A 72089-nucleotide genomic window follows, 5' to 3' on the forward strand; every position below is an offset into this window, starting at 1 on the left:
GGGTATGACAATGAGCAGACATGTACCGTAAGGGAGTGTGGGGTGTATGACAGTGGGTAGTATGTACAGGAGAGGAGTGTGGAGGTTATAACAGGGGTTTGTATGTACAGGAGAGGAGTGTGGAGGCTATGACAGTGGGCATTACGTACAGGAGAGGAATGTGGTGGGTATGACAGTGGGCATTATGTACAGGAGAGGAGTGTGCAGGGTATGACAGTGGGCAGTATGTACAGGAGAGGAGTGTGGAGGGTATGACAGTGGGAGGTATGTACAGGAGAGGAGTTTGGAGGGTATCACAGTGGGTGGTATGTACAGGAGAGGAGTGTGCAGGGTATGACAGTGGGCAGTATGTACAGGAGAGGAGTGTGGAAGGTATGACAGTGGACGGTATGTACAGGAGAGAAATGTGGTGGGTATAAAAGGGTTTGTTTGTACAGGAGAGGAGAGTGGAGGGTATGACAGTGGGCAGTATGTACAGGAGAGGAGTGTGGAGGGAATGACAGTTGGCAGTATGTACAGTAGAGGAGTCTGGAGTGTATGACACTGGGTAGTATGTACAGGAGAGGAGTGTGGAGGTTATAACAGGGGTTTGTATGTACAGGAGAGTGGAAGGTATGACAGTGGGCAGTATATACAGGAGAGTAGTGTGGCGGGTATGACAGTGGGCAGTATGTACAGGAGAGGAGTGTGGAGGCTATGAACGTGGGTAGTATGTACAGGAGAGAGTTTGGAGGGTATTACAGTGAGCAGTATGTACAGTAGAGGAGTTTGGAGTGTATGACAGTGGGTAGTATGTACAGGAGAGGAGTGTGGAGGGTATGACAGTGGTTAGTATGTACCGGAGAGTAATGTGGAGGGTATGATAGTGAGCAGTATATACTGGAGAGGAGTGTGGAGGGTATGACAGTGGACAGTATGTACAGGAGAGGAGTGTGGAGGGTACGACAGTGGGACGTATGTACAGGAAAAAAGTGTGGAAGGTATGACAGTGAGCAGTATGTACAAGAGAGAAGTGTGGACGGTATGACAGTGGGTAGAATGTACAGGAGAGGAGTGTGGAGGAGGGTATGACAGTGAGCAGTATGTACAGTAAAGGAGTGTGGAGTGTATGACAGTGGGTAGTTTGTACAGGAGAGGAGTGTGGAGGTTATAACAGGGGTTTGTATGTACAGGAGAGTGGGGGGTATGACAGTGGGCAGTATGTACAGGAGAGGAGTGTGGAGGCTATGAACGTGGGAAGTATGTACAGGAGAGAAGTGTAGAAGGTATGACAGTGGTCAGTATGTACAGGAGAGGAGTGTGGAGGGTATCACAGTGGGAAGTATGTAAAGGAGAGGAGTGTGGAAGGTATAACAATGGGCAATATGGACAGGAGTGAAGTGTGGAGGGTATGACAGTGGGTAGTATGTACAGGAGAGATTTTGGAGGGTATTACAATGAGCAGTATGTACAGTAGAAGAGTGTGGAGTGTATGACAGTGGGTAGTATGTACAGGAGAGGAGTGTGGAGGGTATGACAGTGGTTAGTATGTACAGGAGAGTAATGTGGAGGGTATGATAGTGAGCAGTATGTACTGGAGAGGTGTGTGGAGGGTATGACAGTGGGACGTATGTACAGGAAAAAAGTGTGAAAGGTATATGACAGTGGGTAGTATTTACAGGAGAGGAGTGTGGGGGTATAACAGGAGCTTGTATGTACAGGAGAGTGGAGGGCATGAAATTGGGAAGTATGTACAGGAGAGGAGTGTGGTGGGTATGACAGTGGGAGGTATGTACAGGAGAGTAGTGTGGAGGTTATGACAGTGGGAGGTATGTGCAGAAGAGAAGTGTGCAGGGTATGACAGTGGGCAGTAAGTACAGGAGAGGAGTGTGGCAGGTATGACAGTAGGCAGTATTTCTAGGAGAGGAATGTGGTGGATATAAAAGGGTTTGTATGTACAGGAGTGGAGAGTGGAGGGTATGACAGTGGGTATTATGTACAGGAGAGGAGTGTGGTGGGTATGACAGTGGGCATTATGTACAGGAGAGGAGTGTGCAGGGTATGACAGTGGGCAGTATGTACAGCAGAGGAGTGTGTCGAGTATGACAGTGGGCAGTATGTACAGGAGAGGAGTGTGGGGGGTATGACAGTGGGCAGTATGTGCAGGAGAGGAGTGTGGAGGGTGATATAGTGGGCATGTAGATGTACAGAGAGCCAAATACACAGATGCAGAATTTTGAATTCAGCAAATATTGTCTAAATCTATTCATCATGTGTATTCTTCCTAAATCTTGGCATGCTTTGTGTGTTTCTTCCAGATCTGTGCAGTAATCCAGTGTGAAACTTTACCACTGTGCAGGAGCTTCCTTTAACCACCTCCATACAGGCTTCCATCTATTAAATCTTCCGTCCTTGTTGTTGTTTTAACTTTGGATCATAAAACATTTTTTTTCTGCCAGTAAATACCTTATACAGCCCACTTCCTGATTCTTGTCTGATAATAAGCCTAGGCTTATGACATCATGCACTGCTCTATCTCTAACTCCCATGAAAGTTTGCCAGCAAGGGGGGGGGGGGGGGGGAGTCATAAGATAGCCAATGAGAGCTGCAGAGCTGGAGTGGGCTGAAGGAGGGCAGAGATAACAGGAAACCGCAGAGATCCATGTGTATTCATCCAGAGAGGAGAAATGCAAAGGTGTGAGTGTGTCTGTCTGTATATATGTGTGTGTGTCTATATATGTATGTATGTGTGTGTCTGTATATGTGTGTGTGTGTGTGTCTGTGTGCCTGTGTGCCCACAGTTAAAAAATGGTTGCAGCCAGACTCAGTGGAGGGAGATTTCTGCAGCATATTTGGCAAGTACAGAATTACAGTATATATAAAATAATATTTAAAGTGGTTGGAGGGAAGCTTCAGAATGGCAAAGATGTTTTTTTTTTATAACTCAATTTTATTGTAAGTTATACAGAGTAAGAAAAGTACAAAGTTAAACAGCTGATCAACATATGAGTAGTCATGTGATAATCAGATTATCGTATCAATAGAAGGTATACATAAGACATTTAAGAATCAGTTGAGTACGTCTAACAAAGGTTTAGCAAACAAAGGTAAAGGTAAACATTTGTATTGTGTTGTGTTTGACAGGTATTTGAGCAAAGCTATGGTCAATCATGTGTGGACAAGGCATTAGGGTTTCAGATATTTGGTAGAGCATTCATGGGAGGTAGGCATTTAGGATGTTTGAGCCAAAGATCCCAGTGCTTTTGGAATTTAGCAATTTGTAGGTGGACTTTGGCGTACATAAATTCCATCAGGCAGTGGTTATTCACAAGAATAATTAGCTCCGAGCTAGAGAGGGGGTTGGGGGTTTTCCAATTTTTGGCAATAGCTAGTTGAGTAGCAATAAGTACGTGGGAGATGACTGTGTGGGAAGGTCAGGGGCAATAAATCCATGTCTAGACCCAATAGTACCATTAGAGGCGTTAGGGATACAGGAGTTGGTAGAATGGAGAGGAGAAGTTTAGAGAGCATAGTCCAAAATGCAATCAGGATTGGGCAGTTCCACCAAATGTGTAGTGGGGTTCCTGGGGTTCCACAGTTTCTCCAACAGAGATTGGTGGAGGTTGGATAGATGTGGGCAAGCTTAGTTGGTGTGAGGTACCAGTTGTGGAATAACTTTTGGACAGCTTCCCAGTGTAGCACACATCTTGAGATTTTCAAAGGTGCTTGGAGCGATTGGTACCATTGATGGGAAGTGTAGGAGAATTGTAGTTGCTGTTCCCATTTTAGCATCGTTGGGGTCTTAGAAGTGTGGCAGGTATCGGTGATGAGCTTGTGGAAAAATAAGATACCACGCCGATAAGGAGTGTTTGGGTTGACAAATCTTGTCACATGCCATGGTAATAGGTTTTCGGACCATTTTACCTTAGATAGGATTGAGTGTACTTTGAGGTATTTGAAAAAATCTTTAGCCCCAATATGCTTGGTGGCTTGTAGTTGTTGGAAGAACAGGAGTGTGGGGCCTTCATATAGGTTTACGATAGTTGAGATGCCTGTGGGGATCCAGTCTGAGAAATTGATGTTAGGTGTAAGAGTGTGGAGTGCTTCCAGAGGTATATGTGAGAGTAGACATAATGGGATGCCTTTAGAAGATTGTATAGTGGCTTTCCATGTCTTGATGGTAGCATTGACACTGTTAAGGAATGAGTGAGTCTCTTGGTATAGCAGGAGGAGAGCGCTGAGAATTTGAAACCGGGTGGTTTGTTGCATGGGTTCCACCAGACTTTGGCTTGGTCGAGAATTGTTGCTTTATAATATGCTAGGATGTCTGGTGCTCCAATCCCTCCAGAAGTGATGGGTTTGCATAGGGTGTTGTTTTTAAGACGAGAGCGTTTTCTGCCCCAGATGAAAGTTGTTATGATAGACTGTAGCTGCAATAGTTGCTTTCTGAGAAAGGGTATCGGCATAGTTCAGAAAATATATATGGCATGAGGGAGAAGATACATTTTGGCGAGGGATATTTTACCTGCCCAGGAGACTGGGGTGTGTTGAAAGTCTTGCACAGTTTTTTGAAGCTTGGATATGAGATTATTAAAGTTGATAGTTCGTAAATGAGAGGAGGGGGTGATTCGTTGTATGCCCAAGTATGTGAGTTATGCCGCGTACACACGGTCGGACTTGGTCGGCATTTCCAATGGAAAAAATTAGAACATGCTCTCTATCTAAGTCCATCGGAAATGCCGACAGAAACGGTCAGATGGGGCATACACACGGTCAGATTTTCCGACCAAAAGCTCCCATCTGACTTTTTCTGTCGGAAATTCCGACCATGTGTACGCGGCATTAGGGGTCCACGTGAAAGATGTCCGGACAGTGATGTAGTTTTTCTTGCGTTGGTCAACTCCTATACCTAGCATGCTACAATTGGATAAGTTAATTTTATACAAGGAGGCCCTACTAAATACGTCTAAGGTATGATGGAGTGCAGGGAGTGACTTAATAGGGTCAGTCAGAGAGATGATGACATTGTCGGCGTAGAGGCCTATTTTATGTGTTCTATCTCCGGTCGTAATTCCTGATATGAGTGGGTTGTCACGGATTGATTGGGCTAGGGGTTCCATGACAAGGGCGAATATTAAGGGTGAGAGTGGACACCCTTGGTGTATCCCATTAGAGATGTAGAAGTGGTCTTAGAGTAGTCCGGAAGTCATTACCCTGACAATGGGAGGGGAGTAGAGGGAGAGTATTGCTTGCAGAATGGTCCCAAAGAAGCCAAATTTCCGTTAAACCGCTGTCAAATAGGACAAATAGGACAGTCCACCCTGTCAAACACCTTTTCTGCATCGAGAGAGATAAGCAGAAAAGGCGTTTGGTGGTGTTCCACCCACTGTAGTAGGTCAATAAATCTGCGGGTATCAGTCTGCCAGTCACAAAACCCACCTGGTCGATATGCACTAGTTGTGGGATAATATTTGAGAGCCGTGTAGCTAAGAGTTTGGCATATAGTTTAGTAGGGAGATGGGTCTGTAGCTGGCAGGGCCCGGTTTTGGGATAGTGGCAATAGTGGCTTGGAGAGATTCTGGTGGAATGGAGCCGGTGACAGCAGTGAAGTTGAAGGAGTGACATAGATGTGGAGTAAGGAGCTTACAGAAAGTTTTATAGTACTCGTTGCTGAACCCGTCAGGGCCTGGAGCTTAATGAAGTAGTAGGGCAGCAAAGGCTGTTTCTACTTCTGATGGGGAGAATGGAGTTGACAGGTGGTGTGATTGGTCCTGTGATAGTGAGGGAAGGTGTTCTTTCAGAAATGTATCTATGAATTTTTCAGGAATTTATCTGTCAGCAGAGGAGGGTGGTGGGGCGGAACTGGAGTTGGTTAGATTGTATAATTTAAAGTGTGTACCGATGTGGTCAGTAAGGTATGGGATTTTAGCTTGTGTTAGTTTGGGTTTAAGTTGCCTGGCTAGATATGCTCCAGGTTTGTTGTGTTGTGAGTAGGATTGTAGGCGGAGGCGTTTAAGGTGGTAGTCAAAGTTTGTGTGGTGGTGGGCAATGAGAGTTTTTCTAACTGTATGTAGTTCAGAGCTAAGCATGGGGGAGGGTTGAGGTTTGTTGGCTTTTTCGAGTATGCATATTTGCTCTAGAAGATTGTTTGTGGTGGTATTGTATTGTTTTTTCTCGTGGGCCCCCAACTTAATCAGGAGGCCTCTGATGTAGGCCTTGTGGGCATTCCACAGTGTGGTGGGATTGTTTATAGACCCGACATTGGTTGTAAAATACTGTTGCAGTTTGTATAGGATCTGTTTTTGATATTGTGGGCGTGCAATAATAGAGGTATTAAACCTCCAGATGGTGCTGTTTTTGGTTGTGAGTCCTGGATACAGTTTAATTGAAATTCGGTGCGTGGTCAGACCACGTAATAAGTCCAATTTTAGTTTCTTGGGCCAGTTGTAAAGTATGTTTGCCAGTCAAAAAGAGATCTATCTGAGAATATGAATTTTGTGTGTGTGAAAAAAAAATGTAATCCCTTTCTGTATCATGCAGGCATCTCCAGGGGTTATATAGGTCCTCCGGGTGGATCAGGGAGGAAAGAGAAGTAGATTGCTTACGGGCAGGGTTTGAGGTGTCTAGTGAGGGGTCCACAACTTGGTTAAAATCACCACATATGATCAAGGGGCCTTGTTTGAAAGGTTCCAATCTCTTCATTATAGTTTTGTAGAATCCGTGCTGATTGGTATTGGGGGAGTAGATGATAGTTATATTCATTGTATGGTTGTTGACAGCGGCATTTAGAATTGTGAATCTGCCCTCAGGCTCATCTTTGGTGTGAAATGGTTGGAAGGAAACCGAGGAGCATATGGCGATCATAATACCCGTTTTTTTTTCTTGGTGGAGTTGGCAAAGTAACAGTGTGGGTATTGTTTGTGAGTACAAGAGGGGGGTTTGCTGGAGATAAAATGAGTTTCCTGTATGCATAGTATGTCAGAAGTTTGGGCTAATGCTTCCTTCCATAATAAATTTTGTTTATAAGGGGAATTTAAGCCTTTTGCATTGATGAAAGTAAAGGTGATAGACATCTTGGCTAGTATTTAATAGGGGGGATATAAGGATTACACTTTCAGTTGTCTGGATGGGTACAGGCAGGGGAAATGCAGGTAAACTACCTTGGTTTTGACAAAGCACTTCTATAGTGTGAAACGCATCAACCCCTTCCTGCCCAGGCCAATTATCAGCGTTCTGTGCTGTCACATTTTGAATGATAATATTTATCATTTTTTTTGAGACAAATAAAGATTTCTTTTAGTGGTATTTTATCACTACTTGGGTCACCACTCGCGCTATAAATGAAAAAGACCAAAAAGTTCTTAGTTTCTGTTATAAAATTTTGCAAATAAGTAATTTTATCTTCATACATTTTGACCAAAATGTATACTGCTACATTTCTTTGGTCAAAATAACCCAAATCAGTGCCTATTATTTTGTCTGTGTGAAAATTATAGAGTCACGCGAGCACAGGGAGATGGGGGCACGTTGCATTTTTTTATGTTTTTATTGGTGAGACACTGGCTCACTGTGAAAGATGTTATTGTGCACTTCTACACTGTGACAGATGTTCATCGTCCACCGGCAGGCACCGACAGATGTTGACGATCCACTAGGTCCACCAACAGATGTTAATGTTGCAATGGAACACTACTGCAGATGTTTCTGTGCACTGGTACACTGTGGTAGATGCTGATGGGACACTAGTACACTGTGACAGATGTTTTGTCCACTAGTACAGATGTTGATGGGACACCAGGACAGATGGTGCTTGGAGCATTGGTGTGGGATGGCTGCAGTCTGTGTGATCTATGTAGCTGAACACTAAAATCATCAGCTACACAGAGATGTAGAGATCAGTGATATGCTGCAGCAACCCCCCCCCCCTCGAGCTCTGACTAAGCTCAGCGGGGAGAGCCGACATGTGTCTTTGTTTACACTGTGCGAAGGCTGTAACTGGACGCAGCCATCACGTGATCGGGAGTGCCAATCACAGCTCCCATGTCCCAATCTGTGATGAGCCATGTCCGAGGGACACAACCATCACAGGATCGTGCCGCCACATGACCAGTTTTGATGGGACATATGGGTACGACCAGCAGAACGGCAAAGCACCCACCCAACTGTTTATGTGCAGTGGCTGGGTGGGAAGCAGTTAATAAAGACCGCACACTTCTGCTCTCTATTCTTGTGCCAGATGACTGGTCTTGTCTCCGCCCCTTCTGTAGATTTCTGCAGGCAACAAGTATTGGGTGGAGCCAGCTGGGTCACTCCCACAGCCTTGCTCTCTTCACAGGGTATGTACAGCACAGTAATGTCACTGCTATTTTTATATGATAATATTTGTCTTTTCAAATGTGTTTTTTTGCATACAAAGTGGATATCTATCCTCGGTTGCTATAGAGTGCTATGCATGAAATAAAGTTTTTGTGCTTGCAGTTCAGCAAGTTCTGATCCATTGTTGGTAATTGGTTGGTAGTTTGTAATTGTGTGATGAGATCTCAGCATTACAAGTCAAAATTCCTCATTAATAAAGTAAACAGAAATTGTTATATCAGGATTGAAGAATTCTTTATTTAAAGACAATTCCTGTGTGTGTGGAGGGACATCTTGCTGATCATAACGAGGTGCTGGTGATCTCATCTCTCCACAAATGTCTTCAGTAGATTCTTATTCTGTTTCTGGAAAGACAATAGTGAGTATTACTAATAAGAGTGTGTGACTGTGGGGGAAGTTTACTGGATTTTCACTTTACATACAAGAAAACCAGTTGGCTTAAACTTTGATTGGTACGTTACTTATTTTTATGAATAGTTTTTCATCGAAATAAATTGGATCAGTATCGATCCTATACTCATACATTTGATTTCATGTGATGGACTATTGTATTGATACACAGAGATATTCATGGTTTTCTATACCACTATTGTCCATGCAGATCACACATGTGAATCTGGGACAGGATATTGATGTACATTTTGTGTATATCATACACATATTGATATATGTTATCATAGATTTAAGTATCACTTATACATTCATTCAATAGTAATTAATTTCCCATTCTTCTTTTGTTTACCAGTATTTTTTTCTTCCTTATTTTCTCACTACTATTATTAAGTATTTCCCCTATTTCTCCTTTTCTCTATAGGGTCCTTCCTTTACTACAAACATGACAAACGGGAGAACGACCGCATGACTTTATGATAACATACATCATTTTATTGTTGTTTTATATTAATTGTAAATGAAATATATTTTTGATACAGTAATTTTCATAATTTAAAAATTAAAAATAATAAAGTGCAGCGCTAAACCTACATGCAAGAATATAAAATAGTAGTATAAACCTATAAATAAGTGACATATAGTGACAAGCATAAAAAGTGTATATAAGCAGTGGCGTGCTATAAATGGACAAAGTAATGTCTATAAGAAATGTGACAAAAACAAAGGTCCATAAATGGTGAGGTAAGTGGAAGTCTTTTCCAAAAACAAGGGAGGTACCATATATCCTGGGGAGACTATGGACACTTGAATAGGAAGGCGGCCACAGATATCAAAACACACAAATCTTCAAAAGGAAAAGATGGGTACCCTTACCAGATCCGTAGACATACATTGCACTTTCTGCAAGGGAAGTATCCCTTGCAGTCTTGGAAAAAGGAGACCGACCAAGGGGGGTGATACTAGGATATCAGTCTGCTACTCCTTATAGCTTGGTGGCTGGTTAGGGGAGTTCACGCATTAGGTACCTCTAGCACCAGTTTTAGCGCTATTTGGCTTTGATATTTCCAATTACCCTTCATTTTCCCGGGGGTTCACTTTTTGTGCCCTTATCCCTTCTAGCTGGCATTGTGGCATTGCCCTGCATTCCTGTGGAAGGTCCGGGCATGTATTACTTTGCTTGGATTTAAGTGCTGGATGACATTCAATACTCCAATTCACGGCTATACGACCATGATGATTCCTGCCTAGGATACTTCAGGTGTCAGTTTTAGATACCGTGGACCCCGGACTATGGCTCTTTAGACCTGGGAGGGTGGGTTTTGGTCATTTTATAATAGGTGGCCAATCACTGAGCTGGTATATTATGACAGTCCAGCCCCCTCTGTTGTCATGAGGTGTGGAGCGCAAGCTCCCTTTCTGGGAGTTGTTCTATTACCACCTGCCGATTGGTTTCCTTTTTTTAGTGGCCGAGATGATGCCTGTTTCGGGGCTGGCTGCGCTCTTGGGTACGCACGAGTCTTGGAGCGCACACTCCGGATCTACATGCGGATGCGATACCAGCGGCTGATAGGTTGTTAGCTGCTATTCCCTCTACAGGGATATATCTACGAGGCTTGGAGCGCAAGCCGCACTGTCGGCTTGGGACACAGGTTGAACGGAGGCACTAATGCCTGTAGTTCCCTGTAAGTCATAGTGTTTTATTTGCCCTGTTATAATTTGGGTCTCCCTTACACTTGGGGCATTTTTGTATATTAAATATATATTAAACATAGATAGTTGTGTTCCCTTTGAACATCCATTTCCGGTCCCGCCATGACGGGAGCGGAGCCTGGTTAAATTGAAAGTTGGGTACAGTCTATATATAAGTGCAATGTGCGGAGGCTGTTTTATGCCCCTGTTGATGACTGTGGAGTCGAAACGCGTAGGGCCAGCTATCTCAGCTTCCCACATTGCTATTTTTATACTTTTTATCTGTTCGTGATCACCTGTATTTTGTATGGTTTTTTGGACATTAAAAACCCCATTTTGATCTACACTATGTGGAGTTCCCTCTTCTTTTCCTCCATGGGCCCACTAAGAATTATTCTCTTCTGATCAACTTGTTCTGGAACCGGAGATCAGGTGTACTGGAGGTCCAATGCCAGCCACGGCAACCACCCCTCATTGGTGACTGAGACCCGGAGGACATCATCCGGCTGGATATCCTGGATAACCACCCCCTTATGCCTTATAGACATACTGCTATACGGCAGATGCGTCCTACGGATCTGGTAAGGGTACCCATCTTTTCCTTTTGAAGATTTGTGCGTTTTGATATCTGTGGCCGCCTTCCTATTCGAGTGTCCATAGTCTCCCCAGGATATATGGTACCTCCCTCGTTTTTGGAGAAGACTTCCACTTACCTCACCATTTATGGACTTTTGTTTTTGTCACATTTCTTATAGACATTACTTTGTCCATTTATAGCACGCCACTGCTTATATACACTTTTTATGCTTGTCACTATATGTCACTTATTTACAGGTTTATACTACTATTTTATATTCTTGCATGTAGGTTTAGCGCTGCACTTTATTATTTTTCATTTTGGGAACTTGGTTTGTTGTGTGCTAGCAGCTGTAGTTTTTTAGTTTTTTTCAGTTTGTTTCATTGGATAGCGCAGCTTTTTTTATATAGTTTGTTCAATTTTCATAATTTGAATTTTTACAAACATGAATTTTTGATCATTGAAAATGTACAATGATGGTCGTTTTTTGCTGTTTTTGCTGTCTGTGGTATTTTGATTGCACAAAGCTCTGCAGATATACCGTATATTCTAACGCATTGTTTAGTGTATTATCATGTTTTTATGTTGTACATAATGTTTGCATTAGAACATTTTAGAATAACGATATTTTCTAGAGGACAACATGTCATTACAGACGATTAGTTTAATTGACTTGATCAAATTTATTACGTCACACATCTAGAGTTTGGTACTCTGCGTTTTCCTGTTTTTTCCTGTTGTCCTCTCTTGCACACCAGGTTTCCATTCTAGTTTGATTGTCTATGGGAGGAGCTGTGGGGAGTGTTTGCTCCCTCAATTGGTTCAACATCATTATATATATTTATAGTTAAACTATGGTCAGCAGCTATGACTAAGCATCCACCATGATGTGAAACGCGTTAGCCAGGTTTGAGTCGGACGGCATTTGTTTGGGATACCATGCCTGGAGCGGCATCACTCCTAAACCCAGGTCTACGTGCATAAATGTAGGCTTTTTAAAATCGGTAAATGCTCCCACTTCATAAAGGTTTAATTACAGGTGGGTGCATTTTTTGAAAACCTACATTTCTGCATGTAGAACTGGGTTTAATTACTTTTTATATTTTACACCATATCTTCCCTTCCTTACAATTTTGCCTCTAATTTGTCCCTATGCTAAATTAGAGGCTCATGTAGCTTTGTGTGTCATTTGCCATTATTCCCTTTTCAATACTAATTGTGGTTAACCTCTTTGTTTGGATTTTTAAGGCAATTTGAAGAAGAGACATTTTATATTATTTATTTAAAAAAAATGTCTTTATTTTCCATTCTGAATGAGTATGGTTGAGTATGGTTATTTATAAAAAAAAACTGTTGACAATATATACACAATATTCCAAAAATGGTTTCTAGCACATTGCATGATAATGTAAAATAGTTAAATTGTCCTGAAGTGGTATTCCCCAACTAATTGCTGTTGCACCATCGATGTGCATGTGCAGATGGTTTCAAGTAAATTGGGATAACCAACGCATTACGACATGTGTAGGCATAAGCAATTTCTTCTTCAGGGATTAATATCACTATTTCTTTTACATTCTTGGCAAAAGCACTTCCTCAGCTAAAACGGGAAACCCAAGCTGCTTTACACAGAGGGATGGCAGGAGACTAGACATTAATGAGGAGTATTTTTGTGGTTGGACTGCTTGTGCTTGGATGTACTAGACATACAGGTGGTTTGCTACCATAAAAAAAAAAAAAAAAAAAAAACTTTTTTGGTGTCACACCTTTTGGATATGATCCAGCGGCCCTTGTATATCATGAAAGGGCAAGCAACACAGATGATTTGGGGTTTTCAGTTTTAGCTGAGGGAGTGCTTTTACCAAGAATGTAAAAGAATAGGTGATATTAATCCCTGAAGAAGAAATTGCTTATGCCTATACATTTCAAAACGTGTTGGTTATCCCAATTTACTAGAAACCATCTGCACATGCACATCGATGGTGAAACACCAAGTAGTTGGGAAATACCACTTCAGGACAATATAACTATTTTACACTATCATGCAATGTGATGGAAACCATTTTGGAATATTATATATATATTGTCTACAGTTTTTTATAAATAACCATACTCAGTTTTATTCATTATGGAAAATAAAGATATTTTTTAAAATAAATAATATAAAATATCTCTTCTTCAAATCGCCTTAAAAATCCAGACAAAGAGGGAGGTTAACCATAATTAGTATGTGTCCCCATGCTCACTCCCCGGGGATTCCACAGTGCAATCTCTATATAGTATATGTGGGATTTTATACCCAAATGTAGTGAGTATAATTACACAGTACTGTAGATTGTTGTTAAGATTACTTTATTATTACTGAATGTTTTCAACATACAGTTGTGCTCATAAGTTTACATACCCTGGCAGAATTTATGATTTCTTGGCCATTTTTCAGAGAATATGAACGATAACACAAACCTTTTCTTTCACTCATGGTTAGTGTTTGTCATGTTGGAATGTCCAAGTACGTTCCATGCGCAGCTTCCTGGCTGATGAATGCAAATGTTCCTCCAGTATTTTTTTTATAACATACTGTATTCATCTTGCCATCAATTTTGACCAAATTTCCAGTAGGAATGGTGTACCTTTCATCATAGGCCTTGTTGGCTCCCCTCCAAATGTAGTGTTTATGGTTGTGGCCAAAAAAGCTCAATTTTGGTCTCATCGCTCCAAATGACTTTGTGCCAGAAGGTTTGAGGCTTGTCTCTGTGCTGTTTGGCGTATTGTAAGTGGGATACTTTGTGGTATTTGCATAGTAATGGTTTTCTTCTCGACCATGCAGACCATCTTTCTTCAAGTGCCTCCTTATTGTGCATCTTTAAACAGCCACAGCACATGTTTTCAGAGAGACCTGTATTTCACCCGAAGTTATTTGTGGATTTTTCTTTGCATTCCGAACAATTTTCCTGGCAGTTGTGACTGAAATTTCAGTTGGTCTACCTGACCGTGGTTTGGTTTCAACATAACCCCTCATTTTCCACTTCTTGATTAGAGTTTGAACACTGCTGATTGGTATTCTCAATTCCTTTGATATCTTTTTATATCCCTTTCCTGTTTTATACAGTTCAACTACCTTATCCTGCAGATTCTTTGACAATGATTTTGCTTTCCCCATGACTCAGAATCCAGAAACGTCAGTGCAGCACTGGATGAAAGATGCAAGGGTCTGTCAGGAGTCCAGAAACTCATTGACCTTTTATACACACACACTAATTACAAGCAAACAGATCACAGGTGAGGATGTGTAACATTAATAGCCATTTAAACCCCTTTATGTGAACTTGTGCGCATGTTATCAGGCCAAAATCACCAGGGTATGTCAACTTTTAACCAGGGTAATTAGATTTAGAAAGAGTAAACACAGTTTTTTGATAATAAATGGCATCAGCCAAACACTTACCATGAGTGAAAGAAAAGTTTTTGTGTTATCATTCATATTCTCTAAAAAATGCCCAAGAAATCATAAATTCTGCCAGGGTATGTAAACTTATGAGCACAACTGTGTATGGTTGTCATGTTTTGCAAATTTAGTGTACTCCCGACCTCCTCCTGAAGAAGCTGGCCAGACCTCACCAAACACGTTGCGTTTCCAGATCTCTTGGATATTGCGGTTCTTCATCTAATAAAGGCTGATGCCCCATGTCTACTCAATTTAACCATATAATAATGCTGTTAATTATAAGTACCAATAGGAAATTATAATTTTACATATCCCTTTAATAGCAGTGTTTTTTGCTTATAACCACTTCAGGGCAAGGACATTTTTTGCTATTCAGCACTGCGCTACTTTAACTGGTAATTGCGCGGTCATGCAACAATGTACACAAATAAAATTTATAAAAAAAAAAATTCCCACAAATAGAACTTTCTTTTAGTGGTATTTGATCACGACTGGGTTTTGACTTTTAATTTTACACTGTAATTGAAAAAAAGACTGAAATTTTTGAAAAAACAAAAAAACAATATTTTCTACTTTCTTTTATAAAACATATTCAATAAAATCAAATTTCTTCATAAATTTAGGCCAAAATGTTCTCTCCTACATGTTTTTGGTAAAAAAAAAAAAAAAAATCCCAATAAATGTATATTAATTGTTTTGTGTGAAAGTTTTATAGGGCGTACACACGGTCGGACTTTGTTCGGACATTCCGACAACAAAATCCTAGGATTTTTTCCGACGGATGTTGGCTCAAACTTGTTTTGTCTACACACGGTCGCACAAAGTTGTCGGAAAATCCGATCGTTCTAAACGCGGTGACGTAAAACACGTACGTCTGGACTATAAATGGGGCAGTGGCCAATAGCTTTCATCTCTTTATTTATTCTGAGCATGCATGGGACTTTGTCCGTCGGATTTGTGTACACACGATCGGAATTTCCGACAACGGATTTTGTTGTCGGAAAATTTTATCTCCTGCTCTCCAACTTTGTGTGTCGGAAAATCCGATGGAAAATGTCCGATGGAGCCCACACACGGTCGGAATTTCCGACAACACGCTCCGATCGGACATTTTCCATCGGAAAATCCGACCGTGTGTACGGGGCAATAGAGTCTACAAACTATGGGATATATAAGTGGAAATTAATCAATTCTGATATACTGACGGCCTATCAAAATTTCTTATCTCATGACCCCTTTACTGATGGCATTTCTTGAGGACCTTAACATGCCAGGACAGTACAAATTCCCCCCAAAATCTCCCTTTTTGGAAGGTAGACAGTCTGATGTATTTAGTAAGAGGCATAGGGTTTTTTTTATTTTTTTAAGTTGTCATTTTTTTTGTCTTTTGGAAAATAAAGAAATTAAATATTTTTTTCACATTTTTTTATATACTGTTACAAGTACAGTACAACATCATCATATGACTGGTGTGGCGGTAATCAGGGATACTGACTGGTGACAGTATGTAAAAAAAAAAAATTATATATATATACTGTATATATATATACATTACATATATTTCACTTTATTGTTTGTTTACTTTTTTTTTTACATACTTTCATCATGGGGGGGGGGCTGATCAGGTGATTATCACTGTGAAAGCAATGTTTTGAACTGTCATGGATGGCTTAATTTATAACAGCTGTGATCTGTGATAGGCTGTAGCTAATCACATGATACAGGGTGTTGTGTTTGGCCCAGGTACCATGTGCTAACTGTGGGCAAATCACAGCATCACAATATTAAGCACCACTGTTATGAAAGAAACCCATTCATAACAGTTGTGTTGACACTGAGATCATGTAATGGCATAATGTTCACGTGACATCCCACCCACTCAAAGCGACCAGTTACCATGATCTATGGGTCCCAGAAGTGCTGTGTTGTGCATCCCAGGGTATAAATATATAAGGGGGGATATGATCACCATGGATAAATACATAAGGGAGGATATGATTTTCTCTCATCCAAAGTGCCTGCCATCATCCTAGGTGACTTTAACATTCCAATCAATGTTAATAATGCTACCACTTCTAAACTACTCAACCTAAACCACCACTCACTCCAATGGCAACACTCTCGACCTTGTATTCTCCCATCGTTGCACTCCCTGCAATCTCTCTAATGCACCCTTTCCTCTCTCTGATCACAACCTTATCTGTTTCACACTCTCCTTGTCTCCTACCTCCCATGCTGCCAACCCACAAACCACTACCCGCAGGAACCTTCGCAACCTCAAACCTTCCCTTCTTCACTCTGCTACTGATGGCCTTTATGACAAAATCGCACCCCTGTCCTGCCCAGACCTAACCACTTCCATCTACAACACCACGTTGTCATCCTCCCTAGACGTACTTGCTCCTCTTTCTACACACAGAACCAGGCCCCATCTGCCACAACCCTAGCAAACAAATGACACCAGAAGTCTCAAGTGACACAGCCATGCTCTTGAGCGAGCATGGCGTAAATCTAAATCCCTGCAAGGTTTTACCCTCTACAAATCTGCCCTTCTCAAATACAACTCCTGCCTCCACACTGCTAAACAAACCTATTACAACACTCTCATCAAAACCCTCTCATCCAAACCTCGTCAACTCTTTTCTACCCTTAATTCCTTACTTCACCCCCCCCACTGCCCCCACCCACCAACTTGCTTACCGCTCAACATATTGCCAACCATTTCAATAGCAAAATCAACACAATTCGCAAGGAGATATCCAGCATTCAAATTCCTCCCCTACCCAACATATCAGGTCCAATACCACACTCAATACTCTCCTCCTTTTGCCCAATTACCACAGAAGAAGTTGATAAACTTATTTCCATGGCCCACCTCACTACCTGTCCCCTGGACCCTGTCCCCTCTCAATTACTGCGACCACCTTCCCACTCTATCCTCAACTCCCTAACTCACATCTTCAACCTCTCCCTCTCCTCCGGCACCTTTCCTTCCCCGCTCAAACATGCACTGGTTACCCCCATACTCAAAAAACCCTCACTAGACCCCACCTGTTTGAATTACTTAAGACCTATCTCCCTGCTCCCGTTTGCCTCCAAGCTCATCGAATGCCTTGTTCATGACCAAATGAGTCGCTACCTCACGGACAGCAACCTTCTCGACCCCCTACAGTCTGGCTTCAGCCCACAACATTCTACTAAAACTGCCCTACTAAAACTCACCAATGACCTAATAACTGCCAAAACCAATAGCCACTACTCCATACTCATACTTTTAGACCTCTCTGCTGCCTTTGACACAGTGGACCACCTGCTCCTCCTCAGCAAATTACACTCCCTTGGCCTCCGTGATTCTGCATTATTCTGGTTTTCCTCCTACCTATCTCAGCGCACTTTCAGTGTCACTTACAACTCCATCTCCTCCGCTCCCCTTCCTCTTTCTGTTGGGGTACCCCAAGGCTCCGTCCTTGGGCCAGTTGATAACCTCCCATGGCTTCCAATACCACCTCAATGCCGATGACACCCAGATCTATCTCTCCACTCCTCAACTCACCCCCTCTATCTCCTCACGGACCTGAAGGGCCTGGTATGGAATTTAGGGGGACCCCTTACGTCATTTTTTTTACAATTTTGGTTCGGGGTTCCCCTGTGGGGAATTCCCATGCCGTTTTTATCAATGAACTTTTATGTGCATTGTCGGACCGGCAATTCATTATAGCCGCGAGTAGTTTAAAATGACTTTTTTTCCTTTGAAATGTCATTTTTAGGGATGAGCCGAACACCCCCCGGTTCGGTTCGCACCAGAACCCGCGAACGGACCGAAAGTTCGCACGAACGTTAGAACCCCATTGACGTCTATGGGACTCGAACGTTCGAAATCAAAAGTGCTCATTTTAAAGGCTAATTTGCATGGTATTGTCCTAAAAAGGGTTTGGGGACCCGGGTCCTACCCCAGGGGACATGTATCAATGCAAAAAAAACTTTTAAAAACGGCCGTTTTTTCGGGAGCAGTGATTTTAATGATGCTTAAAGTAAAAAAAAAAAAAGTGAAATATTCCTTTAAATATCGTACCTGGGGGGTGTCTATAGTATGCCTGTAAAGTGACGCGTGTTTCCCATGTTTAGAACAGTCCCTGCACCAAATGTCATTTTTAAAGGAAAAAATCTCATTTAAAACTGCTTGCGGGTTTAATGTCATGTCGGGTCATGGCAATATGGATGAAAATCAGTGAGAGAAACGGCATGGGTACCCCCCAGTCCATTACCAGTCCCTTTGGGTCTTGTATGGATATTAAGGGGAACCCCGCACCCAAATTAAAATAAGGAAAGGTGTGGGGCCACCAGGCCCTATATACTCTGAACAGCAGTATACAGGCGGTGCAAACAAGACAGGGACTGTAGGTTTGTTGTTAAGTAGAATCTGTTTGTAATTTTGAACATTTTTAACGTGTTTAGCTCCAGCCAAAAAATCTTTTCTAAGCTTTTTGGAAAACATAGGGAAGGGTTATCACCCCTGTGACATTTGTTTTGCTGTCTTTCCTCCTCTTCAGAAGATTTCACCTCACTTTTTTGTCCCAATGAAAAATGTTTTTTGAAAATTTGGGTTTTTTTGTGGAACAAGGATTGGAAAGCATCAGTGGAAAGGAGAACTTGTTTTCCCATATTAACTCTTACAGGAGAGAATTTCCCTTCCTAGGGGTAGATTTCATCTCACTTCCTGTTGTCTCCTTCCGTTTGCAAGTAGGAGTCGTTTGTAAGTTAGATGTTTGAAAGTAGGGTCCTACCCTATATACTCAGCAGAAATTTGGGCCTTAGGTGTTGCTGTGGCCACAACACTGTAAGCCCTCACAGGGCCCTGCTGTGAAATATTAGATCAAGAATTGTAATTACATGCCCCTGTTGAACAGGAGCTGAAAAATTAGGCCTTAGGCACTGGTGCTGGTGCCACAACACTGCAACCCCTCACAGACACTCTAGTTGGAACGCAGGAACGAGCCCTGCTGCAAATTATTGCTTCAAAAATTGTAATTACACGCCCCTGTTAGACAGGGGCAGAAAAATTGGGCCTTAGGCACTGGTGCTGGTGCCACAACACTGCAACCCCTCACAGACACTCTAGTTGGAACGCAGGAACGAGCCCTGCTGCAAAGTATTGCATCAAAAATTGTAATTACACGCCCCTGTTAGACAGGGGCAGAAAAATTGGGCCTTAGGCACTGGTGCTGGTGCCACAACACTGCAACCCCTCACAGACACTCTAGTTGGAACGCAGGAACGAGCCCTGCTGCAAAGTATTGCATCAAAAATTGTAATTACACGCCCCTGTTAGACAGGGGCAGAAAAATTGGGCCCTAGGCACTGGTGCTGGTGCCACAACACTGCAACCCCTCACAGACACTCTAGTTGGAATGCAGGAACGAGCCCTGCTGCAAAGTATTACATCAAAAATTGTAATTACACGCCCCTGTTAAACAGGGGCTGAAAAATTGTGCCTTAGGCACTGGTGGTGGCGCCCAGAACCAAAAATGTTCTTACAAGCTATCAGCGTGATGATTGAGGAGGAAGAGGATAATTACTCAGGGATAGTCACTCAGCATCAGCATAGGCAGTCTTTGAAGGGATCTGAGATTTCAAAAAAAATTATTCGGTTACATCAGCATCAGGTGCTTGGTAGCTGGTGGTGATCCAAGACTCATTCATTTTTATGAAGGTCAGCCGATCGACCGAGTCGGTGGACAGATCGGTTACCACGCCTCCAGCAGCACTGAATGTGCGTTCCGAAAGAACGCTGGATGCAGGACAGGCCAGTAGCTCAATTGCATACTGTGCAAGCTCTGGCCAGTGATCCATCCTCAAGACCCAGTAACCCAGAGGATTTTCGATGGGAAAGGTGTCCAAGTCTGATCTTGCCCCTAGGTATTCCTACACCATGTAAAACAGACGCTGGCGATGGTTGCTGGAACCGATCATACCTTGGGGCTGCGGACCAAAAAATTGTCTGAACGCATCGGTCAGACGGCCACCTTCTCCACCGCTCCTTCTTTGACTGACCGAAGCCTCAGCAACACGTTGTCCAGAAACAGGAGTTTGTAACCTCCCAGTCTCTGGGAACGCGTTGCACAGACCTTTCTGCAAGGCCTCCCGAAGATGTTTCATCCTCTGCTCCCTCTGCGATGGCAAGATAAGGTCCGCAACCTTACCCTTGTAACGTGGATCAAGGAGGGTTGCCAGCCAGTATTGGTCCTTCTCCTTGATACCACGAATACGAGGATCCTTACGCAGGCTTTGCAGGATCAGGGAGGCCATGCAGCGTAGGTTTGCTGAGGCATTCGGTCCGGAGTCCTCTGGGTCACTAAGAACGACATGGTCCGCAGCCACCTCCTCCCAGCCACGTACAAGTCCATGTGTTTCTTGGGACTGATCCCTTAAAGACTGCTGCTGATGCTGAGTGCCAGGCTCCACCTCCATACTGACACAATCTTCCTCCTCCTCCTCTTCCTCCTCGTCCTCTTCCTGTGTGATCGGCGGGCACGCAGGAACACTGTCTGGATAAAGGGGGCCTTGAGAGCTAAGGAAGTCCTCCTCTTCCTGCCTCTGTTCTGCCTCAAGTGCCCTGTCCATTATTCCACGCAGCGTGTGCTCCAACAGGTGGACAAGGGGGACAGTGTCACTGATGCATGCACTGTCACTGCTCACCATCCTCGTGGCCTCCTCGAATGGTGACAGGACAGTGCATGCATCCCTGATCATGGCCCACTGGCGTGGGGAAAAAAAAACAAGCTCCCCTGACCCTGTCCTGGTGCCATAGTCGCACAGGTACTCATTGATGGCCCTCTGCTGCGTGTGCAGCCGCTGCAGCATGGCCAACGTTGAGTTCCACCTGGTGGGCATGTCACAGATTAGGCGGTTCTTGGGCAGGTTAAACTCCTTTTGGAGGTCCGTCAGCCGAGCACTGGCATTATATGACCGGCGGAAATGCACACAGACTTTCCTGGCCTGCCTCAGGACATCCTGTAAGCCCGGGTACCTGCCCAAGAACCGCTGCACCACCAAGTTAAGGACGTGAGCCAAACAGGGCACATGGGTCATTTGTCCCTGTCGGAGGGCAGAGAGGAGGTTGGTGCCATTGTCGCAAACCACCATTCCTGCCTTAAGTTGGCGTCAACCACCTCTGAACCTGCCCCTGCAGAGCTGACAGAACCTCTGCCCCAGTGTGGCTCCTGTCCCCCAAGCACACCAGCTCAAGCACCGCATGGCATCTTTTGGCCTGCGTACTTGCGTAGCCCCTTGAACGCCTACGGAGCACCGCTGGTTCCGAGGAAGAGGCCATGGAGGAAGAAGAAGAGGAGGGGGTGGAGGAGAGAGGTGTGTCACAATCAGCATTTTGGAGGCGTGGTGGCGGAACAACCTCCAACACTACTGCACCTTGTCCTGCATCCTTCCCAGCTGCCAGCAGAGTCACCCAATGCGCCGTGAAACTTAGGTAACGTCCCTGTCCATGCCTGCTGGACCATGAGTCAGCGGTAATATGCAACTTACCGCTGACCGCCCTGTCCAGCGAGGCATGGACATTGCCTTCCACATGCCGGTAGAGAGCCGGAATCGCCTTCCGTGAGAAAAAGTGGCGTTTGGGTACCTGCCACTGAGGAACCGCACATTCCACAAACTCACGGAAGGGGGCAGAGTCTACCAACTGAAAAGGCAGCAGTTGAAGTGCTAGCAATTTTGCCAAGCTAGCATTCAACCGCTGGGCATGTGGATGGCTGGGAGCAAACTTCTTTCGGCGGTGCAGCAGCTGGGGCAGGGAAATTTGCCTGGTACAATCTGACGTCGGTGTACCAAAAGCAGATTGCCCACAAGTACTTGGCTGTGACACACCTAATTCTACACCTTCATTCCTCTCACTGCAGGTCTCAGAGAGGACTGAAGGTCTAGTGGGGTTGGAAATCTCAGCTGATGAGGAGCAAGGAGAGATCCTCTTTGTTCTTTGGTGTGGGTCTTTTAGATACGCTTGCCAACGAACTGCATGGCAGGTCAACATATGTCTGGTCAAGCATGTGGTACCCAAGCGGGAGATATTTTAGCCACGCGAGATACGCTTGAGACATATGTTGCAAATAGCAGCGGTGCGATCTGATGCACTCGTCTCAAAAAAGGCCCACACCAAAGAACTTTTTGAATAACGCGCAGAGACTGCAGCGCCCTGCACATGTGGAGCTTTGGGGTGTGATGCAGTCAATGTGCTGCCCTTAGGCTGGCCCCTGGAGGGCATCCTGCCTCGTTGGTGATGTGCTGCCGCCTCCTCCTCCTCCTCCTCCTCCTCCTCTCTCCTATCAGGCACCCACGTTGAGTCAGTGACCTCATCATCCCCTCCCTCCTCATCACTGGAGCAAACCTGGCAGTATGCTGCAGCAGGGGGAGCATGACTGCCAGATTGCTGTCCTTCTTGGGCACCCCCTCTGTCCGCGCTCATGTTACTGCCTTCATCGAGCTCAGTATCGTCATCAGAGCCTTCCAAACGCTGGGCATCCTCCTGGAGCATGTACCTAACACTGTGGTCAAACAGTTCGAGGGAATCCTCATGAGGACATGGTGGAGCTAGGGAAGGAGTCACTGATGACATTGAGCTGAGGGAAGAGGCCGCTGCTTTGCCAGACAAAGCACCCTGGGCATGGGTGAGAGAGGATGAGGAGGATGAGGACGGCTTGGTCATCCACTCGACCAAGTCTTCCGCATGTTGCGGCTCAACATGGCCAGCTGCCGAAAAAAAGGCCAAGCGTGTCCCATGGCCACGTGCTGATGAGGATGCACCGTCTCCACGACCAGCACTAGACACAGAGCCTGCTTGCCCTCTCTTATTGGCTTGTGACTGTCTGCCTCTCCTTCTTGGCCTTCCAGACATACTAATGGCCTGTAGCTGCACTAAGCTGGGATAGAACACCTGTAATTTTCTTCAAGTAGCTTTATATACTGTAACCAGACAAGCCTGCCTGTCAGTAGGAAGATAACAGGAACGGATCTAGCTGAACACTGTGAGCAGGACGCACTGTACTAAATGTAAATAGTCTAGCTGCCTGACCGTGGTACTAATAGGATCAAATAGAACACCTGTAATTTTCTTCAGGTAGCTTTATATACTGTAACCAGACAAGCCTGCCTGTCAGTAGGAAGATAACAGGAACGGATCTAGCTGAACACTGTGAGCAGGACGCACTGCACTAAATGTAAATAGTCTAGAAGATAACAGGAACGGATCTAGCTGAACACTGTGAGCAGGACGCACTGCACTAAATGTAAATAGTCTAGAAGATAACAGGAACGGATCTAGCTGAACACTGTGAGCAGGACGCACTGCACTAAATGTAAATAGTCTAGAAGATAACAGGAACGGATCTAGCTGAACACTGTGAGCAGGACGCACTGCACTAAATGTAAATAGTCTAGAAGATAACAGGAACGGATCTAGCTGAACACTGTGAGCAGGACGCACTGCACTAAATGTAAATAGTCTAGAAGATAACAGGAACGGATCTAGCTGAACACTGTGAGCAGGACGCACTGCACTAAATGTAAATAGCAGGAACGGATCTAGCTGAACACTGTGAGCAGGACGCACTGCACTAAATGTAAATAGTCTAGAAGATAACAGGAACGGATCTAGCTGAACACTGTGAGCAGGACGCACTGCACTAAATGTAAATAGCAGGAACGGCTCTAGCTGAACACTGTGCGCAGGACGCACTGCACTAAATGTAAATAGCAGGAACGGATCTAGCTGAACACTGTGAGCAGGACGCACTGCACTAAATGTAAATAGCAGGAACGGATCTAGCTGAACACTGTGAGCAGGACGCACTGCACTAAATGTAAATAGCAGGAACGGATCTAGCTGAACACTGTGAGCAGGACGCACTGCACTAAATGTAAATAGCAGGAACGGATCTAGCTGAACACTGTGAGCAGGACGCACTGCACTAAATGTAAATTGCAGGAACGGATCTAGCTGAACACTGTGAGCAGGACGCACTGCACTAAATGTAAATAGTCTACAAGATAACAGGAACGGATCTAGCTGAACACTGTGAGCAAGACGCACTGCACTAAATGTAAATAGCAGGAACGGATCTAGCTGAACACTGTGAGCAGGACGCACTGCACTAAATGTAAATAGCAGGAACGGATCTAGCTGAACACTGTGAGCAGGACGCACTGCACTAAATGTAAATAGTCTAGAAGATAACAGGAACGGATCTAGCTGAACACTGTGAGCAGGACGCACTGCACTAAATGTAAATAGCAGGAACGGATCTAGCTGAACACTGTGAGCAGGACGCACTGCATTAAATGTAAATAGTCTAGATAGAAGATAACAGGAACGGATCTAGCTAAACTGAATACAGTGTATATATATATATGCAACACCTGGGATGCATATATATACACAATACACTGTAAGTGCAGCTAACTGACTGACTGTTCTGCCTAATCTATCTAACTCAAATCAAATGACACTGTCTCTCTCTCTCTCTATCTCTCAGCACACCGGAACACACACTACACAGGGCCGCCGTGCAGGCGGCCTTATATAGTGTGGGGTGTGTACTAAATCCCCTGAGCCATAATTGGCCAAAGCCACCCTGGCTTTGGCCAATTACAGCTCTCTCTACTGACAGCGCTGTGATTGGCCAAGCATGCGGGTCATAGTGCATGCTTGGCCAATCATCAGCCAGCAATGCACTGCGATGCCGCAGTGAATTATGGGCCGTGACGCGCCACACGAATTTAGCGCGAACGGCCCATAACGTTCGCAATTCGGCGAACGATCGAACAGCCGATGTTCGAGTCGAACATGGGTTCGACTCGAACACGAAGCTCATCCCTAGTCATTTTGCTGTCAGACTGTTCTAAACACGGTAAACATGCTCCCCTTTACAGGCATACTATAGACACCCCCCAGGTACCAAATTAAAGGAATATTACACTTTTATTGTTTCACTTTAAGCATTATTAAAATCACTGTTTCCGAAAAAACGGCCATTTTTAAAACTTTTTTTGCATTGATACATGTCCCCTGGGGCAGGACCCGGGTCCCCAAACACTTTTTATGACAATAACTTGCATATAAGCCTTTAAAATTAGCACTTTTGACTATTCATGTTCGTGTCCCATAGACTTTAACGGTGTTCGTTTGTTCGAACAAATTTTTTGCCTGTTCGCATGTTCTGGTGCGAACCGAACAGGGAGTGTTCAGCTCATCCCTATTATTATTATTATTCAGGATTTATATAGCGCCAACAGTTTACACAGCGCTTTACAATATAAAAGGGAGACAATACAGTTATAATACAATACAATACAATAGGATTAAGAGGGCCCTGCTCAGAAGAGCTTACAATCTAATAGGGTGGGGCAGGTGGTACAAAAGGTTGTAACTGTGGGGAATGAGCTGGTGGAAGTGGTAGGAGATTAGTTGGAGACGTGATAGGCTTTCCTGAAGAGATGAGTTTTCAGGGATTGCCTGAAGGTAGCAAGAGTAGGGGATAGCCGGATAGATGGAGGTAGCGAGTTCCAGAGGATGGGTGAGGCTCTGGAGAAATCATGGAGACGAGCATGGGAGGAGGAGATGAGAGAGCTTGAAAGCAGGAGGTCTTGAGAAGAGCGGAGAGGTCGATTTGAGTGATATTTGGAGACAAGATTAGTGATGTAGCTCAGGGCAGAGTTGTGAATGGCTTTGTATGTTGTGGTTAGAATTTTGAATTTAATTCGCTGGGTGATTGGGAGCCAGTGTAGGGATTGAAGTAGAGGGTTGGCAGACACTGAGCGGTTGGTAAGGTGGATATGATCCCTAATCACCATGTATAAATACATAAGGGAGGATATGATCACCATGTATAAATACATAAGGGGGGGTATGATCCCCATGTATAAATACATAAGGGGGGATATGATTACCATGCATAAATACATAAGGGAGGATATGATCACCATGTATAAATACATAAGGGAGGGTATGATCACCATGTATAAATACATAAGGGAGGATATGATCTCCATGTATAAATACATAAGGGAGGGTATGATCACCATGTATAAATACATAAGGGAGGATATGATCACCATGTATAAATACATAAGGGAGGGTATGATCACCATGTATAAATACATAATAGGGGGGTAAGATCACTATGTAAAAATACATAAGGGGGGGTATAATCACTATGTATAAATACATAAGGGGGGATATGATTACCATACATAAATACATAAGGGAGGATATGATCACCATGTATAAATACATAAGGGGGGGTATGATCACCATGTATAAATACATAAGGGGGGATATGATTACCATACATAAATACATAAGGGAGGATATGATCTCCATGTATAAATACATAAGGGAGGGTATGATCACCATGTATAAATACATAAGGGGGATATGATCTCAATGTATAAATACATAAGGGGAGATATGATCATCATGTATAAATGCATAAGGGGGGATATGATCACCATGTATAAATACATAAGGGAGGGTATGATCATCATGTATAAATGCATAAGGGGGGATATGATCACCATGTATATATACATAAGGGGTTATGATCTCCATGTATAAATACATAAGGGGGGATATGATCACATTCACCATGTACAAATATATAGGGGGGATGTGATCACTATGGTTGTACATGAAATCTCAGATCCCTTCAAAGACTGCCTATGCTGATGCTGAGTGACTTTCCTGAGTAATTATCCTCTTCCTCCTCAATGATCATGCTGATAGCTTGTAAGAACATTTTTGGTTCTGGGCACCATCACCAGTGGCTAAGGCCCAATTTTTCAGCCCCTGTTCAACAGGGGCTTGTAATTACAATTTTTGATGCAATACTTTGCAGCAGGGCTCATTCCTGCGCTCCAACTAGAGTATCTGTGAGGGGTTGCAGTGTTGTGGCACCAGCACCAGTGCCTAAGGCCTAATTGATATGATATGATCACCATGTATAAATACATAAGGGGGGATATGATCACCATGTATAAATACATAAGGGGGATATGATCTCCATGTATAAGTACATAAGGGGGATATGATCACATGTATAAATACATAAGGGGGGATATGATCACCATGTATAAATACATAAGGGGGGATATGATCTCCATGTATAAGTACATAAGGGGGAGATGATCACCATGTATAAATACATAAGGGGGTATGATCTCCATGTATAAATATATAAGGGAGGGGATATGATCACCATGTATAAATACTGTACATAAGGGGGGTGTGATCTCCATGTATACAGTAAATACATAAGGAGGGGTATATTAATCATGTATAAATACATAAGGGGGATATGATCTCCATGTATAAATACATAAGGGGGGATGTGATCATCATGTATAAATACATAAGGGGGGATATGATCACCATGTATAAATACATAAGGGGATATGATCACTATGAGTAAATACATAAGAGGTATACAGTATGATCACTGTGTATAAATACATACTGTAAGTGGTCCATATAGTAAATCCATATAGTAAACTTGGTGTAGAGGTATTCACTTTTAGGTCATTACACAGGAGAAGGAGACACTCTTTACGTCTGGAGAAAAACAGATTTAACCTTCACATAAAGAAAGTCTTCTTCACAGTAAGAGCTGTGAAAATATGGAATAGACTCTCTCAAAAACTAGTTCTGGCCAGCTCAGCAGATTGTGTTTTTTAAAAAAAGAGTTGGTTGTATTCCTGCACGTCCAAATACAACAGGATACTGACATTTAAAGGTAGTAACACCAGGGGTAGTTGATCCGGGGAATATCCAATTGCCAATTGGAGTCAAGAAGAAATGCTTTCCACCACTGGAGTAAATTGGACCATGCTTCCTAAGGGTTTTGTGCCTTCCTCTGATCAACTGTGTCATAGGATTGTGTATATGAAAGTTTACTGTTTTCTTTTTATTTATTTTCTTCTATTGGTTGAGCTAGATGGACTTGTGTATTTTTTGTTCAACCCTAGTAACTATGTGACTATATAATCACTGGGCTATCTTAGCAGTTGTACATGTTACAATTGGACCAACACATTTCCATCCACATTGACTGCAGCACAGTTGTCCCGAGGGACAGGGCAGATTTGGCTCACATTCATCTATTATTGACTCCCACTCGCAGGGTCCCTTCCAGAGTGGGCATTCCAGAAAGCTGACTGTGAAAAGAGGACAGAGAGAGAGACAGTCAGTGACTCTACCCCAGGCATGACATACTCATATACAAGAATGGGCCCAATGGTGGTCACACCTTCATCCATGGGCAGGCAGCACTTTGATGGGTATACATGGTAAAAGGACATTGTTTACTACAAACTTTTGCTTACTCAAATCTACTGTTCATCTTCACCTTTTTTATCTCTTTATTTATCACCATTACAATACTTCCTGCCTACTCAAACACCTATCCTTCACAGAGTCGGATATAATGAAGAGCACATTACAGTCTCAATGGCTCTGACATGCATAGGCACGTTGGGTCACTCTGTATGCCAAAGCTATGTTGATAATTCTATCCACCCACCACCTGTCAACCATTCCCGCAGCTTGTCCCTTGTGGATAGTGATAGGGGGTGGGTGGGTGTGGCAGTTATGACATACATGATTGTTTGGAGAAAAACAGGTTTAACCTTCACATCTGGAAAGACTTCTTCACAGTAAGAGCTGTGAAAATGTGGAATAGACTCTCTCAAGAACTAGTTCTGGCCAGCTTAGCAGATTGTTTTAAAAAAGAGTTGGATGTATTCCTACATGTCCAAATAGAACTGGATACTAACATTTAGAGGTAATAACACCAGGGGTAGTTGATCTGGGGAATATCCGATTGCCTCCTGGGGAATCAGGAAGAAACGTTTTCCACCACTGGAGTAAATTGGACCATGCTTCCTAAGGGTTTTGCCTTCCTCTGACCAATTGTGGCTATAGGATCGTGTATGTGGAGGGTTACTATTTTCTATTTATTTCTTCTATAGGTTGAGCTAGATGTACTTACAGTATGTCTTATTTCAACCTTACTATGTGACTATGTAATCACTGGGCTATCTTAGCTTTTGTACCTGGTGCAGATGGACCAACACATTTCATTCCGCATTGACTGCAGCACTGCCTTCCCCCGGGACAGGGACGATTTGGCCCACATTCATCTGTAACTGACTCCAAGTTGCAGATTCCACTCCAGAGTGGGCACTCCGGAAAACTGACTGTGAAAAGAAGACCAAGAGGAACCGTCAGTGACTCTACACCAGGCATTACAAGCTCTTATACAAAAATGGGCCCAATGGTGATCACACCTTCATCCATTGACAACACTTTAATGGATATACATAGTAAAAAGACATTGTTAACTACAAACTTTTGATTACTCAAATCTACGGTTCATCTTCACCTTCTTTTTCTCAATCTCACTGCCTGTGCCCACCATTACAATCATTCCTGCTTACTCAAACACCTATCCTTCACAGCACCAGATATAATGTAGAGCACATTACAGTTGGAAAAGGACCTGGGGGTCCTAGTAGATGATAGGCTCAGCAATGGCATGCAATGCCAAGCTGCTGCTAACAAAGCAAACAGAATATTGGCATGCATTAAAAAAGGGGATCAACTCCAGAGATAAAACGACACTTCTCCGGCTCTACAAGACTCTGGTCTGGCCGCACCTGGAGTATGCTGTCCAGTTCTGGGCACGAGTCCTCAGGAAGGATGTACTAGAAATGGAGCAAGTAAAAGAAGGGCAACTAAGCTAATAAAGGGTCTGGAGGATATTAGTTATGAGGAAAGGTTGCGAGCGCTGAACTTATTCTCTCTGGAGAAGAGACGCTTGAGAGGGGATATGATTTCAATATACAAATACCGTACTGGTGACTCCACAATAGGGATAAAACTTTTTTGCGGAAGGGAGTTTAACAAGACTTTTAGCCACTCATTAAAATTAGAAGAAAAGAGGTTTAGCCTTAAACTACGTAGAGAATTCTTTACTGTAAGAGCGTCAAGGATGTGGAATTCTCTTCCACAGGCAGTGGTCTCAGCGGGGAGCATCGATAGTTTCAAGAAACTATTAGATAAGCACCTGAACGACCACAACATACAGAGATATACAGTGGGGCTAAAAAGTATTTAGTCAGCCACCAATTGTGCAAGTTCTCCCACTTAAAAAGATGAGAGAGGCCTGTAATTGTCATCATAGGTATACCTCAACTATGAGAGACAAAATGTGGAAACAAATCCAGACAATCACATTGTCTGATTTTTGAAAGAATTTATTTGCAAATTATGGTGGAAAATAAGTATTTGGTCACCTACAAACAAGCAAGATTTCTGGCTCTCACAGACCTGTATCTTCTTCTTTAAGAGGATCCTTTGTCCTCCACTCATTACCTGTATTAATGGCACCAGTTTGAGCTTGTTATCAGTATAAAAGACACCTGTCCACAACCTCAAACAGTCACACTCCAAACTCCACTATGGTGAAGATCAAAGAGCTGTCGAAGGACACCAGAAACAAAATTGTAGACCTGCACCAGGCTGGGAAGACTGAATCTGCAATAGGCAAGCAGCTTGGTGTGAAGAAGTCAACTGTGGGAGCAATAATTAGAAAACGGAATACATACAAGACCACTGATAATCTCCCTCGATCTGGGGCTCCACGCAAGATCTCACCCCGTGGGGTCAAAATGATCACAAGAACGGTGAGCAAAAATCCCAGAACCACACGGGAGGGGGGAACCTAGTGAATGACCTGCAGAGAGCTGGGACCAATGTAACAAAGGCTACCATCAGTAACACACTACGCCGCCAGGGACTCAGATCCTGCAGTGCCAGCCATGTCCCCCTGCTTAAGCCAGTACATGTCCGGGCCCGTCTGAGGTTTGCTAGAGAGCATTTGGATGATTCAGAAGAGGATTGGGAGAATGTCATATGGTCAGATGAAACCAAAGTAGAACTGTTTGGTAGAAACACAACTCATCGTGTTTGGAGGAGAGAGAATGCTGAGTTGCAACCAAAGAACACCATACCTACTGTAATGCATGAGGTGGCAACATCATGCTTTGGGGCTGTTTCTCTGCAAAGGGAACAGGACGACTGATCCATGTACATGAAAGAATGAATGGGGCCATGTATCGTGAGATTTTGAGTTCAAACCTCCTCCCATCAGCAAGGGCATTAAAGATGAAATGTGGCTGGGTCTTTTAGCATGACAATAATCCCAAACACACCCCCCAGGCAACGAAGGAGTGGCTTTGTAAGAAGCATTTCAAGGTCCTGGAGTGGCCTAGCCAGTCTCCAAATCTCAACCCCATAGAAAACCTTTGGAGGGAGTTCAAAGTCCGTGTTGCCCAGCGACAGCCCCAGAAGATCACTGCTCTAGAGGAGATCTGCATGGAGGAATGGGCCAACATACCAGCAACAGTGTGTGACAACCTTGTGAAGACTTACAGAAAACGTTTGACCTCTGTCATTGCCAACAAAGGATATATAACAAAGTATTGAGATGAACTTTTGATATTGACCAAATACCTAATTTCCACCATAATTTGCAAATAAATTCTTTCAAAAATCAGACAATGTGATTGTCTGGATTTGTTTCCACATTTTGTCTCTCATAGTTGAGGTATACCTATGATGACAATTACAGGCCTCTCTCATCTTTTTAAGCGGGAGAACTTGCACAATTGGTGGCTGACTAAATACTTTTTTGCCCCACTATACAATGTAATACTGACATATAATCACACACATAGGTTGGACTTGATGGACTTGTGTATTTTTTCGACCTCACCTACTATGTAACTATGTAAATATGTAACAGTTTCAATGGTTCTGACATGCACAAGCACGTTAATTTGAATCACTCTGTATGTCAAAGCTATGTTGATATATCTGTCCACCCACCACCTGTCAATCATTCCTGTTGCTTGCCCCTTGTGGATAGTGATAGGTGGTGGGTGGGTGTGTCAATTGTGACACACAGGTGATGGATCTGTCCTTTCCTGCAGCTGTATTAATTCCCACATCATTGTATACAGCCATCCGTTATTCCCCGCAGCCTGGAAAAGGTCTCTTTTGTCCAGTGAAGTTGTGGGAAGGAGATCCTTAGTGAGCTACAGAGGAGCTTTTCCTGGGCCGCATGTTTGACACCACCAATGTACACATTATAGAAAATTCACGGCTCGGGTACTCCTGCACAGGATGATATGTCCTGCACAAGAGGCAGCATGCATCCATATGTGAACTGATTATTTATGTACAGGGCTTTTTTTTTTTCTCAGAGAATAGGTACAGGTACTCCCCTTTTCCAAGTCACCCCTTGTCTCTGCCCCTACCCACCTCCTAGCAAAATTCCTTGGTTCCACCCCCTACCCCCTCCCAGTACTGCCCCTATTAGAGAAAACAGAACCAAGAATCAGTTTGTGGTGCTAAGTAATTTGTATGGAGTTTGTTAGGGATAATTTGAAAAAACAGTAAAAGATCCCAGTAAATAGATCCCTCCAGAAACAATAGAGCCTGTCCCCCTCCCCCCAACAACAACAGACCCCCTGCAAGAAAATATCCCCTAACAACAACAGATCCACCTCAGGAACAAAAGCCCCTGCCAGCAAAAATAGATCTCCCAACAGCCATTATTCATAGACCCTCCAGCAGCCAGCAACAATAGACCCCACCCTCAACAGTAGATTCCTCCCAGCAACAATTGACCTCCGAGCAACATAAGAAACCCCCCCCCCCAGCAACAATAGACTCATCCCTCAAAAATAGTTCCCCCAAGTAGTAATAAATCCACCAGCAGCCAACATCAATGGACCCTCCAGCACACCCCAGCACCCCCTGCCATTAGATACATTCAGTGCTGGAGGTGGCAGAACTGCGTTTCCCTGCGTTCCTGCTGACAAAGAGCCCTGATTAAGTATATGTTCACACACTGGTGTGCTAAACCAACTGAGCCAATCGGTTGTACATCTTTTTTTTGTTGCTGTTGTTTTTTTCGTTTTTACACTTTTTTTATTTTTAAATAGCATTTAATTTAATTACAACCAAAGCAAAAAGAGTTTTTAAAATGGTAATTTTATTTCAGGAATTAACTTTTTACCTCTTTCTCAGGAGAGAAATGATAAGGTTGAACTCCAGGCAAAGAGTTACATTCACAAAAGAAATACATGCAGTATATGGGAGGTGTTTTAGCTGAAAAAAGATTTATATTTCTGTCCAGCCATTATTGATATTAACACAGTCCTACCATGCACCACAGGCGACCTGGAGACCTGACTATTTTCTGGTGCGGTTAAAGCGGTGTTCCACCTGCAATTTTTTTTTTTTTTTAAAGTCAGCAGCAACAAACACTGTAGCTGCTGACTTTTAATAAGGACACTTACCTGTCCATGGAGCCCGCGATGTCGCCCCCCCGAGGCTGATCTGTCCATCGGATAGGGTGCAGGCGCCGCCATTCTAATTAAGGGAAACAGGCAGTGGAGCCTTGCGGCTTCACTGCCCATTTCCTACTGTGCATGGGAATGGCCGGCTGTCTTTTGGGACTATGTAGATACTTGCCAGCACACCAAGGATCAGCACAAGGTGGCACCCAAATGGTTTAGTTTAATACATCATCACATGCCTGATGAAGAGGTTCTGCGTGACTCCGAAACGTTGCACCTCTTCGTGTTGTGATCATGCAATAAACTAAACCGTTTGGACGCCACCTTGTGCTGATCCTTTGTGTGCTGGCAAGTATCTACATTGTGACTTGAACCAGTATCCCACCGGTTGTTGCTGCAGCACCCAAACTTTAGAGCTTATACCAGGAACATGTGCAATGGGAATATGAAACATGTCTTCTGGGACACACAGATGTCCCAGAAGACTTCGGGTGGGAGTTCGCCGAGTTTGCCAAACTGTGTGTTGAGTGCATGCCGGAGTTGAAGGTAGCGGAAGAACATGTGGTTTGGTAAAGCAAAGTTGTCCTTGAGTATTTGGAAAGGTTTAACTGACCCGTGAGCTACAACTTGCGACAGGTAGATAATGCCCCTGTCGACCCACAGACCGTGGTCAGGGATGGAGGCAAGTTCAGGCAAATTTGGGTTGTCCCAAAGAGGAGTGTGGGAGTGAGGGGAGGGTGCTCGACCCAGGCACATGGCAGTTCGCCAGATCTTGCAGTGGTGTAGCAACATGTGTCTCCCGTCGCCGGTGTGGGGTGGTCCACGGGGTCCGCAGAACAGGATCTGAAAGGGATGGGACAATGGGCCAGGGGGTTGTGAGCAGACCATGTGGCAATAGCGAGTTCTGTCAGAGTGGTTGAAATGGAAGAAGTGAGAGAGTTGAGAAGCTGTGTAATATGTAGAGAGTTCAGGGAGCGCAGTGCCGCCTAGGTTAGTCGGGCATTTCAGGACCTTCCACGACAACTTGTGATGGGAGTAGCCCCATATGAAAGTTTTAAGAATAGATTCCATAGATTTGAATATATGCACAGGAAGGTATACTGGGGCCTGCCAAAATATATAAAGTAATTTGGGAAGAAGGATCATTTTCACCAGGCTAATTCGGCCCATAACCCCTAAGGGGAATTGGGACCATATCTGCGTTTTGATCTTTAGTGTGGTGAATAGTGGCTCAATGTTAAGGGTAATAAAATCGAGGAGAGATTGGGAGATGTGAATACCCAGGTATTTGATGGTGCTTGCTCTAACCAGGGGGAGAGCGGTTTGGTCGGCCGTAGGGGCGCCTATATCTAATTGGAGGATTTGGGACTTAGTCCAGTTTATCTGAAGCCCAGAGAATGCCCCGAAGGCTGTAATAACATGAATAGCAGTCTGGAGTGAGGGACCTGCATCGGCGAGGTATAGGAGAATGTCGTCAGCATAGAGGCTTATTACCTCTGTTATCTGGCCACAACGGAGGCCCTTAATGTCGGGATGGCATCGAAGGGCAAGGGGTTCTACCGCAAGGGCATAGAGCAAAGGTGAGATAGGGAAACCCTGCCGCGTGCCGCGAGAGAGTGGGAAGGAGGGAGAGACTCTACCATTTACCTGAATACGGGCTGTGGGGGCCTGATAAAGAAGCTGGAGCCATTTTATGAATTTTGGGCCAAAGCCAAATCTTCTCAGACACTCCCATAAATAGCTCCACTCCACAGAATCAAACGCTTTGGCAGCGTCTAAACTGACCACTACTCTGGTGCCTATATCTGTCTGTTGGGATTGGAGATTCATGTGGAGCCGTCTAAGATTAAAGGCCATGTTTTTGTCTGGCATGAAGCCAGTCTGGCCGGGGTGCACTAAGCTGGAGATTACTTTATTAAGGCGTAGGGCCAGAATTTTGGCCAGTACCTTGACGTCGAGTTGGAGGAGGGATATGGGTCTGTATGATTCGGGGAAGAGCGGGTCTTTGCCCGGTTTAGGTATGAGGACAATAAGGGCTTCGCTCGTGGATGTCAGGAGAGTGTTTGTGTCAAATATATGTGTATATAGGTTGCAGAGCTTGGGGATTAGAATCTCACTAAATTGTTTGTAGAACTCAAGGGGAAGCCCGTCGGAACCAGGTGCCTTGGATGTAGGGAATAGAGCCAGAGCCTCTGCAATGCATTCTGTGGTGATAGGTGCTTTCAGTTGGGTGATTTGTGGGGCTGAGAGTGTAGGGAAGTCGATGTCCTGTAGCAATGCTGAGAGCTCAGCTGGGAGTGTTGGGAGGTGGAAGAATAAAGTTCAGAGTAGAAGGACTTAAACTCAGCCACCTGGTCAGGATCTGTTATCCTGGCCCCGAGGGGTCGATTAAGAAGAGACCACTATCGGGGGTTTGTGATCTAGATGGGCCATGTAGGCAAGGAGCTTGCCAGCTCTTTCACCATGCTCAAAGGTGCGTTGCTTACTGAAAAAAATATCTTGTTTAGCCTTCTCAAAGTGTAGCTGATTTGTGAGCCTGGACTGTATGTGTATAAGAGAGGCGTTGGTGGCTGTTGGGTTATTTTGAAAGGCTTGCTCTAGGGTGTTGAGGTGATCCTCTGCCTGGCAGAGCAACTGTTTGGAGTTGACCTTGTGTCGATTAATACGCGTGGAGAGGATCATAAGGGCGTGTATTTTGAAGGCCTCCCATATGGATCCGACCAGGGCAGAGCCATCATTTGTACGTAAATAATGACCCCACTCACGCTGGATGGTGTCCAGATCAGGGAGGATGGTGAGCCAAAAAGGATTCAGCCTCCAGATCCGGGCAGTTGGGGGAGATGGTAGCCATAGTTTGATCCAGTATGGAGAGTGGTCGGAGAGCACTCTGGCTTAAAAATCTACGTCGAGGAGGTGAGGGAGAGCAAGGAAAGTAAAGTCTATGCGGGACATAGATGATCGCAAGGGAGTGAAACAGGCGAAACCTGGTTGTGACGGATATATATGTGTCCATGTGTCAGTTAGGGCAAATTCTGTGAGAAATTTTCCAAATCTAGTGGTGTTAGGTGTAGAAGGAGGGGGGTTTGCAGGGCTCAATCTATCTAGATGTGGGGTTATGACCATGTTAAAATCCCCTGCCCAAATTGCTGGCACTGAGGGGCGTTGGGACATGAAAGCGACACCCAGCTGTAGCATGGCAAATGGAAATGGAGGGGGATTTAGAAGGCCATAAGGAGGATCTCCAGGCCCGCTATGGTAGCATGCAAAAACAATGACCAACCCTGGGGGTCCGACTGCAGGGTGTGAAGCTGAAATTGCACCATTTTGGCAATAAGAATTGCAATCCCACGGGAGTTAGAGGTGTGCGGGGCCTGGTATAGCCAGCCCACCCACGGCTTTTTGAGATACATCTGTTTCTGACCTGCAAGGTGAGTTTCAACAATTATAGAAATATCTGCCTGTTGGGATTTGAGATGTGAAAGGACCGTGGTTTGTTTAGCCCTCTCAACGAGGCCCCGGACATTCCAGGTTAAAATTTTAAGTGAAGCCATAGCATATGGGAGGGGGCTAGTGGATGCAGTCGGACTCCCAGGGGGTGACAAAAAACAATGGAAAACAGTACATACATCTTAACACAATTTCTAACAAAGTATATGTGTGTACTGGGTACCCATGGGGCGTGGAAGCCACCAGGGGGATCCAGGCCTGTGATAAGAAACCATGATGAGCATGGGGCCACCACACCCTAATCTGGGATGTTTTACGTCCGAAGAGAGAAGTCAGACCCATCAATATCAACTGCGTAGTATGGTATATCAATGTGGACATCAAAAGGAAGAGGAAAAACAATATATGTAAAAACAAAAACTAAACTGTCTGCGTAAACTCTGAGCCAGCAAGACAGTTTCAACACACTGCCGTCTGTCATGGTTGAGGAGGCAGAGGCTGGACAGGGAAACATTTGTAGATAGGTGGTAGTCAGGGGTGGCAAGTGTGCCACAGTCTTAAGGTGACCAACAAGGTCAAGGGGGAGCTATCAAGCTGGAGAGCACACGATAAAACGGGAGCGTTCAATCCCATTGGTTGCAGGCGCGAGTGGGCCGTCCGAGACCAGAAAGTCAGACATAATGGTGGGGGAAAGGCAATGTCGAGTAGTGCGGATATGGAGGAAGTGGAGAGGGCATTAGATCTCAGTCGGGGGTAAGGAGTGTAGAAAAGTAAAATGGTACAGTGTAAAAGGCCAACTCACGGTTCCCGGAGGCAGCAAGGTATAGCAGGCAGAGCGTAGGGAGCAGTTTTCCAGCCTCAGGCAGCGGTACATGTGGGGTGAGGGTCTATGCAGGGCCCGGGTCGGGCGTGCCGCGTCGTTCCAGCCAGGAGAGAACAGCCTGCGGGTCTTCGAAAAACTGCACCTTGCCATCGCTCACCACGCGGAGTCATGCAGGGAAGAGCATTGCGTAGGGCAGATGATGTATGCGAAGCTGCCGTTTTGCCTCTGTGAAGCACGCTCTTTTCTTTTGGACCTCGCCGGAGAAGTCTGGGTATACCGCAACGGTCTTGTTACCCAAAGGGATGTTACCTCTTTCACGTGTAAGCCTAAGGATCGCATCTCGGTCACGGTAGTTCAAGAACTTGGCAATAAAGGTTCTCGGCGGGGCTCCTGCAGGCGAGGGTTTTGCTGTGAGGCGGTGGGCGTGCTCCACCACAAATGTGGAGGAGAAGATCTCTCTGTCAAAGGTCTTGACGAGCAGATTTTCTAGATATGTGGGGGGGTCGGCACCCTCGGATTTCTCGGGGAGCCCCACAAAACGGAGGTTACATCTCCTGAGACGGTTCTCCATGTCATCTTGTTTGGAGAAAACCATGTTCAGTTGGTATTGCAGCTGTTCAGTGGTGACCTGAAGGGGATGCAGGCCCTCCTCCACGTGGCCAACGTGGCGCTCCGTCTCGGTCAACCGCTCCCGAAGCTTGTGAACGTCCTACCGGATCAAGGAGATGTCAATCTTCACCTCCTCGATCCTGGAGGTGAGGGTGGATTGGCAGAGAGCAATGGCCTCCAGCACTCTGGCTGTATCTCCGGAGGTCTGGTCATCAGTTACGGGAGGCTGTACGGCGCCATCTTCCTCTCCCGGGTCCCGCTCGTCATGGCGGTATTGAGCTAGTTTTGCAATGGCTCCGGATCTTTTAGGAGGGGACATGCCAGCAGAGGGAGAAGCAGATGAGCTAGAGCTTTTAGGCGTCTGTCTGCGGGGAATATAGCCCCAAGGATCTGTATAAAGGATTTGCAGATTTCTGAAAGGAGCTTCAGGCAACTGCAGCCATCTTACAGCACAGTCGCCATGCCCCCTGGTTGTACATCTTTTAAAGGGAACTGGTATCATGTGATTTGTTTATCACAAGTACTAGTTATTATATGATGGGGTGACTAGAAGCTGTTTTCTTTTAGGCTCTTTCTCTCTATTTAAAAGTTCTGACAGAGCAGTTTGTTGTGATCAGGATGAGGGGTAAAGGACAATGCTCTGTCTCATTCAGAAATGTATGTCAATTTAAGTTTCTTGGCTTGGTAAAGAAGTACATATTAATAGTTTAAATTTATTTTTCAGCTGGAAAGGCCTCCAGGCTACTTTTTTTCTATTTTTCCAGGCTTATAGTACCTTATTGGTTTTGCTGGCAAAAAAAAAGACTGTTCTTTACAGAGCTCAATAGCTTAAGCTTAATTTACCACACTTAAAAGAATGAGTCAGAGCAGTAACTTGTTTCTCTCCAGAGCAGTGACCCCTCCTCCTCCTTTAGAAGGCTCTGTATCACATTTAATTTAGTGAAAGTACCTGAAAGCAATGAGGCTATACTATGCTCTAGTTTTTTTGCTCTCGTTTTTTCAATCCTTTTTTTGATAAATTCAAATCCTAAATACAAATGAATGAGTCAAAGCAGTAACTTATTCCACTCCAGAGAAGTGATTTCTAAGCCCTCTCCAATTTAAAGGTCTCTGTATAGCATTTCATCCTCCGCTCATGCCCATACATGCCGGTCTCTGCCAGATACCTGGGGCTGAGCATGACTTGCGCTGTGTAAGATCTCCATTAAAGATGGCAGCATGAGAGAGGAAGAACTTTGGCAGTACGCCATGGTCTAATACTTTTTTTCATTTTTAGACAGGGCCAGGGTTAGGTAGGGTGAAGTTCCTCTTTAAACACTTAATGCTGAAATGTAGGGACCGTCCACCCCTGAGAGTTATGCAGCCTTGCCACACAGATTGAGGTTGGTGACTTGACTTTTCTCTTCTGCAAAGGGGAATAAATGGGCCACATACCAATGATGTCACAAATACTAAAAGGCTTTAATCCGCTAAGACTAGTTCACAGCCTGACTTTCTGCCTGTCATCCATCTGCTCCAATGTGTTTCGCCCAAGGAAGGAGTTTAATTATGGAGAACATGTCTACATGATTAAGCCTTTTCCTTGGGATACAAGTCAGATGTGTCTCCATGTCTAAGCCCTTTCCTGGGCAGAAATGTGTTGAAGAAGGTGAATAACAGGAGGTGAGTCATGCTGTGAACCTGTCTTATCAGGGTAAAGACTTTTAGCATTTGTGACATCATTTGTGTGTGGTCTGTTTATTCCACTTGCACTAGCCGGTAGATGTGGGATGTGTTCTCTGGTGGGCACCCAATAGCAGCCAAAGATCAAGAAAGCATTTCCTTAGGGGCATGAAATACTTCTTTTCTTCACTGTAATTATGCAATGTAGCCTGGTCACCTTCTTAGCTCTCACCTGTGGCTGGATGATGAAGAATCAACAGCAAGGTAATGAACTTGTCCCGCTGCTCTCTCCACATGTCTACAGTTTCTATGCCAGCTAATGAGCATCCAGCACTCCTTATTATCTCCTAGTGTTCCTTTCTTCTGGTGTACAGGGGAATGCACAAGGCTTATAGCAAATATGTTTCATGTACTTAGAGTCAGGGCCGTCTTTAATATTGTCTGGACCCTGGACAAACATTTTATTTGGCCCCCTCTTCCATGCAATTTTGCTCTCTACATGCTTCGAGACATACAATAAATAGTAGCTAGACTCATAATCAGTTTACTGAATCAGATCAGGCAGCGATTGCTATTGGTTGCCAGAGGTTACAGTGTATCATTAATGCTCACTGACTGGCTGCTAGAGGTTACAGCACACATTATGGCTTACTGTTTATTTTCTAGAGGTTACAGCACATGATCTATGCTTGTTGATTGGTTACTGCATATCCTTACCACTCAATAATTGGTTGCAAGAAGTTAGTGCACATCATTACTGCTCACTGATTGGTTGTTAAAGGTTACAGCACATTATCTCCTCGCTGCCTGCACACCATGGACTGGGGAGGTGAGGGGACCCATCAATAGACAGAAAGCTCCTAGGGATCCTCGGACTTCTGAAATCAGTGGCAATGCTGGGGGTTGATGGCGATCAGTGGCAGTGGTGGGGGGATGGGGTTGGTTAGGAGGCAGCACACTGTGGCAAATTTTTAATTATGTAGAGCAAAGCTGGAAATCTTTGGCAAGTATGTAGTGGAGGATTCTACCAATGTAATGGGGAATTTACAATGACCACCAATGTGATGGTGGATTTACACTGACCATTAATGTGAGGAGGTAATTACACTGACCACCATGTAACGGGGGATTTTATGCCACCCACCAATAGAAAAGAGGGATTACTATACTGCCACCAATGTAATAAGAGAATTTACACCAACCACCAGTGTAAGGGGAAATAAACAATGACTACCATGTAAGGGGGAATTTACACCGACCCTCCAGTGTAAGGGCAATTCTGCACTTACCACCAATGTAAAGGGAAATGTACACTGATCACCAATGTTATGAAGAATTTACACTGATGTAAGGGGGACATTCACAATGGCCACTGGTGTGAATGAAAGGATTGTACACCAAGCCCCAATGTAAAGAGAAGATTTACACTGACCACCAATGTAACTGAGACATTTAGCCTGCGTTCACATTTGTGTGTGTCGGAAATACATGCAAAATCACTTTCCTGACACCACAGAAACATGCTGTCCTTTAGCAGATACACAGCAGTGACATTAATTGTTAATGACACCCTCACTTATCTGCTGAGATGTGTGTATTCACATGCACCAAAATTCACGGGGCTGTAGCACCATTTAGAAAAAGGGTTCCACCTCCAATTTGCTTACCTTTGCAGAACAGGCTGATGTTAGGCTTAATGACTATAGTTGTGGGCAGGACTTTCAAGCATGCTCCTTTACCTCCCCAGTGGGCAGCATTCAGCAGAAGTGATGATAGATATCACCTCAGGGGGACATGATATACATATGAATGCCCCTTCTATTTACATATCAATGCAAGTTATTTACTGTACATGTAAACACAGGGTCTGCAGGTGAGTCATTTGTACATGGCAATAGGGCAGAGCTGGGCAGCAGCAACAGAACTTTACACTGAGCTACCAGGACACAGCATGGGATGAAGAATTCAAGAAATAATTTAAACTGGGATAGTTGGCAAGTATGAGGCAGCTGCTTTAGGCCCCACAACAATTATGGGGCCCAGGGCAGCTGCCCCTTTTTCCCTGTCTAAAAATGGCCCTGCTTAGAGTATACAGGACCACTTGCTACTTTTAAAGATTTCTAATGAAAATTGAACTGTGATAATTGCATTAGTTTTCTTGGAAATTAGCTTTAAAGTTTAAGATTATGGGTGTTCTAGATAAACATACCAAGTTTGCTGTGGTCTTAAATCAGCATTTATGATACATTTTTAATAATTGGACATATTTATAAATTGAGGGAGGGAGGAATAAAATAAGAGGCTTAGAGTAGGAATAGTAGTCATAAAAAAGATCCACTTACTTGCAGTCAATGCTGGGAGTAGGACTGTCCCCAGAAAAAGGAAGATAGATGCCACCATCACCTTCATGTCTGCTGGGAATATACCTCTGATTATCAATTCTGCAACTGGATTTTATACCTGAATCTCAGAGATAATTAGGACAGATCAGGAACTGATTTTTTTTTTTTTTACATTTTTAATATAGTTCTCAGTTTCACAATAGGTTAGGAACTCATCAAAACAATGACTGATTGTTTAAATACTTTATATGTTATTGGTTTAAGAGAGTTAAGAAACAAGTCAATAAAGATTTGTCAAGATTATCTCAATGCGATGTGGAAATTGGTTCAGTCTGAAGATTCCTTTATTCGGCTTGTATCCCATAAACAAGTCATGATTGTTCAAAGATTGACAAAGGCCTAAGGGTAATTCGGCTGGTTGTCAGCACTTACCTTAATTATATGGTTATGGGGCCAAGTTATGTAAAATAATAGTTATTCCTGTAAATAATTAATGATTGTCCATGTTTTTCCAACAAAATATTCTTAAACCTTTCATTTACAAATGATACACCTTTCTTGTGTATTATAGCTTACCATCCATAGTGGTTGGTTTATTAAAACTGGAGAGTGCAAAATCTGATGCAACTCTGCATAGAAACCAATCCACTTACAGTTGTTTTTATTGTCAAAGCTTAATTAAACAAGCTGAAGTTAGAAGCTGATTGGCTACCATTCATATCTGCATCTGGTTTGTATAGTGTGCAGTTTCCAATAGATGGTGGGGCCAGATATCAAGATTTTTAGTGGTGCATGTGTGACAAACCCACAGTGGAATAAATGACAAGAGTATCGGAAAGGTGATTTCAGCAATTTGCCCGGGCTTTGCACTCCCACATTTGACCATGGAAATACAGATAGTGTAGAAGGAGCCTTCCTTGAGATTTACCATACTGATCTGGAACCTCTAAAAATTACTAGGTGTGTTAGTCAGACCAAAAAAAGGAAAACCAACATCCTCAAATAGAAAACCTACATATACACTATCCAATACCCGCAGTTGTTCCAGAGGAAGGAAAAAAGAAAAAAAAACAACAAAGCTTTGTATAACCTCAAAGGAATAATGAAGGTATTTTTCTCTTTATATTTTGTTTGTACAGGCACTTTCCAGTAGCCACTGGCTAAGTACAAAGTGGATAACACACAAGCCTTACCCAAGGCCATCAAAGATTCCACCGGTAAATGTTTTTAGTAAATCTTTCGATAATAAACACAAAAGTGCAGGCTCCTGTCCTCATGAACCAGGACTATAGGAAGAGCTTAAGACTCCTACTGTCTTTTAAAACTCGACTTTGGAACATGTTGTGAAGTAAGTCCTTCACTTCCTGACATTGGGCTGGTGGGATGTTTCAATATTAATCTCTAAGGTGTCACCAGTATGGATAAGATGATCAAGGATATCAATGCATCTATAATCGTCTGGTCCTTTTGCAATTGCTAGCACCTGTTTTCCCAGTATTTGGTGTATTAGCTGCTGTTGCTCCAGAGAGTACTCATGCAGGGGTAGAGTCAACTGTTCCAACAATTGGTTATACTGGGAATCTTCTAAGATTTCAGCTATCAAGGTTTTTGCTTTCCACTGCACCAGGTACTGTATGAGCCCACGAAACCACGAAACCACGAAACCTACGGGAATAAACCATGGACTGTACTTCATACTCCTCATGGTTCCCAACCTGTACAGTGTGAGGATGAGGCACCAAGGTGGTAAAGTGGTTGCAAACCAAATGTTTTAATAAAGAGACATGAAATATATTTGAGATACGCATATTAGAAGGAAGGTCTAATGCATAAGCCACTGGGTTAATCCTGCAAAGAATACAGAAAGCCCCAATAAACTGAGGTGAGAACTTCAGAGAGGGAACATGAAGTCGGAGGTTGCGAGATGACAGCCAGACCCTGTCCCCAACCTGGTAGGAAGGCGCAGTCAGGTGTCTGTGGTCAGCGTGGAGTCTTACCTATCATTAGCATGTCGCAAAGCCTCCTGGATTTGTGCCCAAGTGGAATAAAGACCACGGAGATGCTCCTCTAACACAGGAATACTCTGTGGAACAAATGAGTCAGGCAACATGGAAGGTTGGAAACCACAGTTTGCCATAGACTGGGACAATCGGGAAGCAGAATTCAAGGCACTATTGTGAGCAAACTCTGCCCACAGTAAGAGATGTGACCAGTTGTTATGATGGTCAAAAATATAGCAATGTAGGAATTGCTCTAAGGACTGATTGGAGGAGAAAGCAAGCTGAATTCTAAACTGTGCACAAGAGGCTCACCAGAACCGGGACATAAACTGACTACTCCTGTCTGAGACAATCACCTTGGGTAACCCATGTAATCGAAAGATCTCCCAAGCAAAAATGGAAGCCAGGTCCTTAGAAATGGGCAACTTCTTAAGTGGAATACAATGAGACATTTTCGAGAACCGGTCAACCACCATAAGGATAACTGCGTTGCCCTGGGAGTTGGGTAACTCCACATTTAAATCTATAAATAGGTGGGTCCAGGGCCTCTCTCCATTGGGTATGGGTTGTAGGAGACCCACTGGAAGTTGTAATGGAGTCTTACTCTGAGCACACATGGAACAGGCAGCTACGAAGGCGGTTACATCAGCACGTAGACTAGACCACCAGAATTGTTGGGCAATGGCCCAAAAGAGTTGATTCTTCCTAGGGTGGCCAGTAAGTTTGGAGCAGAATGGAGACTCTCTGGGACAAAGCAGCGGTCACAAGGTTTCTCAGGAGGAGCATGGACCTGAGCAGCAAGAATTTTGTCACCCAAAGGAGAAGTGAGACTGGTGAGAACCGTAGCCAGAATACGATCAGGAGGAGTCACAGAAACCGGAACTGACTCCATCTTGGAAGTGGAGGAAAATTGTTGTGACAAAGCGTCAGCCCTTAAATTCTTAGTACCGGGTAAGAATGATACAATGTAATTGAAATTAGACAAGAAAAGAGCCCATTGCGCCCTTCTGGGAGGGAGGCGTTTAGCCTCAGACAAGAATGTTAGATTCTTATGGTCAGTAAGAATGAGAACCAGCACAGTGGTACCTTCGAGGAGATGTCTCCATTCTTTCAAGGCTAAATGATTGCTAACAGCTCTCTGTCACCAATCTCGTAATTGCACTCCGCAGGTGACAATTTCTTGGAAAAGTAGCCACAAGGATGCATAGCGCTCTTAGAGGTAGGACGTTAAGACAGAAGGGCGCCAACTCCAGTCTCAGAAGCATCAACCTCAAGGATAAAAGGTAACGTAGGATCAGGATGTGCCAACACAGGAGCAGACACAAAGGCAGCCTTGAGACTCTCAAAGGCCTTAATAAGCTCCGGAAACCAATTCTGTGGGTTACCGTCCTTTCTGGTCATATCAGTCAGGGGTGTGACCAGAGACGAGAAGTTATGAATAAACTTCCGATAATAGTTGGCAAAGCCTAGAAAACGCTGCAGAGGATGTAAACCCATGGGTCGGGCCACTGTAGGACTGCTGAAAGTTTCTCTGGGTCTATCGAAAAACCAGCAGTGGAAATAACATAATCCAGGAATTTAACCTGTTCATGATGGAATTCGCACTTCTCCAATTTACAATAGAGATTGTTCTCTCTTAATTTCTGAAGCACACAACAGACATCTGTGTGGTGGCTCTCATGGAACTTGGAAAATATGAGGATATTGTTAATAAATTCCTGGAAAACTGCCAGGCGTTACAAAGGCCAAAAGGCATTATGGGGTAGTCATAATGGCCTGTTCTGGTATTCAACGTAGTTTTCCACTCGTCGCCCTCCTTAATCCTCATGAGATTGTATGCCCCTCTTAAATCAAGCTTAGTGAAAACCGTTGCTCCCTTGAGGTGCTCAAATAACTCTGTAATCAACTGAATCAGATAGGCATTCTTAATCGTGAAACGATTGAGACCCCTATAATCAATACAAGGTCTCAGTTCGCCACTCTTCTTCTTCACAAAGAAGAAACCAGCAGCAGCAGGAGACGAGGATTTGCGGATGAAACCTTGCAATGTACTCCTCCATGGCCTTATCCTCCAAGACCGACATAGGGTAAACCCATCCACGAGGAAATATGGCACCAGGTTGAAGGTCAATTGCGCAATCATACGACCGGAGCATGTCTTACTGCATTGTGGTGACCAGGAGAGATCCTCAGCACAGAGCCAATCAAAAGAGGGGTTGTGCCTCTGTAACCAAGGATAACCAATAACCAGCAGAAACTTAGGTGAGGAAATAACTTGAAATTGGATTATCTCATGGTTACATAGTTACATAGTTACATAGTAGGCGAGGTTGAAAAAAGACACAAGTCCATCAAGTCCAACCTATGTGTGATTATGTGTAAGTATTACATTGTATATCCCTGTATGTTGCGGTCATTCAGGTGCTTATCTAATAGTTTCTTGAAGCTATTGATGCTCCCCGCTGAGACCACCGCCTGTGGAAGGGAATTCCACATCCTTGCCGCTCTTACAGTAAAGAACCCTCTACGTAGTTTAAGGTTAAACCTCTTTTCTTCTAATTTTAATGAGTGCCCACCAGTCTTGTTAAACTCTCTTCTGCAAAAAAGTTTTATTTCTATTGTGGGGTCACCAGTATGGTATTTGTATATTGAAATCATATCCCCTCTCAAGCGTCTCTTCTCCAGAGAGAATAAGTTCAGTGCTCGCAACCTTTCCTCATAACTAAGATCATCCAGACCCTTTATTAGCTTTGTTGCCCTTCTTTGTACTCGCTCCATTTCCAGTACATCCTTCCTGAGGACTGGTGCTCAGAATTAGACAGCATACTCTAGGTGTGGCCAGACCAGAGCCTTGTAGAGTGGGAGAATTATCGTTTTATCTCTGGAGTTGATCCCCTTTTTAATGCATGACAATATTCTGTTTGCTTTGTTAGCAGCAGCTTGGCATTTTCATGCCATTGCTGAGCCTATCATCTACTAGGACCCCCAGGTTCTTTTCCATCCTAGATTCCCCCAAAGGTTCTCCCCCCAGTGTATAGATTGCATTCATATTTTTGCCACCCAAATGCATTATTTTACATTTTTCTACATTGAACCTCATCTGCCATATAGTTGCCCACCCCATTAATTTGTTCAGGTCTTTTTGCAAGGTTTCCACATCCTGGGGAGAAGTTATTGCCCTGCTTAGCTTAGTATCGTCTGCAAATACAGAGATTTAACTGTGTATCCCATCCTCCAGGTCATTTATGAGCAAATTAAATAGGATTGGTCCCAGCACAGAACCCTGGGGAACCCCACTACCCACCCCTGACCATTCAGAGTACTCCCAGTTTATCACCACCCTCTGAACTCGCCCTTGTAGCCAGTTTTCAATCCATGTACTCACCCTATGGTCCATGCCAATGGACCTTATTTTGTACAGTAAACGTTTATGGGGAACTGTGTCAAATGCTTTTGCAAAATCCAGATACACCACGTCTACGGCCTTCCTTTATCTAGATGGCAACTCACCTCCTCATAGAAGGTTAGTAGATTGGTTTGGCAAGAATGATTCTTCATGAATCCATGCTGATTACTGCTAATGATACCCTTCTCATTACTAAAATCTTGTATATAGTCCCTTATCATCCCCTCCAAGAGTTTACATACTATTGATGTTAGGCTAACTGGTCTGTAATTCCCAGGGATGTATTTTGGGCCCTTTTTAAATATTGGTGCTACATTGGCTTTTTTCCAATCAGCTGGTACCATTCCAGTCAGTAGACTATCTGGAAAAATTAGGAACAATGGTCTGGCAATCACTTGACTGAGTTCCTTAAGTACCCTCGAATGCAAGCCATCTGGTCCCGGTGATTTATTAATGTTAAATTTCTCAAGTCTAAATCTAATTCTGTCCTCTGTTAACCATGAAGGTGCTTCCTGTGTTGTGTCATGAGGATAAACACTGCAGTTTTGGTTACTGAAGCCCCCCGATTCACTCGTGAAGACTGAAGAGAAGAATAAATTCAAAACCTTCGCCATCTCCCCATTCTTTGTAACCAGATGTCCTTCCTCATTCTTTATGGGGCCAATATGGTCTGTCCTCCCTTTTTTACTGTTTACATACTTAAAGAATTTCTTGGGATTTTTTTTGCTCTCCTCCGCTATGTGTCTTTCATGTTCTATCTTAGCCGTCCTAATTGCACCCTTACATTTCTTGTTGCATCCTTTATAAAGTCTGAATGCTGAGGATGATCCCTCAACCTTGTATTTTTTGAAGGCCTTCTCCTTTGCTTTTATATGCATTTTTACATTGGAGTTAACGTTCAAGCAAGAGGGGGGTTTTTTAGGGACTGTAGGGAAATTATGACCTGGTAAGGACACCTATTTCCATCCCTAGGGACTTTAAATGAAACCATGATCTGGTAAGGTCATGTGTTTCCATCCCAATTCATATCACAAGCAAGGGGAATTTCTAAGGGGAAGGGTGGGACTTTAATTGAAACATGTGACCGCAAACAGGTAATAGGGTGAACATAGAGGAATTTATTACCGTAATACTAAAGCATACACATTGCAACCGTAATATACATACAGTAAAACAATTCATGCATAGTTACATAGATAAAATCATAATTGAATGAAATATACTATACATTGTAATGTTCATACAATCAATGGATGGGTAGCAATGGTAAAACGTAAAAAAGGTATGGAAATTGATGACACAAGATACCACTTGTAATAATTCCCTAGTGCACCACAAACAAGTTAGATAAAATGTTGTTAAAAACGGTAATGCCTGCTGGACCTAAGGCCTCGCTGGACCTGTGGGGGGGTTTAAATATGGTATAATTGATAGGGACTGGTGAGAAAGTAGGACACGGCAATTGGTGGCTCAACGCGTTTCGTGGCTTCCATGCCACTCGTCAGGAGCAAGCACGTGTAATCTGAAATTAAATAGGAATAAAATAAATGGAGGAAAACAAAAAAAATGATCATGGGGGAGCATGGTAATTGAGCCCCCTGCAACTAGTATAAAGGAATACTCACTAAGAGACTGGGCACTGATAGTATGGCGGGGGGATACCGCAAGCCATCCAGGGTACCCCCAACGGGAGCCGAGGCGGAGAGCCCCGCGGGGACGGAAGCAGGCGCCAACCAGGGTAGGCATGGGGACCGAGGATGATCTATGGAGGTGAACAAGAGGTGGGTGAAAAAAGGTGAGCAAAAGGAGGGGGAGGAGGGGAGGAAAGAGAACCCTGGGGACATAAAGTGAAGGGAGAAACATAGTGGAGGACATGGGAGGAGAAACAGTGACCTGGAAATAGGTGCAGAGTGGGTGGAGAGTGAGAAAGCATAACAGTGCAGTGACCAGCCAAGGTGAAGAGTGCTAGTGATAGGTGTACCTGAAAAAAAGGATTGGGGTTCCAGAGGGAGGAAGGTTCCCAAAACGTGTGAAATAGGAGCTGTGAACATCCTCGAAAGCCCAGGCCGCCCCGGAGAGCGTCCATATAACGCCGCCACGGGGCCGCCCACCAACGTCACGCCGTGTAGCGGGGGGAGGGGCACCGCGAGTCGGACGATTGTCCGGCACAGCGGCACAGGAAACTCCCCATTAGCCCACGAGAATGGAAACCAACAACTGCGCATGAGGCGCCACCGAAGGGAAGCCGCACGCACAGTGCGGTGCGTGACGTCGACGCGCATGACACGGTGTCCAACCCCCCCGAGGCGTACCTGAGGGAGGGGGAGGAGACCCGTAAGGCGCGTCGCGGCTCCCGATGGGGAATAGAAACAGGACGGCAGGGCAGTCCCACCAACACACACCACCAGCGACCCGGCCCCATAGGATAGATCTAAAGTGTAAACAAAATAGTACTAGAGCATTAACTAATACAACGGGTATCTATGGATGGTATTGGTAAATGGATTATATTAGTGGAAAACAGGAGAGGTGTCACAAAGGTCATCAAGGGCAGTATAGATGATAGACATAAGCCTAATAGAGCGAAGACAACATGTTTCCATCCCTATGTATACGTTCAAGCAAGAGGGGGGTTTTTTAGGGACTGTAGGGAAATTATGACCTGGTAAGGACACCTATTTCCATCCCTAGGGACTTTAAATGAAACCATGATCTGGTAAGGTCATGTGTTTCCATCCCAATTCATATCACAAGCAAGGGGAATTTCTAAGGGGAAGGGTGGGACTTTAATTGAAACATGTGACCGCAAACAGGTAATAGGGTGAACATAGAGGAATTTATTACCGTAATACTAAAGCATACACATTGCAACCGTAATATACATACAGTAAAACAATTCATGCATAGTTACATAGATAAAATCATAATTGAATGAAATATACTATACATTGTAATGTTCATACAATCAATGGATGGGTAGCAATGGTAAAACGTAAAAAAGGTATGGAAATTGATGACACAAGATACCACTTGTAATAATTCCCTAGTGCACCACAAACAAGTTAGATAAAATGTTGTTAAAAACGGTAATGCCTGCTGGACCTAAGGCCTCGCTGGACCTGTGGGGGGGTTTAAATATGGTATAATTGATAGGGACTGGTGAGAAAGTAGGACACGGCAATTGGTGGCTCAACGCGTTTCGTGGCTTCCATGCCACTCGTCAGGAGCAAGCACGTGTAATCTGAAATTAAATAGGAATAAAATAAATGGAGGAAAACAAAAAAAATGATCATGGGGGAGCATGGTAATTGAGCCCCCTGCAACTAGTATAAAGGAATACTCACTAAGAGACTGGGCACTGATAGTATGGCGGGGGGATACCGCAAGCCATCCAGGGTACCCCCAACGGGAGCCGAGGCGGAGAGCCCCGCGGGGACGGAAGCAGGCGCCAACCAGGGTAGGCATGGGGACCGAGGATGATCTATGGAGGTGAACAAGAGGTGGGTGAAAAAAGGTGAGCAAAAGGAGGGGGAGGAGGGGAGGAAAGAGAACCCTGGGGACATAAAGTGAAGGGAGAAACATAGTGGAGGACATGGGAGGAGAAACAGTGACCTGGAAATAGGTGCAGAGTGGGTGGAGAGTGAGAAAGCATAACAGTGCAGTGACCAGCCAAGGTGAAGAGTGCTAGTGATAGGTGTACCTGAAAAAAAGGATTGGGGTTCCAGAGGGAGGAAGGTTCCCAAAACGTGTGAAATAGGAGCTGTGAACATCCTCGAAAGCCCAGGCCGCCCCGGAGAGCGTCCATATAACGCCGCCACGGGGCCGCCCACCAACGTCACGCCGTGTAGCGGGGGGAGGGGCACCGCGAGTCGGACGATTGTCCGGCACAGCGGCACAGGAAACTCCCCATTAGCCCACGAGAATGGAAACCAACAACTGCGCATGAGGCGCCACCGAAGGGAAGCCGCACGCACAGTGCGGTGCGTGACGTCGACGCGCATGACACGGTGTCCAACCCCCCCGAGGCGTACCTGAGGGAGGGGGAGGAGACCCGTAAGGCGCGTCGCGGCTCCCGATGGGGAATAGAAACAGGACGGCAGGGCAGTCCCACCAACACACACCACCAGCGACCCGGCCCCATAGGATAGATCTAAAGTGTAAACAAAATAGTACTAGAGCATTAACTAATACAACGGGTATCTATGGATGGTATTGGTAAATGGATTATATTAGTGGAAAACAGGAGAGGTGTCACAAAGGTCATCAAGGGCAGTATAGATGATAGACATAAGCCTAATAGAGCGAAGACAACATGTTTCCATCCCTATGTATACGTTCAAGCAAGAGGGGGGTTTTTTAGGGACTGTAGGGAAATTATGACCTGGTAAGGACACCTATTTCCATCCCTAGGGACTTTAAATGAAACCATGATCTGGTAAGGTCATGTGTTTCCATCCCAATTCATATCACAAGCAAGGGGAATTTCTAAGGGGAAGGGTGGGACTTTAATTGAAACATGTGACCGCAAACAGGTAATAGGGTGAACATAGAGGAATTTATTACCGTAATACTAAAGCATACACATTGCAACCGTAATATACATACAGTAAAACAATTCATGCATAGTTACATAGATAAAATCATAATTGAATGAAATATACTATACATTGTAATGTTCATACAATCAATGGATGGGTAGCAATGGTAAAACGTAAAAAAGGTATGGAAATTGATGACACAAGATACCACTTGTAATAATTCCCTAGTGCACCACAAACAAGTTAGATAAAATGTTGTTAAAAACGGTAATGCCTGCTGGACCTAAGGCCTCGCTGGACCTGTGGGGGGGTTTAAATATGGTATAATTGATAGGGACTGGTGAGAAAGTAGGACACGGCAATTGGTGGCTCAACGCGTTTCGTGGCTTCCATGCCACTCGTCAGGAGCAAGCACGTGTAATCTGAAATTAAATAGGAATAAAATAAATGGAGGAAAACAAAAAAAATGATCAAGGGGGAGCATGGTAATTGAGCCCCCTGCAACTAGTATAAAGGAATACTCACTAAGAGACTGGGCACTGATAGTATGGCGGGGGGATACCGCAAGCCATCCAGGGTACCCCCAACGGGAGCCGAGGCGGAGAGCCCCGCGGGGACGGAAGCAGGCGCCAACCAGGGTAGGCATGGGGACCGAGGATGATCTATGGAGGTGAACAAGTCCCCACCAGTCCCTATCAATTATACCATATTTAAACCCCCCCACAGGTCCAGCGAGGCCTTAGGTCCAGCAGGCATTACCGTTTTTAACAACATTTTATCTAACTTGTTTGTGGTGCACTAGGGAATTATTACAAGTGGTATCTTGTGTCATCAATTTCCATACCTTTTTTACGTTTTACCATTGCTACCCATCCATTGATTGTATGAACATTACAATGTATAGTATATTTCATTCAATTATGATTTTATCTATGTAACTATGCATGAATTGTTTTACTGTATGTATATTACGGTTGCAATGTGTATGCTTTAGTATTACGGTAATAAATTCCTCTATGTTCACCCTATTACCTGTTTGCGGTCACATGTTTCAATTAAAGTCCCACCCTTCCCCTTAGAAATTCCCCTTGCTTGTGATATGAATTGGGATGGAAACACATGACCTTACCAGATCATGGTTTCATTTAAAGTCCCTAGGGATGGAAATAGGTGTCCTTACCAGGTCATAATTTCCCTACAGTCCCTAAAAAACCCCCCTCTTGCTTGAACGTATACATAGGGATGGAAACATGTTGTCTTCGCTCTATTAGGCTTATGTCTATCATCTATACTGCCCTTGATGACCTTTGTGACACCTCTCCTGTTTTCCACTAATATAATCCATTTACCAATACCATCCATAGATACCCGTTGTATTAGTTAATGCTCTAGTACTATTTTGTTTACACTTTAGATCTATCCTATGGGGCCGGGTCGCTGGTGGTGTGTGTTGGTGGGACTGCCCTGCCGTCCTGTTTCTATTCCCCATCGGGAGCCGCGACGCGCCTTACGGGTCTCCTCCCCCTCCCTCAGGTACGCCTCGGGGGGGTTGGACACCGTGTCATGCGCGTCGACGTCACGCACCGCACTGTGCGTGCGGCTTCCCTTCGGTGGCGCCTCATGCGCAGTTGTTGGTTTCCATTCTCGTGGGCTAATGGGGAGTTTCCTGTGCCGCTGTGCCGGACAATCGTCCGACTCGCGGTGCCCCTCCCCCCGCTACACGGCGTGACGTTGGTGGGCGGCCCCGTGGCGGCGTTATATGGACGCTCTCCGGGGCGGCCTGGGCTTTCGAGGATGTTCACAGCTCCTATTTCACACGTTTTGGGAACCTTCCTCCCTCTGGAACCCCAATCCTTTTTTTCAGGTACACCTATCACTAGCACTCTTCACCTTGGCTGGTCACTGCACTGTTATGCTTTCTCACTCTCCACCCACTCTGCACCTATTTCCAGGTCACTGTTTCTCCTCCCATGTCCTCCACTATGTTTCTCCCTTCACTTTATGTCCCCAGGGTTCTCTTTCCTCCCCTCCTCCCCCTCCTTTTGCTCACCTTTTTTCACCCACCTCTTGTTCACCTCCATAGATCATCCTCGGTCCCCATGCCTACCCTGGTTGGCGCCTGCTTCCGTCCCCGCGGGGCTCTCCGCCTCGGCTCCCATTGGGGGTACCCTGGATGGCTTGCGGTATCCCCCCGCCATACTATCAGTGCCCAGTCTCTTAGTGAGTATTCCTTTATACTAGTTGCAGGGGGCTCAATTACCATGCTCCCCCATGATCATTTTTTTTGTTTTCCTCCATTTATTTTATTCCTATTTAATTTCAGATTACACGTGCTTGCTCCTGACGAGTGGCATGGAAGCCACGAAACGCGTTGAGCCACCAATTGCCGTGTCCTACTTTCTCACCAGTCCCTATCAATTATACCATATTTAAACCCCCCCACAGGTCCAGCGAGGCCTTAGGTCCAGCAGGCATTACCGTTTTTAACAACATTTTATCTAACTTGTTTGTGGTGCACTAGGGAATTATTACAAGTGGTATCTTGTGTCATCAATTTCCATACCTTTTTTACGTTTTACCATTGCTACCCATCCATTGATTGTATGAACATTACAATGTATAGTATATTTCATTCAATTATGATTTTATCTATGTAACTATGCATGAATTGTTTTACTGTATGTATATTACGGTTGCAATGTGTATGCTTTAGTATTACGGTAATAAATTCCTCTATGTTCACCCTATTACCTGTTTGCGGTCACATGTTTCAATTAAAGTCCCACCCTTCCCCTTAGAAATTCCCCTTGCTTGTGATATGAATTGGGATGGAAACACATGACCTTACCAGATCATGGTTTCATTTAAAGTCCCTAGGGATGGAAATAGGTGTCCTTACCAGGTCATAATTTCCCTACAGTCCCTAAAAAACCCCCCTCTTGCTTGAACGTATACATAGGGATGGAAACATGTTGTCTTCGCTCTATTAGGCTTATGTCTATCATCTATACTGCCCTTGATGACCTTTGTGACACCTCTCCTGTTTTCCACTAATATAATCCATTTACCAATACCATCCATAGATACCCGTTGTATTAGTTAATGCTCTAGTACTATTTTGTTTACACTTTAGATCTATCCTATGGGGCCGGGTCGCTGGTGGTGTGTGTTGGTGGGACTGCCCTGCCGTCCTGTTTCTATTCCCCATCGGGAGCCGCGACGCGCCTTACGGGTCTCCTCCCCCTCCCTCAGGTACGCCTCGGGGGGGTTGGACACCGTGTCATGCGCGTCGACGTCACGCACCGCACTGTGCGTGCGGCTTCCCTTCGGTGGCGCCTCATGCGCAGTTGTTGGTTTCCATTCTCGTGGGCTAATGGGGAGTTTCCTGTGCCGCTGTGCCGGACAATCGTCCGACTCGCGGTGCCCCTCCCCCCGCTACACGGCGTGACGTTGGTGGGCGGCCCCGTGGCGGCGTTATATGGACGCTCTCCGGGGCGGCCTGGGCTTTCGAGGATGTTCACAGCTCCTATTTCACACGTTTTGGGAACCTTCCTCCCTCTGGAACCCCAATCCTTTTTTTCAGGTACACCTATCACTAGCACTCTTCACCTTGGCTGGTCACTGCACTGTTATGCTTTCTCACTCTCCACCCACTCTGCACCTATTTCCAGGTCACTGTTTCTCCTCCCATGTCCTCCACTATGTTTCTCCCTTCACTTTATGTCCCCAGGGTTCTCTTTCCTCCCCTCCTCCCCCTCCTTTTGCTCACCTTTTTTCACCCACCTCTTGTTCACCTCCATAGATCATCCTCGGTCCCCATGCCTACCCTGGTTGGCGCCTGCTTCCGTCCCCGCGGGGCTCTCCGCCTCGGCTCCCGTTGGGGGTACCCTGGATGGCTTGCGGTATCCCCCCGCCATACTATCAGTGCCCAGTCTCTTAGTGAGTATTCCTTTATACTAGTTGCAGGGGGCTCAATTACCATGCTCCCCCATGATCATTTTTTTTGTTTTCCTCCATTTATTTTATTCCTATTTAATTTCAGATTACACGTGCTTGCTCCTGACGAGTGGCATGGAAGCCACGAAACGCGTTGAGCCACCAATTGCCGTGTCCTACTTTCTCACCAGTCCCTATCAATTATACCATATTTAAACCCCCCCACAGGTCCAGCGAGGCCTTAGGTCCAGCAGGCATTACCGTTTTTAACAACATTTTATCTAACTTGTTTGTGGTGCACTAGGGAATTATTACAAGTGGTATCTTGTGTCATCAATTTCCATACCTTTTTTACGTTTTACCATTGCTACCCATCCATTGATTGTATGAACATTACAATGTATAGTATATTTCATTCAATTATGATTTTATCTATGTAACTATGCATGAATTGTTTTACTGTATGTATATTACGGTTGCAATGTGTATGCTTTAGTATTACGGTAATAAATTCCTCTATGTTCACCCTATTACCTGTTTGCGGTCACATGTTTCAATTAAAGTCCCACCCTTCCCCTTAGAAATTCCCCTTGCTTGTGATATGAATTGGGATGGAAACACATGACCTTACCAGATCATGGTTTCATTTAAAGTCCCTAGGGATGGAAATAGGTGTCCTTACCAGGTCATAATTTCCCTACAGTCCCTAAAAAACCCCCCTCTTGCTTGAACGTATACATAGGGATGGAAACATGTTGTCTTCGCTCTATTAGGCTTATGTCTATCATCTATACTGCCCTTGATGACCTTTGTGACACCTCTCCTGTTTTCCACTAATATAATCCATTTACCAATACCATCCATAGATACCCGTTGTATTAGTTAATGCTCTAGTACTATTTTGTTTACACTTTAGATCTATCCTATGGGGCCGGGTCGCTGGTGGTGTGTGTTGGTGGGACTGCCCTGCCGTCCTGTTTCTATTCCCCATCGGGAGCCGCGACGCGCCTTACGGGTCTCCTCCCCCTCCCTCAGGTACGCCTCGGGGGGGTTGGACACCGTGTCATGCGCGTCGACGTCACGCACCGCACTGTGCGTGCGGCTTCCCTTCGGTGGCGCCTCATGCGCAGTTGTTGGTTTCCATTCTCGTGGGCTAATGGGGAGTTTCCTGTGCCGCTGTGCCGGACAATCGTCCGACTCGCGGTGCCCCTCCCCCCGCTACACGGCGTGACGTTGGTGGGCGGCCCCGTGGCGGCGTTATATGGACGCTCTCCGGGGCGGCCTGGGCTTTCGAGGATGTTCACAGCTCCTATTTCACACGTTTTGGGAACCTTCCTCCCTCTGGAACCCCAATCCTTTTTTTCAGGTACACCTATCACTAGCACTCTTCACCTTGGCTGGTCACTGCACTGTTATGCTTTCTCACTCTCCACCCACTCTGCACCTATTTCCAGGTCACTGTTTCTCCTCCCATGTCCTCCACTATGTTTCTCCCTTCACTTTATGTCCCCAGGGTTCTCTTTCCTCCCCTCCTCCCCCTCCTTTTGCTCACCTTTTTTCACCCACCTCTTGTTCACCTCCATAGATCATCCTCGGTCCCCATGCCTACCCTGGTTGGCGCCTGCTTCCGTCCCCGCGGGGCTCTCTGCCTCGGCTCCCGTTGGGGGTACCCTGGATGGCTTGCGGTATCCCCCCGCCATACTATCAGTGCCCAGTCTCTTAGTGAGTATTCCTTTATACTAGTTGCAGGGGGCTCAATTACCATGCTCCCCCATGATCATTTTTTTTGTTTTCCTCCATTTATTTTATTCCTATTTAATTTCAGATTACACGTGCTTGCTCCTGACGAGTGGCATGGAAGCCACGAAACGCGTTGAGCCACCAATTGCCGTGTCCTACTTTCTCACCAGTCCCTATCAATTATACCATATTTAAACCCCCCCACAGGTCCAGCGAGGCCTTAGGTCCAGCAGGCATTACCGTTTTTAACAACATTTTATCTAACTTGTTTGTGGTGCACTAGGGAATTATTACAAGTGGTATCTTGTGTCATCAATTTCCATACCTTTTTTACGTTTTACCATTGCTACCCATCCATTGATTGTATGAACATTACAATGTATAGTATATTTCATTCAATTATGATTTTATCTATGTAACTATGCATGAATTGTTTTACTGTATGTATATTACGGTTGCAATGTGTATGCTTTAGTATTACGGTAATAAATTCCTCTATGTTCACCCTATTACCTGTTTGCGGTCACATGTTTCAATTAAAGTCCCACCCTTCCCCTTAGAAATTCCCCTTGCTTGTGATATACATTGGAGTTAAGCCATCCAGGACTTTTGTTCGCTCCTTTAAATTTATTACCCAATGGGATACATTGGCTAATGCCCTTTTTAAATAAACTCTTACAGCAAACCCATCTCTCCTCCGTATTCTTTGTTCCTAATATTTTATCCCAATTTATGCCTTTTAGCATGGTTTGTAGTTTAGGGAAGTTGGCTCTTTTAAAATTCAGTGTCTTTGTATTCGCTTTATGTTTCCTATTTGTGTGATTTATACTGAAACTAATTGACCTGTAATCGCTGTTACCTAAATTGCCCCATATTTCCACATCCGTGATCAGGTCTGTATTGTTGGTAATCAGTAGATCCAGTAATGTTTTATTTCTAGTTGGTGTGTCTACCATCTGACCCATAAAATTGTCCTGCAAGACATTAAGGAACTGGCGAGCCTTAAATGACTGCGCGGTTCCCTCCGCCCGGTCTATGTCTGGATAATTAAAATCCCCCATTATGATAACACTTCCCATCCTTGCTGCTAATCCAAATTGTGATAGGAGATCTGTCTTCACTTCCTCCCTCAGGTTAGGGGGCCTATAGCATACTCCCAGTATTATTTTCCCCTTAGCTTCATCCCTTTGGAGCTCTACCCATAAGGATTCCACCTCCTCCCTAGCTCCCTCAGTGATGTCATCTCTTACATTCACTTGTACATTATTCTTGATATATAGGCATACCCCTCCCCCTTTTTTACCCTCTCTATCCTTGCAGTAAAGGGCATACCCTTGAATGTTTGCCAGCCAATCATGAGAGCTGTTGAACCAGGTCTCTGAAATTCCCACAAAATCCAAATCCTCCTCGTACAACAGTATCTCTAGTTCACCCATCTTGTCCGCCATGCTCCTGGCATTGGTGAACATGCCACATAGTTTAGACCGGTCGCATATTGTCATATTGGGTGTTTCGAGATTGCAACTAGGACTTGCTACTATACTTACCTTGTGTTTTTGTGCTTTGGTCAACCTACCACTAATGCCCCCAATACTACCCTCTGGAATATCTTCCACGCTGACTATCTCTACCTCTGGACCCCCCCCCCCATTGCCTAGTTTAAAAACCCCTCTAACTTTTTGGCCATCTTCATTCCCAGCAGATCTGCACCCTCCTCATTTAGGTGCAGTCCGTCCCTTCTATAGTACTGGTTATTGACTGAGAAGTCGGCCCAGTCCTCCAGGAACCCAAACCCCTCCTTACTACACCAGCTCTTCAGCCACTTGTTTACTTCCCTAATCTCCCTCTGCCTTTCTGGTGTGGCTCGATGTAGCTCCTAAGTCCCTAAAATCGTTCTTTAGGACACTCCATCTGCCTCTGACTTTGTCATTGGTGCCAACATGCACCATGACAGCTGGGTATTCCCCTGCCCCTCCCAGTAATCTGTCCACAAGATCCGTGATGTGCCGAACCCGAGCGCCCGGTAGACAACATACTGTTCGGCGCTTCAGGTCTTGGTTACAGATTGCCCTCTCTGTCCTTCTAAGAACTGAGTCCCCTACCACCAGAATCTGTCTTTCCTTTCCCCTCGCTGCCCCCCCACTCTCACTGGAGGAGTTCTTCCCCCGGCAGCTAGGAGAGTCCCTCAGCTCCAGCAGTGCTGGTCCCTGACTGGTTTCACCAATGTCACTCAATGAAGCGTACTTATTGGGATGCTCCAGTCCTGGATCAGCCTCCCTGGCACTTCCCCCTCTACTCTTCCTGACTGTCACCCATCTACTCTTTGCTAGTGCCTGCACCTCTTTGTCTCCACCCGCCTCTGTGCTGGCCCCTGCCGGCACCTGCCGTGTACGTTCCTGGCTCTCCTTTAGTATGGAGGGACTTCTCAGTGCTGACAGTTGCTTCCCCAGATTCAGAACCTGGGCTTCCAGGGAAACAATGTGCTTACATTTTGCACAGCAGTATTCTCCCTTGATCGGATGATCAAGGAACGCATACATGCAGCAAGATGTACAAAGAGTCGCCTCTCCACACCCGCCGGGCATCGTACCTATTAAATTTAGTGAGGATTGAGGATTATACCCTGTCCGAATTACCTAACAGCTAGCTTCCTGGCACTAATACTCAAGACAATACACAGGTACTCACAGACCTACGTGCACTTGCAGAACAGTTGCAGACCTACGTGCACTCGCAGGCCACTTGCAGACCTACGTGCACTCGCAGACCTACGTGCACTCACAGGACACTTGCAGACCTACGTGCACTCGCAGACCTATGTGCACTCGCAGACCTACGTGCACTCGCAGACCTACGGGCACTCGCAATACACAAGTATACAGTACACAATATACAAGTACTAACGATCCACACACACTACTCAGACAACACTTAGGTACTCATGGTGAAGAGCCCCTACAGCCATGGACAATGGAACAGTCTCATGAGTCACATGGGCAGGCTGTAGGAGGTCTCCCATCAAGAGCCTCAATTGCAAGAGGAGTGTCACACAGCTTCCGCGGAATGGAGTGCTTTAATACAAAGGCAGCTTAAATGAACAGGCTGCAGCCCCAGAGTCGATTAGAGCCTGTATCTTGATGGATGACTCAGCCCAAGAAAGGGTAACCGAAACCAGGGGCTTATCCTTATGGATAACTGGGGACAAAACAACGCCACCTAAGGTTTGTCCATGACAGGACCTCAAGGTTCGGCCATTCCCTGGACGGGTAGGACAAGTCTTCAAAAAGTGACCTGCCTGGCCTCCTAAGGGTTTTCTCATCCACAGAGAGATGCGTGAAGCCCAAGTGCATGGGTTCATCTTCACAGAGAGACTCAGTACTAGGAGACATGGGAGGTGAGGGAGGCAAGGGTGGGACTGCAAAGCTCGGAGACAAATGTACAGGAGGCTTCCACAAGCGCTCCTTAAAAGAGAGTCTTTCTCTGAGTCTGGAGTCAATGAGGATGGCAAACATGATCAATCTCTCCAGCTAAGTGGGTATATCTCAGACTGCTATCTCATCCTTGATGGTATCCAAGAGCCCATGAGAAAAAGCAGCCACGAGGGCCTCATTGTTCCAAGCAACCACTGCTGCCAGAGTTTGGAATTCAATGGCGTAATTGGCAACAGTTCTCGTACTCTGTTTGATGGACATGAGCCACTTGGCAGCAGAAGCCTGCGGGAACGTCAAATACCGTTTTAAAAGAAGCCACAAACTCAGGGTAACTCAAGACAACAGGTTTTTGCGTCTCCCATAGAGGGTTTGCCCAGGCCAAGGCTCTCTTAGAAAGCAAAGATATCACAAAACCTACTTTGCTTCTGTCCGTGGGAAACGCCTGGGGCAGCATCTCAAAGTATATCTCAACCTGGTTGAGAAACCCTCTGCATTGGACTGGATCCCGATCGCTGGGGAAGCAGAATGGAACCAGACATACCTCTTAAAGAGGTAATACTCGAGGCGGGTGCCTGCACAGAGACTGGAGCAGCAGCAGGGACAGCCTGCAACACAGGTTGTACCGGAGCTGCCACAGTGGGAGATTCCAGATGAGGAGCATTTGTAACGCCATGGAAAACTGATCCTGCTCATCCAATCTGGAAAAAATATTAGTTAAATCACACTTGTTTAATAATAAAGTAAATAGAACAAACGTAGTCAAAACATAGCCAAAGTTCGGTAACCGGGAACAGCGTAGTGGAACAGCAAGCAGGTTCTGGAGCCAGAACTAATGTCAGCCAAGCAAGTCTGTAACAGGTACGCAGGAGATCTCTGTGATGTTGACCAAGGCGAAGGCAGAGATCATCTGCGCTGTACGGCTTAAGTAGGCAGGACTGATGAGCAGGATATCATCAACAGGTGAGTCACTGTGGAGCGATAAGAGCTGGCAATTAGCCAACAGCTGAGCGGCCAGCACAGAGAAGGAAGGGCTGAGTCCAGCCCTTACAATATGGCATTTATGCCCAACACCATCGCAAAATCTACTAAGGCTTACCCCTGGGTTACCACTACCCCAATGCAATCTGCTGTCTGGTAAAATATTTTAATGGACATCCAAGTGACCCCTTCTACCAGAATGGGATGATTATTTTCAGCTTTGAAGGGTAGCAGGGATGGGTCCAAATTAGAGGTCTATCCAAACTGCTGTTTGTAGAAAGGAAAGTGTTTTTCACTTGGTCTTACAATACCCATCTGAGGGGACTAGTTTGAATCCCCAAGATGAACTGCTTTCCTATAACCTGATCAGGGGCTCTTGTTGGGGCACAACCATACTGGTCCTTCTCTATGAGCCATTTCCATAGCTTGTGAATAGCAACAGTGAATCGAGTGATAGTTTCACCTTTCTGTTATTTCTTAGCAAATGATTGCCTCTGTTGTTCCACCACAGAGGTCACAGCCCCATATAGGCTCTCCAGCCTGGATGTAACCTGAGCCAAGGTTGTGTGTTTCATGTTTGGCAGTACCAGTACATTGGCTGTTTGCCCATTTGATGAACACCAGAATTATTGCGGCATTTGACCGTTTGTTCAGCCCGCCAAATGACCACAATGCACTGTGGGCAGTATGTACAGGAGAGGAGTGTGGAGGGTATGACAGTGGGCAGTATGTACAGGAGAGGAGTGTGGAGGGTATGACAGTGGGCAGTATGTACAGGAGAGGAGTGTGGAGGGTATGATAGTGAGCACTATGTACAGAGAGGAGTGTGGAGGGTTTGACAGTGGGCAGTATGTACGAGAGAGGAGTGTGGAGGGTATGATGGTGGGCAGTATGTACAGGAGAGGAGTGTGGAGGGGATGACAGTAGGCAGTATGTAGGAGAGAGGAGTGTGGAGGGTATGATGGTGGGCAGTATGTACAGGAGAGGAGTGTGGAGGGGATGACAGTAGGCAGTATGTACGAGAGAGGAGTGTGGAGGGTATGACCGTGGGCAGTATGTACAGGAGAGGAATGTGGAGGGTATGACAGTGGGCAATATGTACAGGAGAGGAATGTGGAGGGTATGACAGTGGGCAGTATGTACAGGAGAGGAGTGTGGAGGGTATGACAGTGGGCAATATGTACAGGAGAGGAGTGTGGAGGGTATGAAAGTGGGCAGTATGTATAGGAGAGGAGTGTGGAGGATATGATAGTGGGTATTATGTGGCCATACAGAGAGAATATATTCCTCTTAACTTTGTAAGCAAAAAATACTTTTAGGCTGAACTCTGAATACGCAACTTTTGGCTAAATCCATTTCTCATTTGTATTCTTCTTGAATCTTTGTGTGCTTTATCTATTTCTTCCAGATCTGTGGATGTAGAGCCCTGCAGTATTTCACAGGGCTATATACTTGACCTCCGGAACATTTACCCCTTCATGACCAGGCAATTTTTTGCTATACGGCACTGACAGTTGCGCTGTCCTGCAATTCTGTCCATAAATTAAATTTATGTAATTTTTTCCACACAAAGAAGGTTTTCTTTTGGTGGTAATTGATCACCACTGGGTTTTTATTTTTTTATGCTATAATTAAAAAATACAAGCAAAATATTTAATCCCACATGCCACTAATAGCCCAATAATCCCCTAGAGGCACATGGGATAAATATGAGGCGCTTCAAATAATAAAAAACTATGACCAAAAAAAAACTGTGTTTAGCACAATAGTGGTGGAACCCTCCTACTGTGTTTTGTGTTACACGTGACAAATAAATAGTGCTATCAATCTACAAATAACACAAATTAAATGAATGATTGTGACATTCACGTGAACCACTATGTGAAATCACTGCACTCCATGCTGTGACATCTCAAAACATCATATGACAGTCCATATATATCAGATCCATCCAAGAGGAACTGCTTGTGATCACATCTAGTGTAAAATCAGCTGCATACATTCAAGTGTCTTCGTGTGTCTTCCACCTCACCCCTGTGTTCAGTGAATCACACCCTCCAGAAATGCACTCACCGAATTACAATGCCAGCACTTTCATGCAAGGCTAAAAACACTAGTTTTACCACACTCAGGGGTAAATGGAGAAATACGTGTCCAGGAGGATAGTTGTTATATGGATCCACATGTAAAAAAATAAAGTGCTCCAATAGTGTAAACCAGCAAAAACTATTTATTAAAACCACTGCAATCTTCAACTGATGCACTCACATTGTACAAAAGATAAAACAGCAGAAATCTTTTGTGGATCACATCAATCTTCAAGCAATCTTCAAACAGGTGTAACTCAAACAATAAAACAACTGTTGGTCACGGCGGACCTGAGGTGTGCTTTCTCTGGGCTGCAGTAACACTGCAATCTCACCCTCCCTTCGGCTATCCTCCGCTCCTCCGTTCACTAGAACTTCCTGACTCCTGTGTAGTTTAACTGCGCTGTGTGTCACGTCTCACAGCCACGCCCCCGACATGTTTCGTCATAAGTAGACTTAATCATGGGATTGGCTGTGCAGGCTGTCATTCACCCCTTATATTTGCTTCTAATTGATGCCCATTCGGCCGCGTATTGCGCATGCGCACACCTCGCGTCCCCGTTCCGCTGATTCTACATGGAATATCTCATTAAAATACTCATAAAGCGGAATCAAGCACATCCAGAATCTTTTTAAACATTATATATAAATCACACTTATTTAATCACTATGCATATCATTCCCAATTGTTGTTTCAAGCATTAGATCAATTGTGGTGAGTTGAATAGAGGAATCCTATGCAGGCTCCCCCACTGGCCAAGAGTGGTAACTGCACGCCTTATCCCATCCAGCCTTATTGAATGCTGGATGAAGTTCAAAAGGCAAGCAGCCCCTAGTGCCCAGTGTCCCTATTGCAGATTATTCAACATACATAAAAGTATTCATGGTGGGAACCTCTCTCAATCAAATATATCTTTCCTTACGGATCTATCTTTAAAATTGAAACCACATAAATTCTATGTTATAAATAATATTCCAATATAAAATCTGAGTGATCATACTAAGAGATTATCTTATTCTAATATATCAACCCTTTCAGGAATGGATCTAAAATACATTTTATCCTCATAACGATATATTAAAAATAAGTAAAATAAACAGCCTAAACTGTCTCTATAACTGTCAATCTCTGCATATTATATGATAATAATCAAAAATATGTCAAGCCATGGGATATAAAAAGAAATATATTATATATCTCTATTTTATCTATTATTATATTTTTATATAGGTAGAGTGAACAGGGTCGGGGACTGATGATGATATAACTTCACCACCTCCCCCTCACTCATACCCACATGGGGGCATCACATCAATATTTAATCATGACAATGATGTCTCCTATATTCGAACCCTAAAAAATCCCTAAAAAAATTTTTTTTTTTTTTTTTTTTTTTGTTAAAACTGCTAAAAACCTCTAAAAAACTCCTAAAAAGGTGGGGCTAAAAGAGACTACAAAAAATAAGCACCATCCAAAACTGAGATAACCTTACATTAAAAATCATTGATAAAACAGTTTAGATCCAGTTCTATGTTCAATCCCTTTGGGGCCAGACTCTTCAAAAGATATATCCATCTGGTTTCCCTTCGGGATAGGTCCCTAACTCTGTTAGACCCCCTCCAAGAGGGGTGGACTACATCTATCCCACAGAACTGTAAAAGTGAAGGGTCCTTTTGATGTTTTTCTTTAAAATGTAGGGAGACACTATGGAACCTATATCCATTTTTTATATTAGCCATATGCTCTGAGATCCTGATCCTCAAGAGTCTCTTGGTTCTCCCTACATATAATAAGCCACACGGACACCACATTAAATACACAACATGCGTGGAGTTACATGTACTGAATTCTCTGATTTCAAAGGATTCCCCTTCCCTATTGGTTATACTGGTAACTCCTCTGTGGTTCACTCTTGTTGTTCGGCAGCAAATGCACCTCCTACAGCAGTAGAAGCCCTTAAAATCAAAACCAAAAATCATCACCTCTTCGGTGATCCTGCTCAGTGTTTCCACTCTATACCCTTTTTGTAAAAATTTATTATTGAGGACTAGTGCAGTGATTTCACATAGTGGTTCACGTGAATGTCACAATCATTCATTTAATTTGTGTTATTTGTAGATTGATAGCACTATTTATTTGTCACGTGTAACACAAAACACAGTAGGAGGGTTCGACACTATTGTGCTAAACACAGTTTTTTTTTGGTCATAGTTTTTTATTATTTGAAGCGCCCCATATTTATCCCATGTGCCTCTAGGGGATTATTGGGCTATTAGTGGCATGTGGGATTAAATATTTTGCTTGTATAGTTTATATTTTAAAGGGGCAGCTGTTCTTATTTCACTATTTTTACCATCTTCACGTTTTCATTATATTTTGTGCACACCATTTAACACTAGTCAACACTATTTGTTAAATTAAGGAATCTGAGTTATTGGTGTTCACCATTTAACACTGGTCTACACTACTTTTTTAGTTTATTTAGAGACATTGGGGCGGTGGGGGTGTCTGGTTGTTGGAAGGGCGCTCTATTGAGGATACCCAGTTATCATTACTTCTGTTTGTTTACCACCCGCAGCCATGGATGCATTCAACTTCTTAAAGAATAGACAACTTAACCCCGAATCAGTCTTCTCAAATGATCAACCTATGATTGAGAATGAGGAAGACTTTTCAGCATTACTTAAAACTCTTGATGGGTTGTTGCGTTTGGTTTTGATTTTAAGGGCTTCTACTGCTGTAGGAGGTGCATTTGCTGCCGAACAACAAGAGTGAACCACAGAGGAGTTACCAGTATAACCAATAGGGAAGGGGAATCCTTTGAAATCAGAGAATTCAGTACATGTAACTCCACGCATGTTGTGTATTTAATGTGGTGTCCGTGTGGCTTATTATATGTAGGGAGAACCAAGAGACTCTTGAGGATCAGGATCTCAGAGCATATGGCTAATATAAAAAATGGATATAGGTTCCATAGTGTCTCCCTACATTTTAAAGAAAAACATCAAAAGGACCCTTCACTTTTACAGTTCTGTGGGATAGATGTAGTCCACCCCTCTTGGAGGGGGTCTAACAGAGTTAGGGACCTATCCCGAAGGGAAACCAGATGGATATATCTTTTGAAGAGTCTGGCCCCAAAGGGATTTAACATAGAACTGGATCTAAACTGTTTTATCAATGATTTTTAATGTAAGGTTATCTCAGTTTTGGATGGTGCTTATTTTTTGTAGTCTCTTTTAGCCCCACCTTTTTAGGAGTTTTTTAGAGGTTTTTAGCAGTTTTAACAAAAAAAAAAAAAAAAAAAAAATTTTTTTATGGATTTTTTAGGGTTCGAATATAGGAGACATCATTGTCATGATTAAATATTGATGTGATGCCCCCATGTGGGTATGAATGAGGGGGAGGTGGTGAAGTTATATCATCATCAGTCCCCGACCCTGTTCACTCTACCTATATAAAAATATAATAATAGATAAAATAGAGATATATAATATATTTCTTTTTATATCCCATGGCTTGACATATTTTTGATTATTATCATATAATATGCAGAGATTGACAGTTATAGAGACAGTTTAGGCTGTTTATTTTACTTATTTTTAATATATCGTTATGAGGATAAAATGTATTTTAGATCCATTCCTGAAAGGGTTGATATATTAGAATAAGATAATCTCTTAGTATGATCACTCAGATTTTATATTGGAATATTATTTATTACATAGAATTTATGTGGTTTCAATTTTAAAGATAGATCCGTAAGGAAAGATATATTTGATTGAGAGAGGTTCCCACCATGAATACTTTTATGTATGTTGAATAATCTGCAATAGGGACACTGGGCACTAGGGGCTGCTTGCCTTTTGAACTTCATCCAGCATTCAATAAGGCTGGATGGGATAAGGCGTGCAGTTACCACTCTTGGCCAGTGGGGGAGCCTGCATAGGATTCCTCTATTCAACTCACCACAATTGATCTAATGCTTGAAACAACAATTGGGAATGATATGCATAGTGATTAAATAAGTGTGATTTATATATAATGTTTAAAAAGATTCTGGATGTGCTTGATTCCGCTTTATGAGTATTTTAATGAGATATTCCATGTAGAATCAGCGGAACGGGGACGCGAGGTGTGCGCATGCGCAATACGCGGCCGAATGGGCATCAATTAGAAGCAAATATAAGGGGTGAATGACAGCCTGCACAGCCAATCCCATGATTAAGTCTACTTATGACGAAACATGTCGGGGGCGTGGCTGTGAGACGTGACACACAGCGCAGTTAAACTACACAGGAATCAGGAAGTTCTAGTGAACGGAGGAGCGGAGGATAGCCGAAGGGAGGGTGAGATTGCAGTGTTACTGCAGCCCAGAGAAAGCACACCTCGGGTCCGCCGTGACCAACAGTTGTTTTATTGTTTGAGTTACACCTGTTTGAAGATTGCTTGAAGATTGATGTGATCCACAAAAGATTTCTGCTGTTTTATCTTTTGTACAATGTGAGTGCATCAGTTGAAGATTGCAGTGGTTTTAATAAATAGTTTTTGCTGGTTTACACTATTGGAGCACTTTATTTTTTTACATGTGGATCCATATAACAACTATCCTCCTGGACACGTATTTCTCCATTTACACCTGAGTGTGGTAAAACTAGTGTTTTTAGCCTTGCATGAAAGTGCTGGCATTGTAATTCGGTGAGTGCATTTCTGGAGGGTGTGATTCACTGAACACAGGGGTGAGGTGGAAGACACACGAAGACACTTGAATGTATGCAGCTGATTTTACACTAGATGTGATCACAAGCAGTTCCTCTTGGATGGATCTGATATATATGGACTGTCATATGATGTTTTGAGATGTCACAGCATGGAGTGCAGTGATTTCACATAGTGGTTCACGTGAATGTCACAATCATTCATTTAATTTGTGTTATTTGTAGATTGATAGCACTATTTATTTGTCACGTGTAACACAAAACACAGTAGGAGGGTTCCACCACTATTGTGCTAAACACAGTTTTTTTTTTGGTCATAGTTTTTTATTATTTGAAGCGCCCCATATTTATCCCATGTGCCTCTAGGGGATTATTGGGCTATTAGTGGCATGTGGGATTACATATTTTGCTTGTATAGTTTATATTTTAAAGGGGCAGCTGTTCTTATTTTACTATTTTTACCATCTTCACGTTTTCATTATATTTTGTGCACACCATTTAACACTAGTCAACACTATTTGTTAAATTAGGGAATCTGAGTTATTGGTGTTCACCATTTAACACTGGTCTACACTACTTTTTTAGTTTATTTAGAGACATTGGGGCGGTGGGGGTGTCTGGTTGTTGGAAGGGCGCTCTATTGAGGATACCCAGTTATCATATAATTAAAAAAAGACTGTCTATTTTGCAAAAAAAAAAAAAAAAAAAACAATATACACTGTATTTTACTTTCTGCTATAAAAGATATCCAATAAAAAAATAAAACATCTCATTTCTTCATAAATTTTGACCAATATATATTCTCCTGCATATTGTTGTTGAAAAAACCCCAATCAGCACATATTGATTGGCTTGCGCAAAAGTAATAGCGTTTACAAACTATGGTATTTAAACTGGGATTTTTATTTATTTATTATCTAGTAATGGTTGCAATGAGCGACTTAAAGCAGGACTGTGACAGCGGACAATCTGACACTTTTGACACTTTGTGGGAACCAGTGGCACTAACGCAGAGATCAGTGCTAAAAATATGCACTGTCACTGTACTAATGACACTGGCTGAGAATGGGGTTAAACATCTATGGCGATCAAATAGTTAAATGTGTGCCTAACCAGTTTTTTTGTGTACACAGTGTGGTGTTTTTGCTAAGGGATGTGCTGGATTGTATTCCCTGCTTTGCAGTGAAGCAAAATCCACCACATCCCAGCTGACAGGATGGAGCTTTGCCTTGTTTACATAGGCAAAGCTCCACCCTGTGTCTCTCCTCGCCGATCAGCGGGTGCCGGAGGACACTCATTGGCCGCTAGGCCACCACACACTGATCAGCATCTGCTCTGACTAATCACAGCAAAAGCGGCACACCGGCAGCACATGTGCATGCACGCACCTCGCTATGCAGAAGTGCAGAAGTGCAGAATCATTGATATATTATAAGTGACTCTGCACAGAACGACCACCCTGTACCAGTAAATCTGCTATAGGGCGGTCGTTCAGTGGATATAATCCAGTGTGAAACTTTCCTGCAATATAGACGGGTCACTGCTGCTCTCTCTACTTGTGCATGGTGCCTGATCTTGTCCCCACCTCCAACCGTACTTTTCTATAGGGAGTCTGTATTTGGTGGAGTCTGCTGAGTCCTCCCACAGGTCAGCTCTCTGCACATGTACAGCAAAGCGATAAAGTCCTTGCTACTTTTATGAATAGTACCTTAGTTTGAAAAGGTATTTGGTGCATGCAAAGTGGATTTATAATCTCCGTTGCTACCCTGTTTCCCCAAAAATAAGACCTAGTGTGATTGTCGGTGATGGCTGCAATATAAGCCCTACCCCCCAAATAAGCCCTACCCTGTTTCCCCGAAAATAAGCCCTACCCTGAAAATAAGACCTACAAGGACTTTAACTAGGGCTTATTTGGGGAGTGGGGCTTATATTTCAGCCATCACTGACAATCACGCTAGGTCTTATTTTCGGGGAAACAGGGTATTATGAAATACAATATACTGGAGTTAAAATTTAGTTCAGGACACCTTCAGGACAAATTCTAATACATTTTGTTTATGTTTTCTTGGACTTGGACACCTATTTCGTCGGACTCATTTCGTATCGGTGCTGCCACGGAGGCGGCCAAGTTGTGATTTTCTGGTGCCGATATCAAACATATTGTTGGGTGGAAATCGGATTGTTATCAATATTGTGTACACCCTAATGTTTCTTTTTGAATTTCAGGTGTCAAATATAATGCTTGGGTTATTATTATTATACAGGATTTATATAGTGCCGACAGTTTACGCAGCACTTTACAACAGACAGTACAAGTACAATACAATTCAATACAGGAGGAATCAGAGGGCCCTGCTCGTTAGAGCTTACAATCTAGGAGGAAGGGTCAAGTTATACAAGAGGGTAACAGCTGTGGGGGATGAGCTAATGGAGAAAACAGTGCAGTTGTTAGATGGAGACAGGATAGGCTTCTCTGAAGAGGAAAGTTTT

At 44.2% G+C, this 72089-nt stretch overlaps 1 long non-coding RNA gene across 1 annotated transcript; it reads right to left on the reverse strand.

Moving 5' to 3' along the window:
- Positions 1 to 8564: 8564 nt before the first annotated feature.
- LOC141139015 (uncharacterized) lies at positions 8565 to 42919 on the reverse strand. Its single transcript, XR_012243703.1, has 4 exons — positions 42768 to 42919; positions 29571 to 29714; positions 28611 to 28673; positions 8565 to 8699 (listed from the first exon to the last, which is right to left on the reverse strand). It is a non-coding gene; the product is annotated as an uncharacterized lncRNA (long non-coding RNA).
- Between the last annotated feature and the right edge of the window lie 29170 nt (positions 42920 to 72089).

The sequence above is a fragment of the Aquarana catesbeiana genome, linkage group LG04 (assembly GCF_042186555.1).
Source record: "Aquarana catesbeiana isolate 2022-GZ linkage group LG04, ASM4218655v1, whole genome shotgun sequence".
Taxonomy (NCBI): Eukaryota; Metazoa; Chordata; class Amphibia; order Anura; family Ranidae; genus Aquarana; species Aquarana catesbeiana.